At 43.3% G+C, this 72,089-nt stretch overlaps 2 protein-coding genes across 3 annotated transcripts in view; one reads left to right on the plus strand and one right to left on the minus strand.

The window, feature by feature from the left end:
• Positions 1-2,978: 2,978 nt before the first annotated feature.
• On the plus strand, positions 2,979-54,815 carry polr3e (polymerase (RNA) III (DNA directed) polypeptide E). Of its 2 annotated transcripts, none has more exons than XM_078558833.1 (22): positions 2,979-3,126; positions 3,253-3,358; positions 8,631-8,723; positions 10,288-10,338; positions 10,458-10,535; positions 14,071-14,189; positions 14,407-14,489; positions 15,533-15,640; positions 17,494-17,543; positions 19,002-19,121; positions 20,462-20,547; positions 22,678-22,722; positions 22,893-22,984; positions 23,886-24,006; positions 26,065-26,146; positions 29,405-29,464; positions 30,197-30,354; positions 32,562-32,626; positions 34,559-35,058; positions 48,608-48,685; positions 49,967-50,092; positions 53,996-54,815. In XM_078558833.1, exons 3-22 carry the CDS (start codon positions 8,688-8,690, stop codon positions 54,050-54,052), a joined length of 2,115 nt encoding a protein of 704 aa, XP_078414959.1. In that variant the 5' UTR covers positions 2,979-3,126; positions 3,253-3,358; positions 8,631-8,687; the 3' UTR covers positions 54,053-54,815. The 2 variants fall into 2 exon arrangements, with proteins under 2 accessions (XP_078414959.1, XP_078414960.1); XM_078558834.1 differs by having other exon boundaries at positions 34,562-35,058.
• A 4,239-nt stretch (positions 54,816-59,054) lies between these two features.
• Positions 59,055-72,089, minus strand: part of LOC144690922 (cerebellar degeneration-related protein 2-like) — a 23,999-nt gene continuing 10,964 nt past the window's right edge. Inside the window, exons 3-5 of the mRNA XM_078558826.1 lie at positions 65,636-65,784; positions 64,011-64,163; positions 59,055-62,751 (exon numbers count right to left, since the gene is read on the minus strand). Of these exons, the coding sequence (XP_078414952.1) occupies positions 61,818-62,751; positions 64,011-64,163; positions 65,636-65,784 (1,236 nt within the window). The 3' untranslated portion in view covers positions 59,055-61,817. The remainder of the gene's footprint in view (positions 62,752-64,010; positions 64,164-65,635; positions 65,785-72,089) is intronic.

A 72,089-nucleotide genomic window follows, 5' to 3' on the forward strand; every position in this document is an offset into this window, starting at 1 on the left:
CTGGAGATCAAAAATGGATCATGTTCGCAGGGACACGATGTACAAACCTCTAGATAAAGGGGGAAAAACCATGCCCAACCTCACCTTCCTCCTGATGGCCATCTTTGTGTGCGGCTGCATCAAGCTGTGTGTAGACCCTCAGTACGCAAACACTAAGTGTCACTACTTACTGAGGTTCTACCTGTCCCCAGTGTTGCGAAGGATGGGTCTGGCCACGCTGCTGCAGAATGCTCCAATTAATTGGACCGTGCCATACCACCTGCAGAGAAACACCTTTGACCACAAGTCCATCAGGCAGTGTTCGGCACATTTTGTCCTAGAGGCCCTGCGGGAAAAGGAGATGATGGATCCTGTCAGATGGTTCCCCGAGCAGACTGTCAAAGTCATTTGACAGAATGCTTCATCGCCAGAACTTTCCAACAAGCACCAAGACTGGTGGTGAGAAAAGTCCTCCCCGTCAGATCCTTCCTACACGCCAGGGGTCTCACCCCCTCCGCACGTTGCCCTTGAGGTGGCTGTGGTGGGGGAGAGACCGCTGTTCACCTCCTTGTGGGATGTGCCTTTGCAAAGGTCTGGAGAGAGATGCAGTGGTTTTTGTTGAGGTTTATCTGAGCAATTCTGTGACACAGGACTCTGTGCTCTACGGGCTGTTCCCAGGGATACACATACCGGGACAAACATCAACTGCAGCAGGAGGATCATCGACTCAGTGAAAGATGCTCTTTGGTCTGCCTGAAACTTGTGGGTCTTCCAGTGCAAAGAGTTGTCCCTGACTGAGTGTTGCAGACTGGCACATTCTAAGGTCCAGGACTAAGTGCTGAGGGATGCACTAAAGCTTGGGGCAGCCGCCAAATGCACAATGGGGAAAGGTCGCTGTCTAAGACCTTTCAGCGTAGTGCATCGAAGGGCTGGGCATTGTATTGACCCCTCAGGCTGTATGACCCACATTGAATGTATGCTGTGAATACTACATGTATCACAATTGTATTGAAGCACCTTGGAATGCAACATGATCTATGTAGATTTTTTTTTGAAAAATATACTTTATTCATAAAATATCTGGACGAACATCACAAAACATTTCAAAATCGCCATCACAAAAAGTACAATCAGATTCAACTTTTACACATGGATCACGAGGTGCATCAATACAATCAATGAATATTACAATCATTTCAATATGGTCAATGCAGACAATCAGACAATGGTATTCGAGTTTATCAACATACATCATGCTGCACTCTGAGGTGCTTCAATACAATTATAATACAATTAGTATTCAATGCATACATTACATACATACATACTGTACAGCCCGAGGGGCTCTCAACAGTTCCCAGCCCCTCGGTGCACAATGGCAGAAAGGTCTTAGACAGTGACCTTTCCCCATTGCACCTTTGCGGCTGCTGCCCCAAGCTTTAGTGCGTCCCTCAGCACGTAATCCTGGACTTTGGAATGTGCCAGTCTGCAACACTCGATCGGGGACAACTCTTTGCGCTGGAAGACCAACAAGTTTCGGGCAGACCAAAGGGCGAGTTGATGTTCGAGGGCAACGTGCAGAGAGCGTGAGACTCCTGGCATGTTGCAAGAATCTGACGGTGAGGGCCTTTCTCGCCACCAGCCAAGCTACATCTTGGTGCTTGTTGGAAAGTTCTGGCGATGAGGCATTCTGCCAAATGACTTTGACAGTCTGAACCATCCCACCGGATCCACCCTCTCCTTTTCCCGCAGGGCCTCTAAGACATTACGCGCCGACCACTGCCTGATGGACTTGTGGTCAAAGGTGTTTCTCTGCATAAATTTTTCCACCAGGGACAGGTGGTACGGCACGGTCCAATACTTGGAGCGTTCCGCGGCAGCGTGGCCAGACCCATCCTTCGCAACACCGGGGACAGGTAGAACCTCCGCACGTAGTGACACTTGGTGTTTGCGTACCGAGGGTCTACGCACAGCTTGATGCAGCCGCACACAAAGGTGGCCATCAGTATCAGGGCGATGTTGGGCACATTTTCTCCCCCTTTATCTAGAAGCTTGTACATTGCGTCCCTGCGGACACGATCCATTTTTGACCTCCAGATAAAGCGAAAGCTGGCTCGGGTGATTGCCATCGCGCAGTAGCCTGGAATGGGCCAGACCTGCGCCACGTACAGCAACACCGGGAGTGCCTCACACCTGATGACCAGGTTCTTACCCGCAATGGAGAGGGAGAGTCGCTCCCACATGCCCAGTTTTCTTTGCACCATAGACACTCGCTCCTCCCAGTTTCTAACGCATGTCCCGATCTCTCCGAACCTTATCCCCAGCACCATCAGGCCGTCAACCCTGAGGGTGAAGGGGACAAATGATCGGTCAACCCAGTATGTAGATAACTTAAATACCATTGCACTGTCTGACTGTCTGTAATGACCATGTTGAAATGTCTGTAATGTTCATTGATTGTATTGAAGCACCTCAAGATCTATGTGGAAAACTTGAGTATGATTGCACTTTTTGTGATGGCCATTTTAAAATGTTTTGTAATGTTCTTTCAGATATTTTATGAATAAAGTATATTTTTCCGAAAAAAAAGTATCTCCGGCCGACAGAGGAACTTCGATCTAATATAGTCCTCCAGCTGCCGGTGGGTGGTGGAGGGGGGGGGGGGGGGAGTGCTCCGTGTCGGTGTAATGCGGTCTTCCAGCCGCCAGGTGACTCTGTGTCGGTGTAATGCGGCCCTCCGGCCGCCAGGTGACTCAGTGTCGGTGTAATGCGGCCCTCCGGCCGCCAGGTGACTCTGTGTCGGTGTAATGCGGCCCTCCGGCCGCCAGGTGACTCTGTGTCGGTGTAATGCGGCCCTCCGGCCGCCAGGTGACTCTGTGTCGGTGTAACGCGGCCCTCCGGCCGCCAGGTGACTCTATGTCGGTGTAATGCGGCCCTCCGGCCGCCAGGTGACTCTGTGTCGGTGTAACGCGGCCCTCCGGCCGCCAGGTGACTCGGTGTCAATGTAATGCGGCCCTCCGGCCGCCAGGTGACTCTGTGTGTCGGGATTGCTGTTATGAGTCGGGCCCACGTGTCGGTTCCATGGTTGCTACTCGGTTCATCCATTTCGCCGGCACCACCTGAGGCAGTGGCTGGCTGGAGAGCGCGGTGAGTAGTGGCGCTCGGATCGTGGGCCTGGCCGGCAGTAGTCAGCGGCCTCGGCCCGAGTTTGAGCGGTTCCCTGTCCTGCTGTGGGGACTGACCGGCTTCTGTTTCTCACTCTCTCCGGTACAGGCCAGGACCCGGGACCTCCAACCCCCAATGAGGCCGCTCCATCCCCATGGTGTAAGTGGTCAGCGCGGCCTGGACGCCAGGAGTGCCTCCCGGGCACCGGCATCAGGTAAAGCTACAAGGGGCCTCCCCGGCCTGTCAGTGGGGAGGGAGCGGCTCCCGGTTCCCGTTGCATAAGCTTGTTGCCCTCACATTGCATCAGATGGAGCTGAGTGTGGGGTGGGACTTCTCAGCCTGTCAGCAAAGTCATAAGCTTAGCAAGGTGAGGGCAGTAACCTCAGGATCCCAAAGCTGTTCAGTCACTCTTGTAATGTGGGAAACCCAGCAGCCAAAACGTACACAGCAAAACTCCACAAACAGCAATGTGATAATAACCAGATCATAAGTTTTAGCCATGAATATTGTCCAAGATACTATGGTGAACTTCCCTTCTTCATCTAAGAGGAAGATGGCACCTCCAACAGTGTCACATCCCCTCAGTACTGCCCCTCTGGCAGTGTGGCGCTCCCTCAGTACTGCCCCTCTGGCAGTGTGGTGCTCCCCTCAGTGCTGCCCCTCTGGCAGTGTGGTGCTCCCTCAGCACTGCCCCTCTGGCGGTGTGGCACTCCCTCAGTGCTGCCCCTCTGGTGGTGTGGTGCTCCCTCAGTACTGCACCAGAAGTGTCAGCCAGAATTTTGTGCTCAAGTCTCAGGAGTAGGATGTGAACCTTCCTGACTCGGGCAGGAGTGCTGCTACTAATGGTAATGTGCCCCTAGCTCTCAGGTCAGTTATTAATTAAATGCAGAGAGCAAAGCTTCCTCCTTTTCTGCCATCTCCTATTGCATGTTTGTCATCTGTTTTCCTATTTCCACATGAGTCATGCAGTGGGCAGTCAGTCTACAATCTGTACTTACTGTATGATGTTTATCAGCTCTGACAGCACATCAGGGCTCACAGGACAGGCCTTTTGTCCATGTGTTTGTAACAAATTAGCTTTCCCTCCCTCTTGTTTCTGGAGCTATGGTTAACATCAGTAAAATACAGAGAGCTGCACCAACTTTTACAATCACTGAAATAAAAAATAAAAATGCTCGAAATACTCAGCAGATCAAGCAGCACCTGTGGAGAGAAACAGAATTAATGTTTCAGGATGATGACCTTTCTGATGCTACCTTACCTGCTGAGTATTTCCAGCATTTTCTGTTCCTATTTCAGATTTCCGGTATCCGCAGTATGCTTTTGTAATAATCACTGGTTGCAGTTGTGCTCTCCCTCAGAGAAGTTTAAGTCAACAGTTGGATTTAACAAGTGTTTTCTTTCTAGCAAGTGACCATTCTACATGAAATGAGTTTGAGGCTATGCTTGTATTTGCAACCACTAACATCCTAATCTGGCAGTAAATTGCAAAGAAAGTTAAGGTGGTTTCCTCTCAGTTCAAGAGTAAAGGCTATTTTCTTCTTGTCTGAACCCTAATTGACTTGAGACATTCATTATTTATTAAGTTACCTAAGAAAGCTAAAACAATGGAATGCAATCATTTTAGAACTGTAAGATTAATGAGTCATCTCAATAAACTAATCTTGAAAACTATAATAGAAAGAAAGCATAGCACATTGAAAGTAGGCTTTGGAGGCTCAGTCATTGAGTGTGTTCAAGACAGAAATTGTTAGATTTCTAGATATTAAAGATATCGAGGGATACGGGGATAGTGCAGGAAAGTGATGTTGAGGTAGAAGATCAGCCATGATCTAGTTGATTGGCAGAGCAGACTCGAGGAGCTAAATAGCCTTCCTATTTCCTATGTTCCTATGAAGCGCAGCCTGGTTTTAGACCTGGAGTAGGAACAAGAGAGGGAATATTTAACCTAAGAACAATCTTCAATAATAATTTAGAAGTGAACAAGAGCATTTCACAGAATCTCACAGTGCAGAAGAGGCCCTTCGGCCCATCGAGTCTACACCGACACGTGAGAAACACCTGACCTACCTACCTAATCCCATTTACCAGCACTTGGCCCACAGCCTTGAATGTTATGACGTGCCAAGTGCTCAGCCAGGTACTTATTAAAGGATGTGAGGCAACCCGCCTCCACCACCCTCCCAGGCAACGCATTCCAGACCGTCACCACCCTCTGGGTGAAAAAATTTTTCCTCACATCCCCCCCAAACCTCCTGCCCATCACCTTGAACTTATGCTCCCTTGTAACTGACCCTTCAACTAAGGGGAACAGCTGCTCCCTATCCACCCTGTCCATGCTCCTCATAATCTTGTACACCTCGATCAGGTCACCCCTCAGTCTTCTCTGCTCCAACGAAAACAACCCAAGTCTATCCAACCTCTCTTCATAACTTAAATATTTCATCCCAGGCAACATCCTGGTGAATCTCCTCCAGTGCAATCACATCCTTCCTATAATGTGGCGACCAGAACTGCACACAGTACTCCAGCTGTGGCCTCACCAAGGTTCTATACAACTCCAACATGACCTCCCTACTTTTGTAATCTATGCCTCGATTGATAAAGGCAAGTGTCCCATGTGCCTTTTTCACCACCCCATTAACATGCCCCTCCGCCTTCAGAGAACTATGGACACACATGCCAAGGTCCCTTTGTTCCTCAGAACTTCCTAGTGTCACGCCATTCATTGAATACTTCCTTGGCTTCATAGGCTTTGAAAAAGTGTTCAATCATGTTTATTCCAAAAGCTAATAGACATGTTGCTGAAATGTGACATTATCAATAAAGGCGTGAGATTTATCCAGAGCCTACATTGAGTCGAAATAGTGAACACCAGGCTAGAAGATGAACAATCAGACATGTTTCAAATGAAGAGAGAAGTACAATAAGGCTATGTGCTGTCACCAAAATTATATAATCTGTACACAGAACAAATATTCAGAAAATTAGATGTACTTCCAGGGGTAAAAATTGGAGGCAAGGACATAATGAACTTGCAGCACGCTGATGACACAGTGCTACTTGCAGGATCAGAAGAGGCCCTACAAAATAGTGTAGATCAAGTAAACTCTAGAAGTTTAGAATATGGATTGAGTCTGAACATTAAAAAGACAAAAACAGTGGTAGTCAGAAGGAATACATGAGAGGAAACTAGAGTGAAGATTGAATTGGATGGTGGCACACTGGAACAAGTAGATAAGTTTGTCTATTTCGGACAAATTATAAACAGAAGATGGTAGCTGCAGTGCCAAAATTAGAGTAAGGATAGAGATAGCCAGAAGTAATTTTGTGAAGGTGAAGAATATGTTAACAAGAAAACTCAAGCTTATAACTAGGGAAAAAAGACTCATAAGATGTTACAATCTGCCCACTTTTCTCAGAACCAATAAATTAAGATCTGTGGAGGAAAATAGAAGCCTTTGAAATGTGGTTGCTAAGACGTATACTAAAAATTCCAAACATAGACCATAAAACAAGCGAAGAGGTGTTTGAAATTGCAAGAGCAAATAGAACTCTCAAAAGTGACATCCAAAAAAGACAATGTAATTATTTCGGCCAGTTGATCAGAACTGAAAAGCTACAGAGAGCCCTTCCAAAGGGCAGTAGAAAGAGTGGTCAACCTAGGCATAGTTGGATGATGGATGTCACAGAGTGATTGCAGACGAGCTACAGTGAATTTGTGAGAATAGCGCAAGACCCATGTGCCATACCACGTCAGCAGAGCTCCTGGCAGGAGTAGCTACAAGTAGCAACAACTGAACCCTAAAATTAAATTGCAGTTTCATTACTCAAATGGCAGCATCCATAATAAACGTTAAGGTATATTGCATTTATATAGCGCTCTGTGTCAGCTGTGGCTATTGTGGGTAGTGCTTCCTCCTGTGCTCTCGAAACTTCAGTACACAATCCAGGCTGTCACTTGCAGTTCCAGTATTGAGGCAATGCTGCAGTGTCGGAGGTGCTGTCTTTCGGATGAGACTTTAAACAGAGGCCCAGTCTGTGCTCTTAAGTAGGTGTAAAAGATCCCATGCTCTATTTCGAAGAAGAGTGGGGGAGTTTTCCCCAGTGTCCTGACCAATATTTATCCCTCAATCAGGTGATCTGGTCAATATCACATTGCTGTTTGTAGGATCTTGCCTGCATTACAACAATGACTACGCTTCAAAAATATTTCATTGGCTGTGAAGCATTTTGAGATGTTCTGAGGATGTGAAAAGCACTATAGAAGCGCAAGTCTTTCTTGACTAATGCTGTGCTATTATCTCAGAAACCTGCAAGTCTTTGTTAGGTTTATATTGATTAGTAACCAGGTACAGGTCCAAGAGGCTCTCTCTTCTGCTCCTTTTGTTATACTGTGTTGCTGTTGACGGAAGGGTCTCTGTAGGGAAGATAGTATGACAGGTCATTAGGATGCTGCCTGATGAGAGCAAGTACATTTTACATTGGAAATTACAGAAGACCAATTGAGGGCTGGGTGAATATAGACAGGCTGTTTCCAAGAATCATGAACATGGGTCATCAATGTACGGTGAAATGTGAGAGATTTTGAACAGAGGGCAAGAGAAACTTCTTCAGATAGTGGCTGTGGAAGTTAATTCCAGGGTGAGTGATTGATTGAGGGAGAAACTGTCAACATTTGACAAGAGGATGAAGAAGAAGAGGTTGAGAATAGGTCGATGTGATTGGAACTATTTGTTTGGAGGGTGGATGCTGACATAGACTGCAGGGACCGAGCAACCAGTTTCTGTCTTGTAACTGTGTTCTTTCTCAGTAAAGGAAAGGCTACAATAATATCTTTGCTCAGTCCCTGGTTGATGTGCTGTATAATGCTTAGAAACTATAACATGAATTACGGACACAAGCTACAGTTAATATGTATGCCAAGTTTCACACAGGAAGATCCCCCAAAACAGCAAATAAAATGATTGGCAAAGGACTGTTGGCCGGGACCGTTCCCTGATGCTCGCTGCCTAGAACCACAGGACCCCCTCCGTCCAGGTGGATAAGAACACAGTTTCATGTCTGTTCAGAAAGGCAGTGCTCCCCTCATACCACACTGACGTGTGTGCCTGGAATCTGTGACCAAACCCTGGAATGAGTCTTGAGCCATGAGCTAACCCAAATGAGAGGGCTACTAATTGGATCGAGGCTGGCTTATGAAGAGAGGTGTAGACTGAAAAACCCTTTCCATTTTGCCTCTAATGTTTTTTGATCATGCACCCATTCTGTCAAAGAGTGGAAGAGTAATTCAGACCCTGTTTTACTCCTGTGGATTCTAAATTAGGTTAAGGGGGAGGTGGCCAGAAGCCTTGTTGAATGCTTTGCATTTCAGTGGCTTTGTGATGGATAGGCTTGTGTCTAGGTGATTTTGGGTGGCTGGGCTGAGTAATGGGAGTGGGGTAAGTAGAGCTCAGGTACCCATTAATACATCTTTAATATTTTAGGTTGCGAAGCCTGAGAGTGGAACCAAGAAGCAGCCCAGCTCTCTTCCTCATTGCAGAATGGCAAGTGAAGAAGATGACCCTATCATACAGGAGGTGAGTGACTGTCAAGAGTGTGGGTGGTGGTGGTGGTGGTGAGGGAAGAGTGGCTGTAGCAGCTGTTGGTTACACATTGGAAACTCAGTTCTTCCTCACTGAATTGGTCTGTTCTTTGCCTCCCATGTGTCCTCTTCTTTTGAGTAACCCATGTGTTTACAGTCTCGATGCTCCATCCTTCCTTCTATATTGCTCATTCAGTTTCCTCTTGTATTTTTTGAGTGACAGATATGTAGATTTTGAGTTTTTCCTTTATTAAATAATGCTCCGCTGGTGTGCTGTGTTCCACTGCTGATCCACTTCTTGAAGTGCTGTACAATGCCTAGAAGCTATAACATGAATTATAGACGCAAGCTACAGTTATTACGTAAACCAATTTTCACACAGGAAGATCCCCAACCCCACCGCTGTGTTCCAATTTGAGAATTCCATTCGCTAGTATCAGATGGTGTAGCTGATCTCTTGTTGCAATGGGGCAGATGCAGTGATACCCCTGGTCCTTTTCGAGCTGCCCCGCTCATCTCACCTCAGATTTCAATATCCTTTGCCCCAAAAGAAGGAGCATCATCAGATCTGTCTCTGGTTTAAATTCCTCAATAGCTCCTGGTTATTCTCAACAAACTGAAGCCTGACGTCTGTGGTTTGAGTTGAGTTCTCACCTCTTGTCATTTGTATTTTTGCCATGTTTCAGTCACCAACAGATCCGGCCGGAAGCAAATCCCATTGTAGGGAAAAATGGCGATGTGAAGATGTAGCTCAGTGATTGGAACAGTTCTCCTTGTAAAGAATCACATTTCTGCAGCATTTTGTGACCTGGGCAATGGATGAGATGTTTAATTAACAGAGGACAAGGGGGTAGATCTGTGGGGTGAAGGCCGGTGTGTATCTAAATTCATCTCTCTGGGAGTTCTCTGCTAGCAGCCCTTATGTTATAGGGATGGTAAGCATCTGACAGCTCAGAATAGCTGTTAATTCATTTGCAGAAGCCCCTTGCCCCCCCAGTTCCACCCTGCAATTGGGTTGGGAAGTGAGGGCAATTGGAGGTACTTGCAGGGCATGCAGACTGAGAAAGTGTCTCATTGGGGAGCACCCTTGTCTCTGAGTCAGAAGGTTTTGGATTCATTCGCACTCCAGAGACATCTTCAGCCCATAAATCCCATCTGACACTCCCAAGGCAATACTGAGAAAGTGCTGTACTGTTGGAGGTGCCGCCTTTTGAATGAGGTGATAAACCAGGGTTCTATCTGCTCTCTGAGGTGGATGTAAATGATTGCAGGGCAGTATTTCAAAGAAGAGCAAGGGAGTTGCCCCCAGTGTCCAGACCAATATTTACCCCTCAATCAACATCACTAAAACAACTTGTCTAGTCATTATCACATTGCTGCTTGTGGACGCTGTCTGTGCACAAATCTGTGCTGTAGGTGAATTAATGTTAAAGTTAAAATGGATGCTTTTGGGTTTGTGTGGAGCAAGTGCAAGGTGGGCTGAAGTGAAGTGTGTTTATGGGAGATATTTGGAACGACGCATTGGCTTGCCCTTATAACGAATCTGTCTTTGCTCTCAGATTGATGTGCACCTGGCCAAGAGTCTAGCGGAGAAACTGTACCTGTTCCAGGTGCGTCATGCTGAGTCCCTTCACTCTGCACTTCTTGTTGGTTTTAATCTTCGACACTTGCGCTCTGTAAGCGAGCTGTTCATTTATTCTTTCCTCTCTCTCTCTCCTCTCGTTTCCAGTATCCTGTGCGTCCAGCCACAATGAAATATGATGATGTCACCCATTTATCAGCAAGAATAAAACCTAAACAACAGAAAGTAAGTTCCCTATGAGGCATTGCCACTTTGTTCCATTGTTCAATGGATTAACCAGTTGGGGAAGAAAAGCTTGTCTGTTGGGGTTTTTCTTTTTTTGTTTGTTGGGTGGGGTGGGTGGGGTGGATAACTGACTCCCACTGGGGGAAGGGGGGATGGGGCGACCGACACCCTGTGACAGTGAGGTTGTTCTGAACTGGTCTGATTTATTTTTTTTTTTACGACACTCTGGCAGCTTTATGGTCATTTTTACTGATGCCACATTATTATTTTCAGATTTTTAAAAATTAAATACAAATTCCTAAGCTGCCATTTTGGGGTTTATTCATCTAGGCCTCAAAATGTCTGTCCATAAAATAACTCATACAATTCTGTACCCAACAGTATAAACTGAATATAAGAAATAGGACCAGGAGTAGGCCATTCGGCCCCTCAAGCCTGCCCTGCCATTCAATAAGATCTTGGCTGAACTGCCCCAGGCCCCAACTCCTCTTTTGTGCCAGCTCCTCATAACCCTCGACTTCCCAATATTTCAAAAGCCTACCTACCTCCTCTTTAAATGCTTTCAGTGATCTAGCCTCCGCAGCGCACTGGGGTAGAGAATTCCAGACATTCACTACCGTCTGAGAGAAGAAATTCCTTCGCATCTCAGTTTTAAATGAGCTTCCCCTTATTCTGTAACTATGTCCCCTAGTTCGAGATTCCCCCACTAGTGGAAACATCTTCTCAACATCTACCCTGTCAACCCCCTCAGAATCTTGTACGTTTCAATAAGATCACCCTCATTCTTCTAAACTCTAATGAATAAAGGCCTAATCTGTTTAGCCGTTCTTGATAAGTCAACCCCTTCATCCCTGGAATCAGCCTAGTGAATCTCTTTTGAACTGCCTCCAATGTCAGTATATCCTTTCTTAAATACAGGTACCAAAACTGTACACAGTACTCCAGGTGCAGCCTCACCAACACCCTGTACAGTTGTAACAAGACTTTCCTATTTTTAAACTCCAATCCCCTAGCAATACAGGCCAAAACTCCATTTGCTTTCTTAATTACTTGCTGCACTTGCATGCTAACTTTTTGTGTTTCATGCACAATAACACCCAGATCCCTCTGTGCTGCACTTTTTTGAAGTGTCTCTCCATTTAAATAATGGTCTACCTTTTGATTCTTCCTACCAAAGTGCATGATCTCATACTTTCCTACATTAAACTCCATCTGCCAAGTTTTTGCCCACTCACTCAACCTACCTATATCCCCAGGATTATGTCCTCATCACAATATGCCTTCCCGCCTATTTTTGTGTCATCAGCAAATTTGGATACATTATATTCTGCCCCCCCTCCAAGTCATTAATATAGATAGTAAATAATTGAGGCCCTAGGACTGATCCTTGTGGCACTCCGCTAGTTACGTCTTTCCAACCTGAAAAAGACCCATTAATCCCAACTCTCTGTCTTGTGTGTGTTAACCAATCATCAATCCATGCTAATATGTTACCCCCAATACTATGAGCTCCTATCTTATGCAATAACCTTTTATGTGGCACCTTATCGAACGCCTTCTGGAAATCCAAATATGTTACATCTACCGGTTTCCCTTTATCAACTCTGCTTGTTATGTTCTCAAAGAACTCTGGCAAATTTGTCAAACATGATTTCCCTTTCACAAAATCATGTTGACTCTGTTTGATTGTGTTAAGTTTTTCTAAATGTCCTGTTATTTCTTCCGTAATAATGGACTCTTGCATTTTCCCAACGACAGATGTTAGGCTGGCTGGCCTATAGTTTCCTGCTTTTTGACTCCCTCCCTTCTTGAAGAGGGGCATCACATTAGCAGTTTTCCAATCTGCTGGGACCCTGCTAGAATCCAGTGAATTCTGGAATATTTCGACTAATGCCTCCACTATCTCTGCAGCCACTTCCTTTAAAACCCTTGGGTACAGGCCATCAGGTCCTGGCGACTTGTCTGCCTTTAGTCCCATTAGTTTGTCCAATACTTTGTCTCTCGTGATAGAGACTGTTACAAGATCTTTCCTCACATTAGCTCCTTACTTATCTGATATCTTTGGGATGTTTATAGTGACCTCCACCGTGAAGACCGATGCAAAATATTGGTTTAAATTATCTGCCATTTCCCTGTCCTGCATTATCAATTCTCCAGTTGCATCCTCCAAGGGTCCCATGCTCACTTTAGCCACTCTCTTTTTATATACCCATAGGAGCTCTTGCTGTTTGTTTTTATATTTCTTGCCAATTTACTTTCATAATCAATTTCTCCCTCTTTATTAGCTTTTTAGTCATCCACTGCTGGTGCCTAAAAATTCCCAATCCTCTGGCCTACCACTAGTTTTCACCGCTTTGTATGCCTTACTTTTTGATTGGATAATCTCCTTGACTACCTTTGTTAACCACGGATGGTTCATCCTTCACATTGAGTCCTTCTTTTTGACCAGGATAAATTTTTGCTGAGCGTTATGAAGTATCTGCTTAAACGTCTGTCACTGCTCATCCACTGACCTTCCCCTTAGTCTATTTTCCCAGCCCGCTTTAGACAGCCCTTTCTTCATACCTCTGTAATTGCCCTTATTTAAGTTGGGGACACTGGTGTGAGACCCGAGTTGCTTACCCTCAAACTGAATTTGAAATTCTACCATTTTGTGTTCTACCATACTCCTGTAAATCAAATTGAAAAGCAGAGAAGTTAGGTTGAACTTATGTAGAACTTTGTTTAGAACTTATGTAGAACTTTGTTGGACTACTGCCAACGTTCTCTTCTCCATTTTACAAAAAGGTTGTGGAAGCACTGGAGAAGGTACAAAAACATTTACAAGCATAAAACCACAACTGAAAGGTTATAACCCTCTTAACAAAACTGAACAGACTGGACTCTTTTTCTCTGGAAAACTGAAGGCTGAGGGGTGATCTGATAAACATCTTCAAAATTGTGAAGGAATTTGATTGGGCACTTATACAGAAAATGTTTCCATTTGTAGGTGAGACCAGATCCAGGAGTCATAAATATAAGATAGGCACTGATAAATCCAATGGGGTATTCAGGATAAACTTCTCTTGCGAGAGAGTGGTTAGAGTGTGGAACTTGCAGCGAGGAGCAGTTGAGGTGAATAGTATAGATGTATTTAAGGGGAAGATAAGTAACAACGACAGCCTCTTGGTCAAAGAGGTAGGTTTTCAGGAGGTTAGAGAGGCAGAGCAGTTTAAGGGGTGAATTCCAGAGATTCGGGCCTAGGCAGTTGAAAGCACAGCTGCCAACAGAGTACATGAGGGAGAAAGAAATAAAAGGAGATGTTAATGAGGTGATGTAAAGAGGAGTGGGAGGAAGCTCATGTTGAAACATAAAACACCAGCATTGATCTGTCTGGCCGAATGGCCTGTTCCTGTGGTGTACATTCTTTGTACTATTATAAAGGCTACGCTGAGGGTGCCTCCCTGCCCCCAACAACCCCATCCCCAACCACAGACACCTCTTCGTTTGTGGCCAGGTTGCGCTCTTACTGATTCTAACTTGTTTTTCTGCGCAGGTCGAGGTGGAAATGGCGATCGACACAGTGAGTCCCAACTATTGCCGGAGCAAAGGGGAACAGATTGCTCTCAATGTTGATGGTACCTGTACTGATGACTCTGGAAGTACCTATGCAACGTAAGTAACATCAAGAAAGGGGTGGCTTGCCTTATAGGGGAAGTGAACTCTGCCACAGCAGCATTATTATGTCACATCTTGTTTCACATCCTAGTTAGAGTCCCCCCCCTCTCCCTCCTTTTCTTTAAGTTTGCGATCTAACTGCTGCCATTGTTAGTTTGTCTCCACATTGATGAGCGTATTAATCTCTGCAGCTTTCTCCTCTCCCCATCTCCAGGAAACTCATGGACAAACAGATCTTCTCATCCATCCAGTCCGCTGTCAACACCTCGCGCTATGCAGCTGCAGTCTACAGGAAAGGTGAGGGATTTGGGCCCAGCTTCTGCTGGACACAAGATGCAAATGGTTTTAAAGAAGAGGTGAGATTAATCACGGGTGGGTGTAGGGAATGGTGAATACTCGTGGCTGCAGTTACTATTCCAGAGGGAATTGTATTCGAGATCTGATGAGCAGGACATATCTGTGTCTGCTTGTTGGATGTTTTTTGCCTCTGAGTTATTCAAGTCCAGAGAGTGAGTAAGTTGAGAAGTATCCAAGTTGCTGCAAGATGCTTGTGGGCTGTGGATGGGGATGTGGGCACAGCAAACAAGGCCAGCACTTAACACAGAATTATAGAGATGTTACAGTGCAGAAGGAGGCCATTCAGCCCATCATGACTGTGCCGGCTCTCTGAATGAGCAATTCACTTAGTGCCATTCTCCTGCCTTCTTCCCATAACCCTGCACATTCTACCTTTTTAGATAACTGTCTAGTTCCCTTCTGAATGCTTCAGTTGAACCTGCCTCCACCACCTGCTCGCACAGTGCATCCCAGATCTTAACCACTTGGCTGCATGAAAACTCTTTTCCTCGTGTCGTTTTGCTTCTTTTAACAATTACTTTAAATCTGTGCCCTCTGGTTCTTGTTTCTTTCATGAATAGGAACAGTTTCTCCCTGTCTATTCTGTCCAGACCCCTCATGATTTTGAATACCTCTATCAAACCTCCTCTTGGCCTTTTGTTCTGTGAGGCTGTAAGTGCATTTGTTCATGTGACTATTAATTTTGTCCCAAATTATATTTCTAGAAGTTTCCCCATCACTGTGGTTAAACTGACTGGCCTGTAGTTGCTGGTCTTATCTTTTACACCCTGTTTTGAACAAGGGCGTAAAGTTTGCTATTCTCCAGTGCTCTGCACCATCCCTGAATCTAAGAAAGACTGAAAAGTTACGGCCAGTGCTCCACAATTTCCACACTCTCTCTCACCTCCCTCAGTATCCTTTGATGCATTTCATCCAGCCCAGGTGCCGGATCAGCCAATTTGTGGGTGCTGTTTATAAACTTCTCTTCTATCGTTGTGTGACAGGGGAGCTACACGTCACTCCATTACATGGAATACTACAGCTGAGACCGAGCTTTTCCTACTTGGATAAAGCGGATGCAAAACACAGGGAAAGAGAAGCTGCAAATGAAGGTAGGGAGTTGGGTCAGACGCAACCAACAGTTGCTTGAGCTTCGTTGAATTAACCTTTCAGGGAGCTTAAAAAGGACCTTAGCAGCAGACTGGAGCGTACGATGTTCCGAGCATCAGCAAGTCTAAATGTCGAGTGCAAAGCTTCTGTGTGAGGTTTCCTGAGCTCTCAGAAAGCTTCCCACCCAGTAAGGTTAACTTGGGGAGGGTAAGGTTAACTTGGGGAGGGTAAGGTTAAATTGGGGAGTTTTTTTCAAGCCACAAATTTTATAGGAATGGAATTTAGGAATAGGAATTTTACATAACACTAAGGTTATAACTTATCAGTAAGGACTGAACAAGCTGCAACTCCTCTCCTGAGAAGAGAGAAGACTGAAGGGTGACCTTCTAGAGGTCATGAAGGAGTTCAATAGGGTGGACGTAGAAGAGGTGTTTCCGCTTGTAGGGGAGACCCGACATACAGGCCATAAATATAAGCTAGTTGCTAATAAATCCAATAAGAAATCCAGGAGAAACTTCTTTACTCAGAGTGGTTGAGAATGTGGAACTCGCTACCACAGGCAGTGGTTGTGACGAATAGCATAGGTGCATTTAAGGGGAAGCTAGATAAACACATTGGAGAGAAAGACCTAGAAGAATATGCTGATAGTGAGCTGAAGATGGTTATGGTTGTTGGAGGTTAATCATCTCAGCCCCAGGACAACACTGCAGGTGTTCCTCAGGGTAGTGTCCGAGACTCAACCATGTTCAGCTGCCTCATCGAAGACCTTCCCTCTGTCACAAGGTCAGAATTGGGATGTTTGCTGATGATTGCACCATGTTCACCATTTGCGACTCCTCAGATACTGAAGCAGTCCATGTCCATATGCAGCAAGACTGGACAACATTCAGGCTTGCGCTGATAAGTGGCAAGTAACATTCACGCCACACAAGTGCCAGTCAATGACCATCACCAACAAGAGAGAATCCAGCCATCTCCCCATGACATTCAATGGCATTACTATTGCTGAATCCCCCACTATCAACATCCTGGAAGTTACGATTGACCAGAAACTGAATAGGCCAGCCATATAAACACTGGCCACAAGAGTCAGCCAGAGTTGGAAATTCTGCAGAGGGTAACTCATCTCCTTACTCCCAAAAACCTGTCCACCATCTACAAGGCACAAGTCAGGAGTATGATGGAATATTCTCCACTTGCCTGGACGAGTGCAGCTCTGACAACACCCAAGAAGCTTGGCACCATCCAGGACAAAGCAACCCACTTGATTGGTGTCCTATCCACCACCTGCAACATCCACTCTCTCCACCGCTGACGCACAGTGGCAGCAGTATGTACCATCTACAAGATGCACTGCAGCAACTCACCTAGGCTTCTTCGACAGCACCTTCCAAACCTGCAACCTCCACCATCTAGAAGGGCAAGGGCAGCAGACACATGGGAACACCACCACCTTCAAGCTTCCCTCCAAGCCACTCACCATCCTGACTTGGAACTATATTGCCATTATTTCACTGTTGCTGGGTCAGAATCCTGGAAACCCCTCCCTAACAGCACTATGAGTGTACCTACACCACATGGACTACAGCGTTCAAGAAGGCAGCTCAGCACTACCTTCTCAAGGGCAATAAAAATTACCTAGCCAACAACGCCCACATCCCAAGAGAGAATTTTTAAAAAGTGTTGAACCAAATGGCCTGTTTGTGTTGTATGTTCTATTTAATACCTCAAGTAGTGAGTCCTTACTGGGAGAGCAGGTGCTGGGCTGTGGAGGGGCAGTGACCAGAAACTGATATCAGTCTTCTGCCAAATTCAAGTCCTTGAATAAACGTGCCATGTTGTTGTTCTCCTGCAGCTGGTGACTCTTCTCAGGATGAGGCTGAAGATGACGTTAAGCAGATCACTGTAAGTGGAACCCAATTCATTGAGTTTTCAGTGATGCTTTCCTTCAAATTCCACGTCGGTTTTGTTGAAAATTGCCATCTGAGTGCTAAGATTATGGCTTACCTCGTCACACTGTCTAAATGTTTTATCCTTTGGTTATTCAGGCATCTTTTTAAAGCAGTATCACTTTTAAGGTTCTAGAAAATAAGCTAACAGCAGTCTCCCCATACTGTAAACAGCTTGAAAGTACTTTATTAGCTGTAGCACCAGGATAATCCTGAGGATGTGGAAAGTGTTATATAAATGCAAGTTTGTTCTCTCTTGTAGGACAGAAGGATTCATGTTTAATCCGTATTCTTGTTTACTGCCAGTGTCCCTGGGCTGGGAAGGGATTTATTTAGAGGATTCCATTCTTCGTAAGTGTCCCAAGTCTCCAGTGACCCCTGCTGAAATACCCATACATATATCTAGTGGGGACAGGTTTCAGCTGAAACCTCTTGTAGGCAAATAGCCTGCTGACACTGCCTGTTTAGGCTTACACGTTATAAACGGTCTCCCTGGGGAGGATGCCTGTGGACTGTACCACAGTAGGTATCTGTACTATGTGGAAGGGAGTCTGTTGCAAGCAAACAGCTAAATGTATGAGAGACCACTGAGCTTGTACATAAAGTAGGAAAGCTTGAAGTAATAGAATACCCTTGAGCACAAGCACAATCACACAGGTAGTCTTGGGTTTGGCTTCTGTTTAGGGTATTACCCCATCATCGGCAGTCATGCTTTCACATGCCTCAGCCCTAAGCCTTGGAATTCCCTCTCTACCTATCTTTCCTCTTAAGACGCTCCTCAACCTCCCTCTTTCCCTATCCTAATATCTCCTTATGTGGCTCAGTATCAGATTTTGTTTGATAACACTCCTGTGAAGCACCTTGGGATGTTTTAGCACTTCTTCAGCAGCACCTCCCCAACCCTTAGCCACTACCACCGAGAAAGACAAGGGCATGGGAACACCATCAGCTGCAAATTCCCCTCCCAAGTCACACACCATCTTGACTTAGAACTATATTGGTGTTCCTTCACTGTCACTGGGTCAAGATCTTCGAACTCCCTCCCTAACAGCACTGTGGGTCTACCTGGACCACATGGACTGCAGCATTTCAAGAAGACGGCTCACCACCACCTTCTCAAGGGTACTTGGAGATGGGCAATAAATGCTGCCCTTGCCAGTGACGCCCACATCCCGTGAATGAATAAAAATAACAGTTAATGGTGCTGTATAAATGCAAGTTGTTATATTCATGTCTGATCAATAACTTGTTATACCAATTATTGTGTTACAAAGCCGAAGTGAAATATCGCGAATTAATTGTGTTTTCACAATGCTATTGGGACGTACTAAGGTGTGTTTATTATGTGATCTGTTCAACTTGGAGCTTAGTTATTATCTGTAACCAGAAACCATCTTTGTTACACCGTCCTTAGGTACGTTTCTCACGTCCCGAGAGTGAACAAGCTCGACAGCGTCGTATCCAGTCATACGAGTTCCTGCAGAAGAAACAGGCAGAAGAGCCCTGGCATCACCTCCATTACTGTGGTGTGAAGGTGCGCTAAACGACTAGCCCCTGGAAGGCTTATGGTCACTCCATCCTCTGTGTGGAAATGGCTGCACAAGACTTCAAATGGATATCTTCCTGTTAAAAACCTATGTTCCCCCACACCTCATAATTTTATTTTAGTTTAACATGACTTAATTTAATTTCATTTTAAGGATGTGCCAATAACGACATTTGGAAAAGTGAATTCTGCCCAGATTCCCCATTCCTTTTGTCCTATGAGTTGTTTCTCTTAGGTTCCTGAATGTGTTCATTTTAATTGCTTCTGTTTGCTAAACTTTTGTCCCTTGATCTTTTGAAATTGTTCAAGTTTGATATTGTTGGATGTATTTAGCATTTACTTAATGTCAGCAGCCTGCACCTCCTTGTTGTGAGAGTGTCTGGGGGAGTCCACTTGATGGTGGGATTGTAAATCCATTCAGAAACCCCAGGTCAAAATGACATAATTGCTTGATGGAGTGGTGGAGTTTTCCAGGGATTAGGAGAAGTAGCAGCAACAGGAAACTTAAGTGGGACGGGCTCCTCTGTTGTGCCACTCCTGAGGGCCAAATTTTAAGTCAGAGGAGCCCGGGTTGTTGTTGATCACCTTTCCATTTCCACCATGTGGGGTTAGTTGCTCTCCTATTGGAAATAGAGTAAGGGGGCGGTTTAACAACCTCTGTTCTCACTACATGTACAATTCGGACTCACTTTTGAATAAATTCTGCTACGTACATTATGAAACAGAGACAAGTGCCAGAGCGAGTAAGGGTTTAATGGATGGCGCAATTGCGAGTGGTCGTGATTCCAAGTTATCTCGTTTTGGAGTGGGGCGTAAACACCGGCCTGTCTGGTTGGACCAAAAGGCCTGTTTCTGTGCCACATATCCTATGAATAATTCCATGTAAACTGGACATTGTCCTGTTGGAATACGATTGCTAATTGTTATTCATCTGACTTTCACTGTTCATTTCTCCTGCATTAGCAAACAGATTGTCCCAATCTACTTTAGTAATCATGTGCTGTTCATGTTAAATTCCTAAAATTACTTTAGAATCATTTTAACTACATACAATAAATATTTAAGATGGGCACTGATCGATGTACGTGATGCATGCTAAATTTAAAGAAGAGGCCAACTCCTGCTCCCAATAAATGTCCCATAATTATGGGTTATGTGTTTTCTATGAAACTAGCAAATATTTTCATTGTTAGAAGTAGCCGGTTAAATATATATAATAAAAAGCTTCAGTGTTGTATTGTACAATTAGAACTGGGCACAAGAGGGCAGTGTTGCCTGTGTCTGTGTGTATAACGGGGTTACTGATGATGTGTGTGTTTTGTATACAGGACAGCCGGTCTGAGCACGAGCGGCAATATCTTTTCAGTCAGCTGGCCGGCATGGTGGAGACAACCGAGTTAACTAAATCCCCAAGGTATGAGCTGGGCATCTCTGAAGGTCACATTACTGTAGTTATAGGTGGTATTGCTTCATCACAGACCCCCTATAAAAGACTTTTTTTAAGTGTCCAAACACACAATACTGTGGACACTGGAAATCAGAAATAAGAACAGAAATTGCTGGAAACACTCAGCAGGTCAGGAAGCATCAGTGGAGAGAGAAGCAGAGTTAATGTTTCTGATGTTTCTAATCTTTAATCAGAACTGGGAAAAGTGGGAGATATAGCAGCTTTTAAACAAGTGCAGAGGCAGGGAAAGGGGGGAGGGGAGGAAAGAAGAGAAGGCCTATGATAGGGTGGAAGACAAGAGATATTAAAAGCCAAAAGGAGGTGGTGGTAATGGGAGAAAAGATGAGTGTAAAAGAGCTGAAAATGGCAATAGCAGAACTATTATCAGCACCTGCGTCTGAATAAATTGTAACAGTGATTATCACCTGAAATTTAAACCGAGGATTGGGTTTGGATAGCTCTAAAGTGTTTAATCAAAAGATGAGATGCTGTTACTCAAGCTTGTGTTGAGTTTCAATGGGAGCATGTAGGAGGCAGAGGTGAGAGTGGGAATGGGGAGTTAACCATGTTTTTGTGTTGTGTTTAATAGGCTTGTAATTATTTCCATTAACGGGCAATATCTACTACTATTTTAAAATTCCAAATTTTATTCTCCCCTTTTTGACACTTTTAGATATTAGACAATTGAGGGGTTCTGATCACATGAATTGGCGGTGGTTTGTCCAATCACCTAATTCTCAATGCACTTGTGGGCACGTATTGTTCCTCTTGCCAGTTCCCGCCTCCCAAGCTCAAAAATGCTGAAAATAGCAGAAAGTAACACTGATGAGGATTTGCCAGCCTGAAGCTCACTGCTGTGGAAAGGAGGGAGCTGTCACACAACAAGGGGCTGAGAATTGGAGGGAGCAGCTGTCTGTCTCTACTGTTTTCTTCAGTTCCTCTTGGATAACCTGGCAGCAGGTAGAATGTATGTGGCTCAAGGCCTTGGAGGAGCAGGGGCAGAAAACTCATCACCTCCCAAACTAACCCAACAAGTAAACAAATAAATCACTTTCTTGGTACCCATTTAAAAACACTACATTGTGAACCAAGCCTGTAACATGTGGCTTTGGTTGAGATTGATTGAGCTTCCTTTTTGTTTGTTTTACTCCTCCTCCTCTTGCTGTAGTTACAGTCTCACATCTTGAGAAAGCTATGAGCACCTCATCTGACTCATGATGTTAAACCAAGGCCTTGTTAGCACTTTCAGGGTGGACGATAAAGATCCGAGGGCACTATTCTGAAGACGAGCAGAGCAGTTCTTCCCATCTCCTGGTCAATATTTATTCTTCAACCAACGTCACAAAATAGAATACCCTAGTCATTATCACATCACTTTATGGGAGCTTGCTGTGCACAGATTGGCTGCCACATTTCCTACGTTGTAACAGTGACCACATTTTTATTTCATTGCCTGTAAAGTGCTTTGGGACATCCTGCATTTGTGAAAGGTGCTATATAAATGCAAGTCTTTCTTTCTGGATAGTTGTGTTGGCAACCTGCCAACTGTAGGATCACCTCATTGCTGAGCCCCATCTCTGTTCACTAGATAATGATCAGGGGCTGAATGCCTGGCTGATTTTTCATGAATCTCTCGAAAGGTATGAGTTTTCGCTAAAGCCCTATGTAACCCTGTTATCATAGCCTAAGTTTCAGGACCCTGTTTGCTTTGCTTGCTGTCTGGCCTTGGACACTTTAGAGAATGACCATTCCTAAGGCACTTTTCCTTCTTGTTACTTAACATACCCTACCCATGTCACACTTCTGCAATCAAACCCCATTTTAAAGCAGCACCACCTTTAACCAATTGTGATTCAGCTTGCAAAATATCGCTTGATTTTAACCCCTTGTGTGATAGGTTTCTTTGAAAATGTGAGAAGATGAATCTGCCTAATTCACCATCCTAGTAATTTGTTAATCTGGACCAGGTTTGACCAACATGGCTTCTGCTCTGTAAAGCCTTGTTGAGAATCTCCTAGTCAAGCACATATATTGTGAGAATTGATGTATAAATGACAGTCTTTCCTTTTATTCATCGTGTTTCCTCTCTTTCTGCAGTGAGTATTTGTCCATGTTGATGCCTCCAGTTGAAGAAGAGGAATCGTAAGTTGATTAATTTCCTTTGCATCTTAGACTGATTGCCTTAAACCCAAATTGGAATATAGTGCAAGCTTTGTTCAAGAGCTTGAGTGTTTTTAATCAGTCTGTGATATAAGTCTTTGCAGGTAAAGCTGTGTTGTTCAGAATTTCATCTGCATAGTTTTTTTTTGCAGGAAGGTGCCTCTGGCTCCCAGCAACGTGCTGTCTATGGCTCAACTACGGACTCTCCCCCTCGCAGATCAAGTGAGGACCCTGATGAAGAACGGTGAGTGGTTTGCACCTGTCTGGGGATGAGTATCTTTTCTTGCATTGCTCCGAATACTCACCTACGCTCCCTAGTGTCTTCTACCCTCTGCAAAGTTTAGCTCATCCAAAACTCTGCTACCCATACTCTAATTCGCACAAACTCCTGTTCACCCATCACCTCTCTGTTCACTGACCTATATTGACTTCCAGTCAAACACCATCCTGAACCTAGAATTTTTACCCTTCTTTTCAAATCCCTCCATGGTCTCACCCTTCCCTAAGTCTATAATCTCCTCCAGCCCTACAATACTCCAAGATCTGTGCGCTCCTTTAATTCTACCCTCTTGCATATTCCCCATTTTAATCACTCCACTGATGGTGGCCATGCCTTTGAGCTGCCTCAGTCCTAAGGCCTGGAATTCCCTCCCCAAACCCCTCTGCCTCTCCTCCTTTAAGTTTTAAAACCTGCCTCACTGACAAAGCTGTTTCATGTCTCCTTACGTGGCTTGGTATCACATTCTGTCTGATAAATCTCCTATGAAGGACCTTGGGATGTTTTACTACATTAAAGACACTAAATAAATGAAAATTGTTGTAGCATTGAGTTGATAAATGGGCAATTTTTGTAAATCTGCTCTCCTGGCATGGAGCCATGCTTACTGGGAACAAATGTCTGGACATCACAAGAACTCCTGCAGCGGGCGAGATTGTGCACTGGGAGCACATATTTTGTAAAATTCAATATTGTAAAATCCTGTATTGCTCTATTTGAGTCTTGTCTGAGCAATGCAAGGTTTGCTTTTTGTATAAATACACTAGCAACTTGCCTATAAGGTTGGCTGCAAGGATTTTTTTTTAATGTGCAAGGTGGAGAGAAGCTTCTTTGTTTCTAATGGGCTTCTTTGCTTTTTCCCCCCCAGTGAAAGTTGTGCAATTTGCAAATCTGATGGGTCTTCTAGGATCGGGAGTAGATTCCACGGCAGTCCTGCGTTGTATTCAACAAGTGGCTATGTTAGTTCAGGGATGCTGGGTCGTTAAAAGGTACACACTGAAGATACTAGCTTTTTATAGTTAACACAAAATTCCCTTTGCCAAACGCATGTTCGTGGTTGAACAGACGTGATCTTTTTTGAACCAAAATCTATCAATGGAGGAGAGGAATTCTTTAAAAAATACATCTTTACAGTCTCTAGTCATCTTTATTCTCCCCCTCATGTTAAATTCTTTCACTTCCCATGAGATGTTTTTCTGGTGCTGAGCACAATGGTTTGAAGTCGTGATCCTGTCAACAAGTGTTTTCAGCTTAACAACTTCATTGATACTGTTAATGAGGTTGTAAAGTTAACTGCAAGAGCAGGTTTTACAACATTTCTTTGGAGTTGGGGTTGGTGGGGAGAGGCTTCTGTCAGCCATTAAACTTCTTCAGGCTGGAGGTTGTCCTTGTGTCTTCTACAGCTAGTGTTAGTGTGGTTTCTTCATTTGTAATGGTCTGTTCGTTTTTCATGTTGTCCCCTAACACGGTGCCTGATACAGTGACACTTCATCCTGTAGCCTGCTAAAAGTAGTATCTCTCGCCTAAAAGCCTCCTTTAATAATCATTGGTGCATTTGGTTGGCCATGGTCGATGGTTTAAACTTAAAGATTGCATATAGCTAGGGGTGGATAATATGATGCATTTAAAATAACTTGTGCAATATATTTTGAATTGAAAGAAGTGTCCCTTAGTATTCTGAGCAATGTGATTAAGCATCTCCTTGGTTCAAGTTGCTGGTTTGGGAATGCATTGCATGGAGGGAATGTCACTAATCTGCAGTTAACAGTCTCTTCAGAGCCAACTGGGCTAGCTATGCAGTCTGTACCTCCCTCCCCAACTTCCTCCAACTTACTGCTGCTGTTCATCTTTAAAGTCCTCAACCCCAAAAGTATATTTTGCATATGGTTTCAGCCTCACTGTCTACTCATACAAACATACGTATGTACATATGAATTCGGAGTAGGCCTTTTGGCCCCTTGAGCTTGCTCCGCCATTTGATAAGACCATGGCTGATCCGATTGCAGCCTGTACTTTCCTGTTGACACCCCCCCAAAATACCCCTTAGTCCTAGTCTCTCCCATCATGTCTGTGTCTGGTTCTTTAGTTTGAAACTCTGAGACATTTATGACAACAGAAATACAAGTTGTTGGAACCATATCTGCAGTGAACATGTTTGAATCCCTGGAAAGCTTTGACACATTTAGTGGAATAGTTTTGGAAGCCTTTACAGAGCGCAGAGAAGGCTGACTACAGACAATTGCTGTTGAGAGTAATATCTCCTCATTGCCTTTTAATCATCCACAATCCTGACCATCAACTTTAAGATTCCAGCTGTAAACTCTCCTGGTTTTTCCAGAGAGCTAACTTGTATCTGTCATAGGAACAGGAGGAAGCTATTCATGCACTCCTACCTGCTCCGCCATTCAATTAAGCCATGGCTGACCTGTATCTTAACACCATCTGCCCCCGCTTGTTTCCATATCCCTTAATACCCTTGCCCAAGAAAAATCTGTCAATCCCAGTTTTGAAATTTTCAGTTTCCCCTCTGCCTTGACAGCATTTTGGAGGAAAAGGTTCTGGATTTCCACTACCTTTTGCATGAAGAAATGTTTCCTGGCATCAATCCCAAATGGCTGGGCTCTAATTTTAAGGTTGTGCCTCCTTGTTCTGGACGCCTCCTACACCACCCCCCACAGCCAGAAGAAATAGCTTCTCTGTACTTAACATATTATCATTTAATCACCTTAAACCCATGTCAATTAGATCACCCCCTTAATCTTCCAAACTCAAAGGAATGTATGCGTAGCCTATGTAACCTGTCCTCATAAACCTGTCTTTTGTTTCCGAAGTCCTTAAGCGTAAAGAAACCTGATACATTTTTGAACTACTCAACCCAAAGATATCTGTGAGTTTGAGGTTGAAATCTGCTGACTGGATTACTCAGGCTGATCGTGTAGAGAGGGGATCAAGACCCACGTTCACTGCTTGGTTATAGTTCTACCAATATTTTTAATGTATTTTTTTTCACACAATTTAGTAACCTGCAGCTGTCTTTATTTGAACAGTGATGTGTTGTATCCAAAGGATAGCTGCAGCCCGCACAGTGGAGTTGCTGCTGAAGTGCTGTGCAGAGGAAGGGACTTTGCTGTAAGTACACCAATGTTACACTTGGTTCTCCATCAAAGTTGAATAAAATAGAATGAAAGGCTTAAATCTCTATACTGCCCTTCATGACTATGGGGTGTTAACGTTTTACAGCCAACCTAGTATTTTTGAAGTGTAATCACTGTTGTAATATAGGAAATGCAGCAGCCAGTTGCACACAGCAAAGTTGCACAAACAGCAAGGTGATCAGATAATCTTTTCTAGTGTTGCTGGCCGAGGGACAAATATTGACTATGACATTGGGGAAAAATCCCTGCTGTACTTTGTCATAGATCCCGTGGCACTATTTTATTCACCTGAGTTTCATCCAAAAGATGGCACCTCTGACAGTGCAGCACTCCCTCAGTACTGCACTGGGAGCGTCAGAGAGGATTTATGGGTTGAAGAGTTTGGAGTGGGACATGAACCCACAACCTTCAGACACTGAGGCGAGAATGCTACCAACTCAATCGAGTCTGAAAACTAACGGGTCTGGAGTTGCTGCTGTTGGTTGACTAATCCCCTTCCAGCTTCAGTTCTGTGTTGTGAATTTCGAATCATGATTTAAAATAGAGCTGACTGTTTTATGGAGTGAAAAATGCAGGGAGGTCCATTTACAGGTTTATCTTTTGGTCAACATTCTATTTTAAAAAAACAAGAAGTGAAAAAATAAATACGAAGAAGAGTGTCCAATTTCTTGACTGCATAGGTTGTGAAATAAAAATACTAAATTGGAAAACTTGCTTGAACACTTTATGTAAGCTGACACCACAGTGCTGTATTGAAGGAGAACTACACTGTCGCAGATGCCATCTTTCAGATCAGACATTAAACCAATGCCTCATCTGCTCCCTCATGGATGTAGAAGATCCCATGGCACTATTTTGAATAGCAGGGGAGTTCACCCTAGTGCCCTGGCCTGTAATTATCCCTCAAACAACACCACAAACAGGCGTGATCCGCTCATTTCACATTGCTATTTGTGGGAACTTCCTTTATGCTCATTGGCTGCTGTGTCTCCCACACTGTAACAGTGACTACACTTCAGAAGCACTTCATTGGTTGTAAATGCTTTGGTATGCCCTGAGGTTGTGAAAGGTGCTATTAAAATGCAAGTTATTTTACTTGTATTGTGAAATGTGAAGTAATGCAGGAATTCGGCTTGTTTCTACCTTTGCTGTACATCTAAAAGGTTATGCTTTCATCAGTGCTTTTACAAAGAGTTCACATTAAAAGTGCTTGGCCTGTGATGTTCCAGCATCAAAACAAACATTGATTTGGTTCATCATTTCCTGAAGATGGCCAGATACATCTGATCTTATGTGAAGCAAACCACAGATCTGGTATCTCTCAATCTTAAAATTCCCGCCTTTATTTTTAAATCCCTCCATGGCTTGGTCCCTTTTTATCTCTGAAACCTCCTCCAGCCTTACAACCTCTGAGATTTCTGTGCTCCTCCAATTCTGGCACATGTCCAATTTCATTCGTTCTACCATTGGCAGCCCTGCCTTTAGCTGTCTAAGCTTTGAAACCCTCTCCCTAAACCTCTTCACTTCTCTCTCTCTTTTCCAAATTTTAAAATATGTGCATCATGTTATCATGTCATTTTATTGGTATCCTTTGATTATCCAGGCCTTGTTTTTCAAGTACAATATCCATGTAATGGGTGCTTTCATTAATAATATATTCATTGCTTTCGCTGATTTGTGAGGCAGAAAAACAAATCAACAGGTTTGGGGACTCTTGAGTTAATTACAGGGTGATTCTGGATGCATTTGCTTTGTTCTATTCTTTTATAATTGTGAGTGTCGCTGGCTAGGCAAGCATTTTTTGCCCAAACCCAGTTGCCCTTGAACTGAGTGGCTTGCTAGGCTATTTCAAGAAGCAGTTAAGAGTCAGCTGCATTGCTGTGGGTCTGGAGGCCAGACTGGGTAAGGAGGTCAGATTTCCACTCTCAAGGGAATTAGTGAATCAGATGGGTTTTTACGACAATCAATGATAGTTTCATGGTAACCATTACCGAGACTAGCTTTCAATTCCAGATTTTATTAATTGAATTTAAATTCCACCAGCTTCTGTGGTGGGATTTGAATCCCATGTCCCCAGAGCATTACGAGTTCAGTGACATTACCACTACACCACCATCTCCCACACTTAGTGAGTGTCTGTGGAATGAGCCCAAGCAGCTGTACTCTGGCAAGATGGTACATGCATGAGAGGAGGGAACTGAGCCATGACACTGCATTGAACCATATAGAATATGTAGCACAGTAACTGGCCATTTGATCTAACCAGTCCATGATGTGTTCATCCGTCACTTGAGCCTCCTCACATCCTCCTCTTCTAACATTACCAGTATTATTGATTATTTTCTCTTTCATGTGCTTATGTGGCTTCCCATTAAATGAAACTGTACAATTCACGTCAACCGTTCCCAGTGGTAATGAATTCCACATTCTAACCACTCTGACTAAAGAAATTTCTCCTAAATTTCCCATTTGATTTCTTGGTGATCATCTTATATTGATGGCCTCTAGATTTACTCTTCCCCATAATGTTAAAGACCTCTATTAGGTCATCCCTCAGACTTTGTTTTCAAAAGAAAAGATACCCAGCCAGTTTTGTCCTTTCCTGATAGATATAACCTCCCATTTCTAGCTACACTGGAAGAAGTGCTCCTTTGCAGGGATGAAGAAATACTCAGGGAAGAGATGCAGTTGCCTGATGCGCTTTCTCAGTGTGGAATTTGGTGATTAGTTATAACTGGCTATACAACTAAGACAACATTGGAGTCTTCACAGCTCAGAACCCTGTATCTCCTACAGATAGGAGCCGCTGGAGTTTGGACCTAACAAAAATCTATCAATCTCGGTGTTGAAAATGTTAGACTCACTTCCAGCATTCTTTTGCAGGAGAGTGTTCCAGATTTCTACCACCCTTTGTTTGAAGAATTGTTTCCTGATTTCACTCCTGAATGGCCCCAGCTCTAATTTTAAGCTGATGTCCCTTGTTCTGAACTCCCTCCTCCCCACCCCCTCAAAGGAAATAGTTTCTCTTCACTTACCCTATCAACCCCTTTCATCATTTTAAACGCCTTGATCCGATTACCCCTTAACCTTCTAAATTTAAGGAAATGTGAATCAAGTTTATGCAACCTGTCTTCCTAATGTAACTATCTAAACCCAGCACCCCTGTAAAACTGGATTGTTAAACATCGAGTTTTAATTTTAATTGTGCATTTCCTTGTTTCACCTGTTGCAGATGTGGAAGTTTACGCAGGATCTCTGGGTTGTACGGAAAGAAATAGCTGCTGTGATCAAGGTACGCATTGTGAACAGAACCCTACTCAGCGGAGTCACATTTGTACTCCAGACTTAGTTAAGCCCATAATCTTTTCAGTGCTATGGGTAAAACTAATTCTACAGAATATATTTACTAACCAAAACCTTGGACTGCAGTACTCTGAAAATATAATACTCCTTTTTTCTCACTGTCTAGCCCGTGCACACCCCACCTGACTGTTCGTGCTCACACGTTTGCATATACAAGTGCATACACACACACACATATATATGAATACATATAATGTGCACACATCCAGACACACACCACAGAGGCACAGATTTTAAGAAATGTGTTTATATTTTTGATACAATTATCCATATATAATGAATTTTGGAATTTTTAAAATAATGACAATACATTTTTATATATGTATTGATACATGTGCCAAGGGGTGAGTGCATATTATATTCAAATATTTACAATGTTTAACCTTTAGAATTTTAACTCTTCCAACAATGAACAGAAAAAGATCATAACTTTGCAATGAATTGTGCCATTTGCCATTTTTAAATTAATACATTAAAGCTTTGTGAGGCTTGCTGTTCATTGATGTACAGAATCCATTCTCTTGGAGTTCTAAATTGGGTTTGAGAAAATGTGCATGTTCAAACAGCATGTGTAACAGTGAATTTATAAAGCAGCATTCAGTCATTATAATGAATAAAGCCTGGGAACCCAGTCTTACCTCTGTTCATCTTTATTGACCAGCTCCCCCCTGAGGATGTGAAGGACTTCCTGGAACAAATGGCGGTTTCGCGTGTCAACAAGGGCTGGGAGTTCCTGCTTCCCCCCGACGCAGAGTTTGTGAAGAAACATCCAGATGTTGTCCAGAGGCAGCACATGCTTTGGATGGGGATTCAGGCCAAGTAATCTAACATCTCACTGGGGGTTAGGGAAAGATGCGCAGCTGTTGGACTAGCCTTAAACACGCCAGCTGTAATGTGTTGGACTGATTATATCGGAGCAGGGGTAGAATTGCTTATCCAGTAACCATTCAGTTGCATAGTTTTACAGTATTGCTGCAAGTTGTTTTGGGTGGGATGAGGATGAGTCACTCTTTCAATTCCAGAATGTAAGACATAGAAAAATGCAGCTGGCTTATTGGGGAAATGGAAGTAAAAGTATACAGTGGAGGAAAGGATTCAAGCACTTGATCCAGACAAGAGGAGTGAAAGGAACTGATAAAAAAAATGTTGAGTTAAGGCTCCTCAAGCCTGCTCCGCCATTCAGTAAGATCGTAGTTGACCTTCAGCTACACCATCCTGCCCTATCCCCGTATCATTGATTCCTCATATCCATAAATGTATCGATCTCAATCTTACATATACGCAACAATGGAACATCCACAGCTCACTTGAGTAGACAATTCCAAAGATTCACAATCCTCTGAAGAAATTTCTCCTCATCTCGGTCCTAAATGGCCAGTCCCTTAACCTGAGACTATTGTCCATAGTTCTGGACTCTCCAGTCAGGGAAACATCCTCTCAGCATCTACCCCATCAAACCCTCTAAGAATTTTAGATGTTTCAATGAGATAAATATTGTTTCAAGGGGCTTTTGTACAACCTTTGCGACTTTATTTTTTCAGACTCCCTCCCTGTCTCTAGGTCATATTCTTAGATCAGTGGATTGACTGCTAACCGCAGCCCGTGACTCACCTCAGCAGGCGACTAGGAGGAGCACAAGAGGTGGCCAAAGTGACTCACTGCCTGCCTTTAATTTTATTATTTTCCTTTTGCTGTCCAAGAGTGCCAAGCCATCTCTGCTGAATCCCTCCTTGTGATAACATAACTACGAAGCTCCATCCTACCCAGCACATTGTGTCCCATTGCCAGCACACTGCTTTCCCTTTGCACTGTACCGAGGTGATGCTGTTGCTATGGTAGCAGCATAATTCTGTGGCTAAGCTGTTAATGTGATCAGACCGTCTGTCACTCCACCCTCTCTGAGTCTTTAACATGTTACTGCATGATTCTGCATACCTCAAATTATTGCACCGTGTAATTCTCATTGCCCTTTCTCCCATTCATTCCTTTCACAACACAAAAATGTTTTTTTTAACCATACAATCACACCTTGTATAAAGAACCTTTCTGCGTAGATTTTTTACATAGTCACTGACTGGCTCCTTCATTCCCATAAGAGCACCATTGTAGCAAGCTGTCGAGTATCATTGCTAACTTAGAGAGTCATGGCTCATTCCTGGCTGATTTCAGTGGTGATGAGTGAGCATTTTACCAAGAGAAATCTGACAAAACCCTGAAGTTTTAATCAAGATTAAACACCTCCCCCAACGCCCCCTGCCACCCACCCACAGTCTCATCACTCTGCCCAGTCAGCTTTGGGGCTTTTGATTTCCCTTCTCAATGTGCTGCCTGCTGCCTCTAGATGAATGTGTTACATTCCAGGCAATTTTTGTGTATCTGTACGTATGCATTGTGTTCAAAAGGGGGCTTTGTAATAAATTCCCAGCTACATTGTTTGTAGGATGCATTGGGACTCGAAGACATTGTCCTCTAGAATTACCGGGAGATACTGACCCCCACCTGCCCAGAGTTATTGAGACAGACTCCCCATCACCCTCCACCCACCCCGCCCAACCCGCCCGCAAACCCAGAATGAGTGGTGGGGATTGTATCCAACAGAATTATTTCCCTACCAGCAGAATCCCCCTCTTATGAAGTCTGAACAAGTTGGGTACAATAAAATTACTGAAAAAAGGTTTCTGAAACCGTGGTTGTTGAGAGGAAGAGTTGGCCAATTTGATGGCCTATTCCCTGTTCAAGCTTACCAGAAATATAATTTCAGACCTACCACGTTTTGACACTACTTTTAATTAATGGAGAACCTTGGGATCTTTAGATTACTGAATGCTTTTACAGTGACTGCAAAAGCATCTTTGGCTTTCATTTAATCACAGAGATAGGAGGTGCCAAACTGGAGCTTGCTGTCCAGCAATGCTCAGCCGAATTACCTATTAAACTCCCCTCACTGGAACGGGCTGTAGAATAAGATATTTACAACGGGAGATGTGTTTCCAGTTGTAACTATACAGGGCTTTCTCTGTGTGCAGGTTGGAGAAAGTGTACAATCTCTCCAAGGAAGACATGATGCCAAAGAAACCCACCTCTCAAGCAGGTAAAAATGTCAAGAAACTAGCCAATTTTTAATCGCTGGGAAGATTTAATTTATGGCAAATGCAAAAAGTGACTACACTTTCCTTTTTTAACTCAATGTAGCAAGTGCTTCTTTTAACCATTAGGATCAGCAACATTGTTCTACAGTGAACAAAAGATCAAATTCAGTTTTTATGACATGTAGTTATAGGGCTTTTAACATTTTTGGGATTGCACTTTGCAATTCTGCCCATTTTTCCATCAAACTCATAAATGAAAGTGATTACTGCACTTTCCATCAGACAAGTTCCTTCAGGCCTTTTAGCCTGGAGTGGGATTTGAAATATTGTGCACAACCAGAATGCAATTTATCTCCAATTTAATCCCAAATTAAGTTTTTTTTCTGAATGAAAGACCCTACTACTCTGGGTTTTCTGATTGGCTCATGCTACAGTCATGTGTTTAGCAGGGTCCAATTGCAACGGCAAAGACATTTCTTAGACCAAGCAAAGATGACCTAATTTAAAAACATCTCTGTGAAACGGCCTTGCCTGTTCATCCTCCATGCAACAAGTTCTCAATCCACCCTGTGTCATTAGGAGGATGCCCAATCAAGAGATTGGGCACTGCGGGCGAGGAGGTGAAGTCTGTGGCCCACCCACAGCTGCTCCTTCCCCAAGTGCCATCATGTGCAGCTGTGACACAAGCCTGAGAGTGAATCGTTGCCCGCTTTTGCCATTGTTGCAGAGTAGTGTGTAGCAGTAGAAAAACAGGGGTAGGGGGGCTATCACTGTGAAAATAGAGCACAAAAGAAGTATACATGTATTGGGCATACTGGAGACCAAGTCACGTGCATTGTGTAAGGTCACGTATTTTTACGTGGACCATTTATTCCTGAAATTACATTGTTAATAGTGAGAGATTAATATGTGAAAATTAAAATTTTGCTCAACTTTTTTAATTAACTAAAATTGGGAGTTGAGCTGTACAGATTAGGAAAGTCTGTATTCAATCTGTAGTCCGGAGTGCACTAGCTGATCTCAGCAAAATAGGCAGATCAGACTTGGCAATTGGGTCACTAGTGGCTTGGATATCAGCCAGTTCCATTCACTGTCTGGTACTACCACTGGGAAATGGTGAGCCATCTATTGGATTCAACTGTGATTTCTCCTACAGTTGAATAACAGCATTCACTGTCGAGGCTCAGGCAATATGAACGTCTGGAGAATGGGATAGCCACTGGTTGAGAGAATCCTAAAATGTAATTGGTAACCTTCAGAGGAAGAATGATGAAATGGAAAGCAATGTTAAAGAGACTGTCATTTTAATCAAGGGTATTGTGAGCATTTCGTGTCTCCGTATTACAGAAAGGCTATAGAGGCGCTATGTGGAAAGGTGCAAAAATGATTTTTGAAGATGAAACCAGAACTGAAAGGTTATAACTGTCAGGAAAGATTGAACAGACTGGGATTCTTTTCTCTAGAAAAGAGATGGCAGAGGGTGACCCAGTCCAGAGGTACTTAAGATTATGATCAGGTTTGATACAGTAAACCCTGCAAAGATGTTTCCACTAGTGGGAAGAGCAAAAGTAGAGGCCATTAAGAAAGATAATCAAAAAGAAATCAAATAGGGAATTTGGAAGAAATTTCTTTACTCAGATTGTGGTGAGAATGTGGAAATGGTGCCACAGGGAATGGCTGAGATAAATAGCCCAGTTGCATTTAAGGGAATTTAAATAGTTACCAGAGGGAGAAAGACACAGAAGGGTATGTTGATGAACAGGGGGGTCGGAGGAGGCTTGTATGGAGCATAAACACCAGCATAGACTAGTTGGGCTGCATGGCCTCTTTCAATCCTCTAATTACTTTGTGTGGGGAATGAAAAGGCAAGTGGCTTTCTGTGGTTTGCAATGTTTTTGTGCAAACGGAATGAATTGTCTTTGCTTTGTTTTGAGCAGCATCGTCAGCGGCAGTGTGTGGGGAACGGAGGGTGGCCGTGGCCAAAGAGAGAGCACGGGAGAATCATGCCATCCTGGAGAACAACTACCGGCGGCGAAAGGCTCCACACAGTACAGGCATGCAAACTGCTGAGGGCACCCCGCTCACCATCAAGATCAAGGAGGAGCCGCTGAGCGAGGAGGAGCCCATGGACACGTCCTCACGACTGGGGAGCGAGGCAGCCAACGGGGTCCACTCAGACGAGAGCTCCCGTGACTCAGCCGACTTGCCTGCTGAGTGCCAGGGGGCTCGGAGTGAGGTTGTGACAGCAGAGCTGAAAGAATTTGTGCGGGGGACACTCAGGAAACACTATGTGCTCAGTTTAAGTGAGCTGAAGCGACTGTTTAACCTGCACTTGGCAAGTCTGCCACCTGGGCATATTTTATTCAGCGGCATTTCAGACCGAATGTTACAGGAGACCCTTTTGGACTGTGGATGCAAACAGATCTTGGTGCCTGTGAGTATCTATATATTACACTATAGCTATAGTAAACTGCTGGTGGATGTATTTGTGAAAACAGGAGATTTGTATTCTGCAGTTGTTGTGAACATAGGAGCAGGAGAAAGCAGAGAAGATACAGAGATTTAGTAAATTTGTTTAAAATGATGATGGATTTAGATAAAGTAAATAAAGAGAATCTGTTTCCAGTGGCTGAAAGGTCAATAGCCAGAGGGCATGGATTTAAGGTGATTGGCAAAGAAAAGAATGGTGGCACAAGTGGCTAGGATTTGGAAAAAAAATGGGGAAAGAACAGGGAGTGGGACTAATTGGATTGCTCTTCAAAAGAGCCAGCACAGACTCGATGGGCCAAATGGCCACCTTCGCTGTACTATTCTACATTTCTAAGCCATCCAGCCCCTCAAGCCTGTTTCGTCTTTCAATTAGACTGTAGGTGATTTGTACCTCAACTCCAATTATCTGCCTTAGTTCTGTAACCCTTAATACCAAACAAAAATCTATATATTTCTATTTTGAAATTTTTAATTACCGCCTCTCCAGCCTCAACAACTGTTTGGTGTGGGTTTTTGAGGGGAGTGGAGTGCAGAATTCTAGATTTGCCTACAAAGGCATCCTTTTAGGAGATGTAGGCCTTAAGAAAGTTGGATAGTAAGAATATTGCATTTATGTAGTGCCTTGCACGCCCTTAGGACATTCTAAAATGCTTCACAGCCAATTAATTGTTCTGAAGCGTAGCCTGTGTTGCAGTGTAGGAAACGTTCTAGCCCATTTGCACACAGCAAGAACCCTTGAACAGCAATAAGGTAAATGACCAGGTGATCTGTTACTAGTAGTGATTTAGAGGTGAGTAATGGCCAGGATATCGGGAAAAATTCCACTTCCTCCTCTTCGAATAGTGATGTGGGGCCTTTAACATCCACCTGAGAGGGCAAATAGGATATGCTCAGGTGCCTGTAAAGCCCGAGACCAGTTTGAGCTGGTCTGTGGTGTCCGTCACTGTCAGATAGTCTGCCAGCTTTGTTTTTTACACAACAGGTGGAATACTGGGGCACTTCTGGCCATCACTGAGGCATACCCACCACATGTGGTCCAGTGTGCTGGGGTGGGGCTGCAATGAAATACGAAAGGTCAGGGAAAGAATTGGGGGTGAGGAATCATTTTAAACGGCCTCCTTGTGTGTTACGGTGTCTTAGCAAAGGAAACATAAGTGAATGAGAATGTGAAGTGATGGCATTGCACAGCACAAATTTACCAATGCTGCTGTTTTACTCAAATCAAAAGAGTGCATTGGAGTCTCCACAGTCAGAATCTGCAGATCTGGCAGATGGCAGGTGTTAATCTCACACTGTGTTCCACATTTTCATCCTTTTCTTGAAGGTGATTCTGTTGGAACAGAGGACCGCAGGGCTGTCTTACACCTTCACACCCTCACCAGATGCTTGCATTGAAAGCAATAATGAGCCTGGCGATTGATGCTATTGCAGGAGCTGCTCTTTAGGGAGGTCCATATAAAAATGCCAGCTCCTCTTTGTCTAGTGTTTGCTGGAATTTGAATAACCTGCTCTGGGAGTCACAGGAATTTTGGTCAAGCGTCGTCTCCTCCCTGCATCTCACGTGCATCTCTCCAGAAATTGAAGTGCTTAAATTTAAACTCCCCTCATCTGTATTGATGTGTGATATCCCTTAAGCAGCAGCAGGCTTCTGTATCAGATCCTATTGTGGAAAGAAAAATTTCTGTTTATATAGCACCTTTTACAACCTCATGTCTAGCAAACATGTCTAACAAATTTGATTGAACTTTTCGAGGAGGTGACTAATTGTATAGATGAGGGTAGTGCAGTTGATGTAGTCTACATGGGTTTCAGTAAGGCTTTTGACAAGGTCTCGCATGGCAGAATGGTCAAGAAAATAAGAGCCCATGGTATCCAAGGCAAATTGGATCCAAAATTGGCTGAGCGGCAGGAGGCAGAGGGGGATGGTCGAAGGTTGTTTTTGCGATTGGAAACCTGTGACGAATGGTGAACCGCAGGGATTGGTGTTGGGGCCCTTGCTGTTTGTAGTGTATATTAATGATTTAGACATGAATATAGGAGGTATGATCAGTAAGTTCACAGATGACACGAAAACTGGTGGTGTCATAAATAATGAGGAGGAAACCCTTTGTTAACAGGACCATATAGATGGGCCGGTAAGATGGGCAGAGCAGTGGCAAATTGAATTTAATCCTGAGAAGTGTGAGGTGATGTATTTTGGGAGGACTAACATGGCAAGGGAATACACAATGGTAGGACCCTAGGAAGTACAGAGGATCCGAGGGACCTCGGTGTAAATGACCATAGATCCCTGAAGGCAGCAGCACAGGTAGATAAGGTGGTTAAGAAGGCATATGGGATACTTGCCTTTATTAGCCAAGGCACAGAATATATGAGCAGGGAGGTTATGTTGGAGCTGTTGGAGCTAGTTAGGCCACAGCTGGAGTACTATGTGCAGTTCTTGTCGCCACACTATAGGATGGATGTGATTGCACTGGAGAGGCTGCAGAGGAGATTCACCAGGATGTTGCCTAGGCTGGAGCGTTTCAGCTATGAAGAGACTAGATAGGCTAGGGTTGTTTTCCTTAGAGCAGAGAAGGCTGGGGTGGGGTGGCGGGGAGTGATAGAGGTATACAAAATCATGAGGGGCATAGATAGGGTAGATAGGAAGAAACCATTCCCCTTAGCGGAGGTGTCAATAACCAGGCGGCATAAGTTTAGAGGGGATTGGAGGGGAAAAAAATTTCACCCAGAGGGTGGTTGGAATCTGGAACTCACTGCCTGAGGGGGTGGTAGAGGCAGAAATCCTCATAACATTTAAGAAGTATTTAGCTGAGCACTTGAAACATCATAGCATACAGGGCTACAGGCCAAGTGCTGGAAAATGAGATTAGAATAGATAGGCATGATGGGCCGAAGGGCCTGTTTCTGTGCTGTATAACTCTGACTCAGGACATCCCAAAATGTTTCACAGCCAGTGAAGCATTTTTTGAAGTGTAGTCACCGTGGTAATGTGGGATCCCAGAAGTCAATTTGTACAAAGAAAGCTCCCAAAAACAGCCATGTGATCATGTCCAGGTAACCTGTTTTTGTGATGTCGATTCAGGGATACATATTGTCCAGGACACTGGGGAGAACACCCCTGCTGCTCTTCAAAATAGTGCTATTAGATCTTTTCCCTGAGGGGGCAGACATCTCAGTTCAACATCCCGTTCGGAAAACGTCAGCTCCGACAGTGCAGCACTCTCTCAGAACTGCACTGGAGTTTCAGCTCGGATTTTGTGCTTCGAATATCTAGTGACTGCAGGTTCTGTGACAAGTGCTGCAATGAGCCAGCCTTGCAATCTCTGGGACCTTCCCTGTATAATATTGAACCCAATACATTTTAATCCTGGTGATAATACAATACAACATCTGCAAGCAACTCCTGCATTTTTTTTGTCTCCAATATGGGGGTCTTTCATGAACGGTCTGTGGCTCCTCCTCAACTATTTGTGCATCATCCTTCTGCCTTCCTCTGACCTTGCAACTTCCTGTAGCCACCCATGCTCTTCTAACACTGGGAATTGTGGGCATGTCATTAGAATGTACTTCAGGGAATAATAGTTAAAAATGCCCTTTCATTATCATTGTAAAGAGAATTTAAATCTACAAAATGACAGAACAGTTTAGGTGTAGGAACAGATCTGTATCTAAGAGGTTACAAAATAAGAAGAAATGAAGCAAGTTCAATATTTTAGCTTTTCATGTTAGACTTTGCGTGTGATCAGAACCCAGGATAGGGATTGTCAGCTGTTAACAGATCATGACAACTGCACAAAGTCTTTTAAATTATTGATACTAATGGGTTGTGCTGAAGCCTCTTGTGCTGGTGGTGCAGTAACCCAAAGATCCTTATCAAATAAATGCCTGCTGCATTAGAATTGATGTGTTCATTTTTTGATGTGGTTTCAGATTTATCAAAGGCCTTTTTTTAAATATTAAGTCAAGTTCCCAGCTCTTATATTGAAACTATGCCTTATTGCCTCTCAGAAATGACCCAAAGCACTTCACAAGCAGTGATTACCTTGAAGTGCAGCAACTGTTGTTATGTTGGTGAATGCAGAAGTTGTTTTGTACACAGCAAGCTCCCGCATCCCACAAAGAGATGATTGGCCAGTTACTGTGTGTTTATTAGTAGTGTTGGTTACAGCCTGGATACAGGGAGTACTCCCTGCTCTTCCCACTGTACCGTGGGATCTTTAGCATCCATCTGAACCTTGGGGAAAAGACAGGCTGGGCCTTAGGTTGATGCCCTATCCAGAGGGTGGCCCCTCCTGCTCTCCCTCAGTTCCGTGCTGGAGTGTCAGCCCAAATTGTCTACCGGAGCAGGGCTTGAATCCACGACTTTCCAACTTGATGAAAGAAGAAGAGATGCAGATGATAAAAAAGTGGGGATAAATAATTTTATAAATATTTGAGTGCACTCAATCGTATAATTCTACCAAAGAGCCAGCACAGGTACAATGGGCCAAGTGGCCTCCTTGCGCTGATATATGAAAGAATATTTCAGCCAAGCTTCCTCTAAAGTTTAAAATTGAATAGATGTTAATAGGACAGTTTAGGGATGCTGAGGTGAGTGCAGGTAAAATGTTGGTTTGAAATATGCTTATGTTATTTATTTATGTTTAGTGTGTGATATTCCTAATGTATATTAGTTCCTCCCTGGAATTTGTCAGCACTTTGAGGGTTAACCCATCCCAGGCGATTATTTCAATTGAAATGCAGTTTTAAGTTGGCCTAAAATCGCACTTCAGCCTAGTTAGGGATGCTTCAGCCTTGAGCAAGTGACTAAGTCTAGTGAATGCATGGAAAATGATGGGTTGACATGCATATAGTTGGGAAGCCAGCTCCTTGGCTTCCAGGCTTAAAACTGACCTTGCAACATCACAAATACTTCAGCGTAGCATGAGTTTGAGACTTTACTGCATGAGTGCAGCTTGTGATTTGAGGCAAATACCAAACTCAGTATTAAAATTATTCTCACCCAATACCCGTAGCTGCCCATTTTACAATGGAAGGGGGCAGAATGTAATTGGAAGGTATAGTTGTTTTCCAGCACTTGTTCCAGGGTCTGCTGTACGTTTCCAAATAATTTCTACACATGGGGATAAATTACAGATGTTTTAATAACTAGTGCATGCTATTTTATTTTTTATGCTCTGTGTTTTATACAGAATCCAGGGCTTGTGTTTAATTGTGATGGCCAAATTGATCTAGGGGCCTGAAGAAATTCATGCTGACAGTAATCTAGCTCCAAGTTTTCAGCAGGGGTTGGGTCTGTGTTCTCAGATCCCTATTGGGTACCTGCCCTGGCATCATAGTGCAGCTTTGCTTTCTGCTGTTGGCAAACGTGCTGGATGTGGCAGTTTGCCACTCCGGGGAATGCAGCTGTCATTTGGTTTTGCAATTAGATACAGTGGCTGGGGCCGAGATCAGTGGTAACACCTGCCCAGGCAGTGAATGATGCCAGTCTCCACTAGCAGCTCCCGTCCCCCTGCAGAATCACTGCCGATCCAGCCCCGTGCTCCAAGCTGAGGAAGTGGAGAATTATTCATTTTGACAGCTGAAACCTCCTGAGATCCGGTTGTCAGACTGGGAAGATGCAACTTGCCCAGGAGGCAAGCTAGACTTCCGCTATATTTTGTTTTAAGAAACAATTGTTTTTCCTATGTAGTCACGACAGAATCTGGTTCACACATGTGAACGCACCCCGAGACCTGGTATATAGACTCTCTCAATCCCACATTCCCTGGTGTGCTCTCTCTCGCACATGGCCGAGTCCTGGTGTTCTCTCTCGTGCCACCTGGCTTTTCCTCTCACTCTTACTCATATATAAAAAATATATATATATTCTCACTAGCAAACACTTAGCTCGACTGTGAAGCTCGACTAGCTTGACTGGGTAGAAAATCGGCCAAGGTGTATTAAATGACTGGCACCATCCCTGCACAACACATCTGCCAGGCTTTTCAGCCACCTGAAAGACGACTTCTCCAATATTGTCACACTCTCTCAGTACTGCAGCAGAGCGTCAGCCTTGAATAATGATTTGCCATCCCATATCCCAAGATTTTATTCTTAAATTGTCTGCTTTATCTACCTGTGTAATGACTGCTCTTCAATAACTATTAATTGGCTGAAAGATGCTTTGGAAAGTTCTGAGAATGTGAAATGTTATATTACTGCAAGTTGTTCTGTCAGGCGAGGGATTAGGGGCAGATTTGAACTTTACCCCGATTAGATTTGCATCTATGCTTAGGTCTGTTCCCACCCTTTGCAGAGCCATTCATTCACACACTAATGTTGGCATGACTATGTGAGTGTGGGAGGGATTGTACATTTCAGGGAATAAGGACAAAATATTTGCACACTGTAATATAATGGTGTGATGTGAATGCTTTTGTTTTGTTAAAAAATCTAAAACTTGATGGAACATTAAATTTTTCTGTGATATAATTTGCTGGTTTTAAAATAAGTAGAAAAATACTAGAGTTCTCCATTTATTTCCCAGGATGATGGCTAAACCAGGAACACATTGTTAGAAAAGCTAACTGGTTGGTCGCCTCCTGTAATTTCATTAATTCAGCTTGAGCTCTGTAGCCCAGTAACCCTCATTAGCTGCGTACTGCTAATCAATCAGCTGAAATGTGAAGCCTCCTGGAGTATTCTGAAAATGTAATGATTCAGACTGGTAGCTTGAGCCAATTATGCAGGGCTCAAACTAACAGTGTGGATAAACATGTGAGGGAGAAAGGAATAGACCTGAGATAAAGAGGGGTGGGAGGAGGCTTGTGTGGAGCACAATCACCAGCACAGGTACTATTGAGATGAACAACCTGCTTATGTGCTGTAAATTCTGCCTAAGTATTGCTGCCTGCTTTCATAGCATGAGCAAAGCCCCATGGCTTGATCTTGCAGTTTATTGATGTGATAGAGAGTGAATGGGGTGACTGACAGCTCACAGATGTGTGACAGGCAGACACTTCCCGGAATGGTTCTCGCTGTGATCAGAAAGTTGGCCAGATTTAACAGGAGTGAATTTTACAGCTTTTAATGAGAGAATTTTTTCTCCCCACTGGCTTGCTATTGTCACTGCTGCTAATCAGTGCTGAGCCCTGACAGTAGAATCACTTTGTAGTTGGGAGTTTGTTAAGGTAGTTCGTAGATTTCATGTCTGCCCTTTGTTGTGAAGAATAAACCGTTAACGCATGCAATGACCACAGCCAGAAATAGTACTCACCACTTAAAGTAGATGGGCAGTTGCATATATCAACCAGAAGATGATAACCAATATCTATTTGCATTAGCGTCATTTTCAAAGTTGTTGGTTATAACATCTTAAGAGCCCTATTTATTTTGGACAGGAGCAGCTATTTCTAGAACAGCCCCCATGATATATCAGTAAGTCCACGTGAAAAACCAATGCACGTTTCTTAAATTTATATTGAATAATAATACCAATTCTTGCACAATAATCACAGCTAAAATTCAGTGGTTCAATGAGGCATTTAAGTTATTTAAATGGTTGTCCAGCTCCTCCACTTACCTGATGACTGGGTGAGCGAGTTTGGCACTACAGAGGTCGGGATTGAGGGTCAGGCCTAGGATCTAGCTGTATGAATGTTCGTTCAGCTAGCGATAATTGTTATATAAGGTTACCACATTAATACCGGCCACTCAGTAGACCAGCAAAAAGTGTTTATGCAACCACACAGGCTATGAACGGTGGCAACTGTCCAGGCACAGGTAAAAGACCAAAGGCCCACCCCCCACCCCCCAATCCAGACACAGTACAATTTTGTACACCTGATGTCAAGGTGAACCTATTGCTGCTGAGTCACGGCTGCCATGGTTGATGCTTAAGTTTAATTTTATATTGCGTTATTGTATGCCATTTTGTCAATAATATGGCTGTGTGATTACAAAGGTGCTTCCAACTGCACCCTGCTGATACAGATGTACAAAGAACAAAGAAAAGTACAGCACAGGAACAGGCCCTTCGGCCCTCCAAACCTGCGCCAATCATATTGCCTGTCAACTAAAACATTTTGCACTTCCGGGGTCCGTATCCCTCTATTCCCATCCTATTCATGTATTTATGTGGAATTTATTCATGTGGAACCTCAAGATGTGCAGATAGGCCTCCCTCTGGTTATTCCCCAGCCTGCCCCCAGTAACACTGGATCACATTGTTGTTATTATAGGCATTTCCAGCCCTCCCCTGATTGCAAGATTGGAAGGGGGAACATGATTCCAGTGAGTAGCATTTTTAATAAGTATTCATGACATGGTAATGCATGCAAATTGAATACCTGACATGGATCAGTGGGAAATCTGGCCTGCCATCAGCCCACCATGAAAGTGTTGAGGGGGAAGTTCCAAATTTATTTCCCGCCAGCGGGAATCCAATTTTTGGCGCCTCTCCGAATTTTCTGCTCCTGCCCGCCATGAAACCTGCCAATGGCAGGACCGGAAAATTCCACCCAATGTTTCAAGTCAGTCCTGACGAAGGATCATTGACCTGAAATGTTGGGCTGAATTTTATGGATTGCAGTGGGGTCATGTGACAGAAGTAGTAGCAAGATGAATATTAGAGACCAAATTGCTGACTTAGAGCAGAGGTCCACCGTTTCCAATTTTCAGGCAAACCTTGATTTAAGTAGTCATCACTCATGATGGAAACAGGCAGGAGCCTGATCAAGATGTTCACATAGGGAATTGGCGCAGATTTTGCTATGAGGGGTTAAGGAATAGCACTCGCCATTCATTATGTTTACAGCCTTTTCAGTGTGACACCTCATACAGTGAATCTGTGGCAATCAGGTTGAAGAATCCTCATGGAAACAGGCAAGGCTTTTTTTAAACTTACCTGATAAAAGTCAGGTCTGTCAAAGTCGTGGAGAACCTCCATTTTAGGATTCTGCTACATTCTACGGCATGTCAGTGATGCTTTGATTGGTTCCCCATCTGGAGGTCCACCTGATCACCAGACTCGGCCTCCATTCAGGCAGGGAGCCAGTTGATCAAGGCTACAGCAGCAGGTAAGTCTGTGCTGGGGAGTTGGGGAAGGTAGAAGGTTTCGATTGGGTAGGCTTCCAATCCCAGAAAATGGTCGGTAGCCTTGTTGGTAGGGAAGCGGGAGTGTGGGAGGTCAGAGGCCTCATGGTGGGAGTGAAAATCACAGGCCTGGGATATGGATATTGGATGCCTTGCAGGGATGAGGGGGTTGAACTTGAAGTTCTGAGCCCAGAAAAGCAGAATTAGAGGTCTCGTGGTGGGATCTGAGATCTCGGGATGGGAGGGTGGGCAGGAGGAAGTCATTAGAGGGTCACCAATCATGGAGGCTCCTTAGGCAGGCACCTGGATCCAGGAGGTAAAGGCACTATATACTTGACTCGATAAAATTCCTGAGTTTCTTGATGCTTGAGAAATCTAGCTGACAGTAGTTAAAGTTGAAAACCTGAATTCCAATAAAGCTAGCAGCCCCATTGTCACATTTGAAGTTCCAACCTACTTCTTGCAGCGTATTGGTCACCCACTTACCTCCCGGCCTAAGTTAAAGCCGGAAATGGGAAGGCTGGAGGTAGGCTTGGGTAAGGCAACAGTTTGTTCCAAGTTTAAGTTCCACCCACCCGACCCAAACCCACCCGTTTCTTTAAGTTAAAATTCACCCCCACCCACCCTGATCAGTCTAAACCTGAAAGTATGAATTTGAATATTTGATTCAATACAAAACCATGCGCAGAAAGGGAACAAAGTGATGGAAAGGCTAAGAGAGAATTAATTAATGGAAAGGGTTGAGAAAGGATAAAGAAAAGAAGTTTGTTTTTTTTAAAACCTCTAACAATAACTAAATTCTGAAGGAATGAGATTCTATGTGTGTAAAAATTTTCCGGGCTAGAGAGGCTGTAAGTAATTAAGACTTATCACAGCATTAAAACTTCATTTGAATACACCACCCTGGGCCAGAATTTTACCTTTGGCGTGCAGGTGCACACCCGACACACACGAACGTAATATGACATGTATATGGACATCTCCAGATGTTATCTTTGGTTAGAAAACAATGGGGGCAATTCCAAGGCTGTTTTTCACTTTCAAGAGGAAACAATTTCAATAAATTCAACCCTCAGTAAAAGTTCTGGTGGAAATAAGTTTACGGACCCCTATTCTCTCCCTGTTGCAGCACTGTGCTAATTACAAAAGTGAACAATCAGGATTTTTAATTAGAGACTTTACATCTCACATTAAAAATATCAGAATAGGAGCTTTAATGGAGCCAAGCGTCATGGGCCTCCTTCGGTGAATGTTAGCCACAAGAGTCTCGGAATACAGAACTAGAAAGCGTTTATAATGACATGCCCTCATCACATGAAGTCGAACCACATGTTTCCTGGTTAATATGCAGCATTTTGCTGATGATTTCTGAAGGAAGGGTTGCTTGTATCCAGTTTTAATGTAATGGCCACAGGCAGCCAAAGCTATTGCACCAAACCTCAGATCTATAATCCAGGCCGTCATTTGCGCAACTTTTCAGAGCCTTGTAAGTTCCAGGCACACTCATAATGGAATGTGTTTGCACTAGATTCGAGCTGCAGACCTGGACGATAAATCCAGCTCAGTCAGACTTGAATTTCCTTTGAACAGTTCTGTTGAAGGGTCATGAGGACTCGAAACGTCAACTCTTTTCTTCTCCGCCGATGCTGCCAGACCTGCTGAGTTTTTCCAGGTAATTCTGCTTTTGTTTTGGATTTCCAGCATCCGCAGTAGTTTTTTGTTTTTATCTCTGTGTTAAAAACACAGATCTATTGTGATGCTTTTGTTTATATTTTGTTTCTCCTGCCTGCCCAAACATTGCCTGGATTCACTAACAATAACCCAATCAACATCTGTAACCAGCTGCTGCCCACTGAGCTCCGTTCTGAACAGTCTGCTGTAAGTAAAGTAGAAGCTGCTGGGGATTTTATTTACGGTAAATTGAAGACATGCTGAGTTGCGAGAGGCCACAAAGAGGCTGCAACTCATTCCAAACGCCCAAGTAATGACGTAAACCATAAATGGAACTTAAGTGAATCCTATCCAGACATTAAATTGCAGCCTTTTGCTTCCCTTCTGCCATCTAGATTATAGCTTCAGAGAAACACAACCCAAAGTGGACAAGGCTTAAAAGTAATAAAAACAAAAAACTGCGGATGCTGGAAATCCAAAACAAAAACAGAATTACGTGGAAAAACTCAGCAGGTCTGGCAGCATCGGCAGGTAATGCTGATTGAGAATGCTTGATCAAAGTGCCATCACTGCAAGTTAACACTGGCGTTCCTGGCTCTTGGAGTAGACTTCAAGGAACCTGTGACATGCCCCCTTTGTTAACCCAACACCTTGCCTTCAGGACTTGCCCAGTGTGTAGCAACTGTCTAGGTTGTCCCTGCTGTAGCAGCTGCCTGCCTTTAAAGTCTGGGTTCATTTCTCCAAAAGTTGGTGGCACTTTGCTGGTAGATATCAAACAATACATCAGCCCTGGTGACAGTCGAGTCTGGCTTGATTCTGTTGTTGTTTTCCACTTGTGGGGCAAGCAAAAGCTTGGGGCCATAAATGTAATATGGTCACCAATAAATGTAATCAGGAATTCAGGAAGAACTTCTTTACCCAGAGAGTAGTGAGACTATGGGACTCACCGCCAGAGGGAGTGTTTAGGTGAATGCACATTTAGGGGGAAGCTGGAAAACACAATGAGAGGGGCAGTGAAGAGAAGGATATACTGATAGGGTGAGCTGAATTGGGGAGGGAAGAGGCTCGTGTGAAGCATAAACACAGGCGTAGACATGTTGGGCCAGAAAGCCTGTTTCAGTGTTGTAGGTTCTATGTAATTATGCCAACAAAATTATCTCCTCCAAATCATAAACTTGTGGGTTCTATCCTCCGTGTAAGATCGAGCATGTAATGTAGGCTGGCACTTGTGTTCATTGCTAAGGGAGTGGTGCATGTTTGGTTTTCTCTTTGGTGGGAGGTTAAACCCAAGCCCCATCTGTCTGTTAGGGGGGCTGTAAAAAAATTCCTGGAGTTTATCCCCTACCAACATCTTCAAACAAGATTTGATGGGCTAAAAGCAAAATACTGTGGATGTTGGAAATCTGAAACAAGAACAAAAACACCTGGAAAAACTCAGCCGGCCTGACAGCATCTGCGGAGAGGAATACAGTTGACGTTTTGAGTCTGTATGACTCTTCATCAGAACTGTCCTGATGAGTCACACGGACTCAAAACGTCAACAAGATTCGATGGGCATTCGTCTCACTCTGGTTGTGGGACTTTGCTGTGCGCAAATTGGCTCCATGTTACCTATACTACAACCACGCAACTACACTCCAAAGATAACCTATTAGCTGTGAAGTACTTGGGTACAGTCGTGTAGTGGTTATGCTGCTGGATGAGTAATCCAGAGGTGCAGACTTAAAACACAGAATGTGAGTTCAAACCCCACCATGGTAGGTAAGAATTTTTTAAAACGTGGAATTAAAGGTGACCATGAGGCTGTTGAATTAACCTAACAGGTACACTAATGTCTTTTAGGGAAGGGATCCTGTCATCATGATCCAGTCTGACCATATGTGATTCCATACCCACAGCAACATGGTTGACTCTTAACTACCCGCTGAAATGGTCAAGCAGATCTCTCAGTTGTATCAGACTGTTACAAGGACTGGCAGCACTGTGGGTGTACCTACACCACGTGGACTGTAGCAGTTCAAAAAGACAGCTCACCGTCACTTTCTCAAGGGCAGTTGGGGATGAATAATAATTGCTGGCCTTAAGAGCCAACGTCCACATCCAAAGACTGATTTTTTTTTTAATAAAGTTCTTTGGAACATCCTGACCATGTGAAAGAAGCTATTTAATCAATCCATTCTTTTCTCCTGACCTGATGTTGAGCACGTTTATGTTCATGTGGGCCTCAATTTTTGGCATTTTTAATATTTTGGTTAACTGGCTATCTGACACATACAAAAACTATTCATGATGCTGAATCTCCAAACCAAAATGGAATTTCTGTTTTTCAATACACCGTGCACACTCTTGACCCACATCTGACTAAATCAGGTCCCCTTGGTCATGCCTGGGTTTAGAAGCCTTCTTAGTGTGAGCAGGTGTATTACTGGGCTTCAACCTCAAATCTGCACAGTTTACCACTAGTATCCTTCCTGCTGCTTGCCCAGCTTGGAGCTCTTGAAGGCGTGGCTTGCAGGGCTGTCCAGAGCTAAATAGGATGAATCCCAACTCCTACCTGCAAGTCAATAAGTGACCTAGGTCAATCACCAACCGTCTGGGAGTACTTTGGATCTATCTAATCCAGCACCGGCACTGTCTCAGAGCTTGGATGTAGTTCCAAACTTTCCATTGCTGGGCATGTTCTGTAGTTTTGGGTTTCAGTTTTAGAGTGTAGAATCACTCTCTCTTACACAGATGCTGTTCAGTTCCCTCCACAGACAACTGCCTCACCTGATGAACAGAAGGTCTTTGCACTATGGGAAGCTGGGGACTCCTTTGATCAGGTAATACCTTATCCCAAAATATCTTTTCTGTTGGCATTTAAAGCTGTTGAATCCCGCTCTGCTCCTCAGGTCAATGTTAGATTGCTTTCCATTGTTGAGAAATGGCCCAGGTCCATAGTGCAGGGCAGCACCAGGGCTTGAGAGGGTTAAAGAGATAAGCTGAACTGGGAAGTAACTAAGATTCCAAGCCTAGGTGTGATAATTGGCCAAAGAGCCAGTGAGAGTGAGATGAGAAGAAATTATTTTACTCAACGAGTTATTGTGACCTGGAATGCGCTGCCTGAAAAGCCATTGGAAGCAAGTTCAGGGCTACTGGGAAAGAGCAAGGGAGTGGGATTAATTGGATGGTTCTACAAAACAAAACCAGCACAGGCATGATGGGCCAAATGGCTTCCTGTGTGAAATCATTCCATGATTGTTTGGCGCTGATGGGGAGGAATTCCTTCAGCATGAGACCTGCTGTACACTTTATAAGCAAGATGAGATTGAAAGGAAAAATGCATGAAATAAAAAAATAAATGCCTTTTTTCCACAGACATAGAAGAATCAGGAAATAAAGTTTCTCTAATACTGTGAAACCAAGTTTCAGTGTCATTTAGTGATTGTAAACAGTGAGATAACACAGCTGTGAATTTGGTGGGCGTTGGGGAGAGCAGTGAATGTGTTAGAACAAAGTGAGCCTGTGGGATGTGTGTACAAAGACACCTGTGTCTTAGGATGGTGGGTGAAATGAGTAACTCTGACCTTAGTATCAATGTAATGGAGAAAAAAGGGATATGATATTGACTGGTTTATATTCCTGTGAAAGAGCCCCAGCCACTCTTCCCTCAATCAGTTAACAGGGACTGGATGCTGTGATTACAAACCAGGGAGGGTTAAAGTGGAGACTTAATAGCGGGGTTCAGCAATATGAAAGGTTTTGAGAGAGGAGGGAGGGAGGAACTGTTTCCTCTAGCAGGAGGGTTGTAACCAGAAGAACCAGAGAGAAGATAAGGATTTTTTTTTTTTAAAAAACACGAGTTATGACCTGAAATGCACTGAGTGAAAGTGTGGTGGAAGCAGATTTGATCGCAGCTTTCAACTGGAATTAGAAATATACTTGTAAAGAAAAAGGAATTGTGAGGTGATGGGGAAAAGAGCCAGGGAGTGGGCCTAATTGCTCTTTCAGAGAGCCAGTACAGGGATGACTGGCATCCTCCTGTGCTATATGGTTCTGTGATACTTAGGAACAGGCTTGGGTTGTGCCTTCAATAATGCAGGACTAACATTTTCCCATTTCAGCATCGGCAGATACTCCTTGAAATATTTTCAAAAAATTATCGTGTGCGTAGGAATGTCATCCAATCTAAACTGGGTCAGGATTTTGGAGAAAGCCTCAGTAAACCAGATGTGGACAAAGTTCTGAAGGTAATGTAACCAACTACTTAATGTGGGAGTTGAAACCTGCTTTAGATAACAGAGCAGAGCTCTGGACTGGTATGTATACATTAGTGAAGTGACCACTCATCGTCCAACCTTGATAAACTTGAGCTTATCTAACTTGCATGAAGCCCTGCTCACCCATCACCTCCCTGCTTGCTGACCTACATTGACTCCGGGTCTGAGTGCCTAATTCTCATTCTTGTTTTTAAATCCCTCGTTGACCTCACCTCTCACTATCTCTGTAATTTCCCCCAGCCTCATGATGCTCCAAGATCTCTGCACCCCCGCAATTTTGACATCTTACACATTCCCTATTTTAATTGCATCATCAGTGGCAGCCACGCCTTCTGGTGACTGGGCACTAAGCTCTGGAATTCCCTCCCTAAACCCCTCCACCTCTCCCTCTTGACACTCCTAAACATCTTCCTCTTTGATTTTTGGTTACCTGTCCTAATACCACCTTTTGCAGCTCAGTGTCATTTTGTTTTGTAATGCTCCGGTAAAGTGCATAGGGGCGTTTTATTATATTAAAGGCTGTATATAAATATAAGTTGTTTGGTCAGTAAAATCAAAGCTGTTGTATTGTTGTAAAAACCCCCCAACTGGTTCATTAATGTCCTTTAGGGAATCAAAGCTGCCATCCTCATCCAGTCTGGATTTATATGTGACTCAAGTCACACACCTATTGACTTGTAATTGCCCCTCCATTGTACCAACTCTTCAAGAAGGTGGCTCACCATCTTCTCAGTGCAAATAAAGATGGGCAATAAATGCTGATCTTGTCAGCGACACCCACGTTCTGAGAATGAGTAAAAATCTAATTGAGAATATTAGAAAATGAATGAATTTTTGAAAAAAGTTTTGTTATTTTTAGGATTTAGCTAGTAGGACTCACCCACTGACTCATTTGGTGATTGCAGGAAGGATCCCAGATTCAATCCTTCATCCATCACAGACTGACAGATCTTAGCCACAACATATGCTAAAGTTGGGTCTCCTGATTCAGGAGGGACCATCCTATAAGACCATAAGACATAGGAGCAGAAATTAGGCCATTCAGCCCATCGAGTCTGCTCCGTCATTCAAGCATGGCTGATAAGTTTCTCAACCCCGTTCTCCTGCCTTCTCCCTGTAATCTTTGATCCCCTTACCAATCAAGAACCTATCTATCTCGGTCTTAAATACACTCAATGACCTGGCCTCCACAGCCTTCTGTGGCAATGAATTCCATAGATTCACCACTCTCTGGCTAAAGAAGTTTCTCCTCATCTCTGTTCTAAAAGGTCTTCCCTTTACTCTGAGGCTGTGCCCTCAGGTCCTGGTCTCTCCTACTAATGGAAACATCTTCCCCATGTCCACTCTATCCAGGCCTTTCAGTATTCTGTAAGTTTCAATCAGATCCCCTCTCATCCTTCTAAACTCCATCGAGTATAGACCCAGAGTCCTCAAACGTTCCTCATATGTTAAGCCTTTCATTCCTGGGATCGTTCTTGTGAACCTCCTCTGGACCCTCTCCAGGGCCAGAACATTCTTCCTGAGATACAGGGCCCAAAATTGCTCACAATATTCTAAATGTGGTCCGACCAGAGCCTTATAAAGCCTCAGCAGCACATCTCTGCTTTTATATTCTAGTCCTCTCGAAATAAATGCCAACATTGCATTTGCCTTCCTAACTACCGACTCAACCTGCAAGTTAACCTTAAGAGAATCCTGGACTAGGACTCCCAAGTCCCTTTGCACTCCAGATTTCTGAATTCTCTCCCCATTTAGAAAATAGTCTATGCCTCTATTCTTCCTACCAAAGTGCATGACCTCACACTTCCCCACGTTGTATTCCATCTGCCACTTCTTTGCCCATTCTCCTAACCTGTCCAAATCCTTCTGCAGCCTCCCTGCCTCCTCAATACTACCTGTCCCTCCACCTATCTTTTTATCATCTGCAAACTTAGCCAGGATGCCCTCAGTTCCTTCATCTAGATCATTAATGTATAAAGTGAAAAGTTGTGGTCCCAACACTGACCCCTGCAGAACTCCACTAATCACTGGCCACCATCCTGAGAAGGACCCCCTTATCCCCACTCTCTGCCTTCTGCCAGAGAGCCAATCTTCTATCCATGCTAGTACCTTGCCTCTAACACCATGGGCTCTTATCTTACTGAGCAGCCTCCTGTGCGGCACCTTGTCAAAGGCCTTCTGGAAGTCCAAGTAGAAAACATCCATTGGCTCTCCTTTGTCTAACCTACTCATTACCTCCTCAAAGAATTCTAACAGATTTGTCAGGCATGACCTCCCCTTGATGAAACCATGCTGACTTTGCCCTATTTTACCATGCACTTCCAAGTATTCTGAAATCTCATCCTTAATAATGGACTCTTAAAATCTTACCAACGACCGAGGTCAGGCTAATCGGCCTGTAATTTCCCGTCTTTTGCCTCACTCTCTTCTTAAACAGGGGGGTTACATTAGCGATTTTCCAGTCCTCTGGGACCCTCCCTGACTCCAGTGATTCCTGAAAGATCATCACTAACACCTCCACTATCTCTTCAGCTATCTCCTTCAGAACTCTGGGGTGTAATCCATCTGGTCCAGGTGATTTATCCACCTTCAGACCTTTCAGTTTTCCTAGCACCTTCTCCTTGGTAATGGCCACCATACTCACCTCTGCCCCCCGACTCTCTTGAACTTTGGGGATGTTACTCGTGTCTTCCACCGTGAAGACTGATGCAAATTCATCTATTCAGTTCCTCCACCATCTCTGATCCAATGGAGCCATTTGTGGGCATTGGGTAAAGCTGAGGTCATGTTGTGATGCACCTGCAGTTGAGTAGCTCTGGCAGAAGGATCACTTGGGAGAGGTAGCTAGTAGAAGCTGCTGCAGTGGGACTATATCCCAGCAAGAGTCAGTACTAATAGCTGAGAATATTGGAATAAACATTTAGTTCTTTTCAAAAATTAATATACTGCAGCATCAGCTATAGGTCCTGAAGTAGCCGTAGCAAAGGAGTGATCAGCTTTGATAGACTCATTGTCATTCGGGGATATTCCCTTTCCATGTGTAGCATGTTATATCGATACTGGTCAGTTTTTTGCTATTAATGGGAAACGTGCAGTCTGTTGCTGATTTATTCTGGGAGACACAACAGCACAATGAGATCATACGCTCTCGTACTTGGAATCACTTTGTGTCTCCCCAGTCCTGTGTTTTTCACTGTAGATGTTTAGAAAGGCCAAAGTCTTGAATACGATGGACAAAAAATTACTGCCTAGGTGTCTTGTTTTGCCTGAAGACAGATGAAGTAGATTAGTAAAAGACTTTGATCTCACATCCGAGCTACATTTACACTTGTGCTAACTTAAAAAGTATAAGACACAAAAGTGTGCATCTTGTCAGCCCTAGCTCAGCAGGTAGCATACTCACCTGTTGAGTTGGAAGATTATTGATTCAAGCCCCACTCCAGAGACTTGAACACACATATTCAGGCTGACATTCCAAAGCCGCACTGAGAGAATGCTGCACAGTCAGAGATACCTTGAGACTTTAAACCAAGACCCTGTCTGTCCCCTCAGGTGGATGTAAAAGGTCCCTTGCACTATTTACAGATGAGCAGAGGGATTGCTCCCTGGTTTCCTAACCAATATTTATTCCTTAGCCAGCATCACAAAAACAGATTATCTGGTCATTATCTCATTGATATTAGTGGGAGCTTGCTGTGTGCAAATTGGCTACTGCATTTCCTATGTTACAAGAAAAGTACTTAATTGACTGTAAAACACTTCAGGAACCTCCTGAGGTTGTGAAAGTTGCAATCTAAATACAAGCCTTTCATTTTTTTTCATGGCATCCCCTAGCATTGTAAATGTCAATTTGAACTTTTCCATCTTTCACAGGACTGCTGTGCAAGTCATGGTGGAATGTGGTATCTTAAAGGGACCCTGCCTTCTTGACAGCTGCAGAATGCCCTGTTGCTACACAATGACTGTCCTTTGGAACAGGGCGATGAGATGATGGAAGAAGGTGGAACGCTGGCTTCGCTCCAGAGATGGAAGTACAGACAATCGAACCGTACATCACTCAAGCCTTTGACCGTTAATCGGAACTGAATGAGAAAGCCCGATGGAATGATGCATCTACCTACACTGAGAATAGGGAATAAGAGCCTAATTTATGTTTGCACCTCAACAGTATCTAACTTGGATTAATTGATTTTAATTCAGTGTTCAAAATAAAGTTTTGATTGGTTGACAAAATATATCAGCTGGCTCCAGTCACATGGAATCATGGAATATTGTTTCATTTCCTCCCTCATTTGGAATCATCTTTAATCCCCATACACATGTTTGTATGTTTGTATAATCGTACATAACGGTTTATTATACAGGGCAACCAAATCGAAGGCTCAGATTAAAACAAAATCTAATCTGTTTCACTAATAAAAGCTGTAATCTAGCAATCTCATAAAATCCTGGAATGAGTGATTCATCTTGCCTGTTGGATGTTTAATTTGACATTTTACTGTTTTAATACCAGTGAGTCGTACTGAATTCCTTTGGTTCCAAGATACTTTTTTTTGTGTGTCATGTTAGTGTTTTTTTTTTAATTACATTCTAACTTGAAGTTGTCATTTTTCAGGTGAGGGAAAGTGTGGCATCTGTTCGGTTGCTGCAGATGGTCTAAGATAAACTCTGTAAATAAAATGTTTAAACCATGGTGCTGCTGTGCCTTTTTATTTGTGAAATTTCACTAAGTCTAAACTTCGAGTGTATATGAAATGGGTTTCTGCTCCACAAACCTTGGAAAATGTAGAAAAATTACTGTAAATTCAAACATGCAATTGAAGAAAGTTGTGATCAATTCCTTTCACAATAATTTCTCCATGATGCCTGTTGGAGATTGCCTGTTTTGGCACTGGATCCGCATACTGTTTACTAGTTCAAAGATTTATTTACCCCTCTGCGCCACCTATAAAGCCTGTTACAGCTTTCTTTCATTGAATCCTTTCTGCTTCTACTACCTATTTGCTGTGGTTAATCACTTTGCCCCGATTTGTTTTATGTAAGTTGTATGTTTTACTGTTGCTGATGAAGTCTGGTTGCATGATGTGCTGGTAGCATTGTGAATGCTAACTGAATTTCATTATATTCAGACTTGTGACATTTTAAACCAGCTGCCTCCAACTATCATCCCTGTGTATGAGGTGAAATAAGTTTGTGTTTCCTTTGTTAAACTGCCTTTGTTTCATTCTTCCCCACCTCCTCTCCTAAAGATACCATAAGAGAGTAAGAACTAGGCTAAGGGGTAGACAATATGGCCCCTCAAGCCTGCTGTGCCAATCAATGCTATCATGGCTGATCTACCTCAACTCCCCTTTCTCGTCTGATCCCCACATCTGTGACTCCCATCGTGTCCAAAGTCTATCAATCTCAGAATTGGATATACTTAACAAGTGAGCATCCAACAGTTCTCTGGGATAGAGAATTCCAAAAATTCACATCCCTCTGGGTGAAAAAAATTCTCATAGCCAATCCCTTATACTGAGACTGTGACCCCCCTCGTTCTACTCTCCAGCCAGAGGGAAACAACCTCTCACCACTGACCCTTGCCAAACCCTCTAGAATTTTGTATGAATGAAATTCTAAGTCTTACTCCGTTGTCCTTTGATGGGAGCTGACTGCCAGTGACAAGCTCTAAGTGCTGGCAGGCACTCTAGCCATGGCAGCATCAAACCTGATTTTTTAATTTTCTCCATTGATGTCCACATATGTTGATACCCCAGCAGCATTCACTGTGTAGGAAAAGGCAATGCTGGCTGATTGTAGGACCCTGAATAAGTGACAGCTGGATACTGCTAATCCTGGTGTCTTCATTCCAAAAATCTTTAATCTGAAGCTGTGGCATTTAGATGTCTGTCTTCGGGAAAAAAAAAACACCCTCTCTCCCCTCGTCACACCCCAATTTGACTTTAAAAAGTTGTGATTGGTGCTTTAATTTACCCTCACCTGAGATTTTACTGATCAAATAGCATAGCTGGATATTGAGAAAGAGGTAGATCAGTGACAGTGAGAGTACTGCCAATTATGGATTATAGCTCCGGAGGAAACGAGTACAATTAATACCCATTAAAATTGCTTATGGAAAAATACAAACCCTATTTTTTTCACCAGTTCACAACATATAATTGGGGTGAGGTGAGTTGAGGCATTATGAAGTATGTAAGGATCTGGTCAGTATTAAATGTTAACTCTGAAAGGAGAGTCCAAATGCCTGATAGTGTTCAAAACCCAGAGTTGAGTATAAGTGCTGATTTCAGTTACTGTCAAGTGATGTTTGTGAATTTTAACTTGTTATTCTGTACGATGTGCTGGGACATATTTTATGATCAAATGGTGGTCTCGTTATATGAAATGCACATGAAGGTTTTATATTGCTACACAATGAAAGATGTGCAACTTACATTAAAATGTAAACATATAAAACAGTTCCTGGTGTTGTAAATTGATGCCTTCGTGCTACACTTTGGAATAAGAAAGTTGTGATTGCTGCCACAGGCCTGAGACAGTAAATTGAGAACTTAGCCCTGGGCACGTAGTCGCTTTTCTATATTTGTAACATTTGCCTTGTGTAATTAGCTGGTTGATTGCTTGAGAAGTAAAAAGAAGTAGCTCTCCTCATAATTAGCTGTTTTCAATGTTGTAGCTTTATGACTTCCTTAAATGTTTATTTTGACCAAATAAAAGCCAGAAAAATATAAAAGGAGGTAATAAGACTAGGGAGGTAGTTACAGCACAGTTATAAACGACATAGATGGGGGGTAGGATTAGTAAGTTTGCGGATGACACAAAGATTGGCCGGGTGGTTAACAGTGAGGTTGAGTGTCTTGGGCTACAGGAAGATATAGACGGGATGGTCAAATGGGCAGATAAGTGGCAGATGGAATTTAACCCTGAAAAGTGTGAGGTGATACCCTTTGGAAGGAGTAATTTAACAAGAAAGTATTCAATGAACGGCATGGCACTAGGAAGTTCTGAGAAACAAAGGGACCTTGGCGCGTGTGTCCATAGATCTCTGAAGGCAGAGGGGCACATTAGTGGGGTGGTGAAAAAGGCATATGGGACACTTGCCTTTATCAATCAAGGCATAGATTACAAAAGTAGGGAGGTCGTGTTGGAGTTGTATGGAACCTTAGTGAGGTCACAGCTGGAGTACTGTGTGCAGTTCTGGTCGCCGCATTATAGGAAGGATGTGATTGCACTGGAGGGCGTGCAAAGGAGATTCACCAAGATGTTGCCTGGGATGAAACATTTAAGTTATGAAGAGAGGTTGGATAGACTTGGGTTGTTTTTGTTGGAGCAGAGAAGACTGAGGGGCGACCTGATCGAGGTGTACAAGATTATGAGGGGCATGGTGGATAGGGAGCAGCTGTTCCCCTTAGTTGAAGGGTCAGTTACAAGGGGGCATAAGTTCAAGGTGAGGGTCAGGAGGTTTAGGGGGGATGTGAGGAAAACATTTTTACCCAGAGGGTGGTGACGGTCTGGAATGCACTGCCTGGGAGGGTGGTGGAGGCGGGTTGCCTCATGTCCTTTAAAAAGTACCCAGATGAGCACTTGGCACGTCATAACATTCAAGGCTATGGGCCAAATGTTGGTAAATGGGATTAGGTAGGTCAGGTGTTTCTTGTGTCGGTGCAGACTCGATGGGCTGAAGGGCCTCTTCTGCACTGAGAGATTCTGTGATCATTCTTCACACACCTGGCACATTAAAAGCTCCTCACCCTGCCAGTTGTACTGAAGGTAATTCAACATGTACAGGAGGAGGCCATTTGACCTATGCCAACTCCGTATAGAGCAACCCAGTCAGTCTCATTTCCCCCATTGTAGACCTGTAACCCTGCAAACTTATTTCCTGCAAATGCCTGTCCAATTTCCTTTAGAAATCATTGATTGTCTCCTCTTCCACCACCCTCGTGGGCTGTGTGTTTCAGGTCATTACCACTTGTGTAAAAAAGTTCTTCCTTGTATCCCTCCTGCATCTTATGCCCAAATCCTTAAACCTGTGTCCCCTAAGCATTGTACTATCAGTTAAAGGGAATGGCTTGTCTCAGTCTACCTAATCTAAAGTTTCATAATCTTTTACACCTCTATCAAATTTCCCCTCAATCTCCTTTCTCCCACCCCACACCCCCTAAGGAGAACAGCCCTAGCTACAAAAACCTAATGTGCTGTAATAACTCACAAGAAAACAATCATGTTATGTTTTCCTCCTAGCTAAATTGCAAAGAGGTTTCATCAATGGACAATAGCTGAGGAAAGACTGGGTCAGGGGGGTGGAAAGGGTGGAGGACAGCTGTTTGAAGCAGAAAGGAACATAGCCATTTTTTTTAATACACCAGATAGACGGTATAGTGGGCATACTGCATGGGAATGATTACTGTGCCTACAACTATCTTGAAGCATCTTTGTGCGAGGTCTGAATAGGCTCATACTGAAAAGTTTAATGAGTATTTGAAATGATTTGGTAACCTTATGCTGTCTGGTTTCTTCTGCTAAATCCAACAGAACTAAAGGTGTTTTTTTGCTGTTGTATATTTCTATACTGTTAATTAGTAGAGAAAAAGTAATTAGAAATTGAGGGCCACAGTTGTCTGCCTTTCTCTAGGGTATTCCCCCTTAATGAGACAGGTGGGAGCATAAGCTAGAAATGACTGATTATTCAGTTGAATTTGTTGACATATTTATTCTGCTAGTGTGTGCAGCAAAAGCAGGAATGAGAAAGCATCACATTGAAGAGGCACTTAATTAATTGCAGCCCAACCCCTTCCCCTATGGAACAATACATGGTGAATTCCTTGACTACATCCTGCTCTTCATACCAACTCTTTTGTATTTATCAGAGCCTGGTGGACTGTAGTTTATATAATGGGACCGAGGCATAAAACAGACTATAAAAGCTGAAAACAATTCTTTAATAAAACTTCAAATACTGACTTGAACTATTTCAGGGACAGAGAGGTGAGACTAGATGCTAAATATAATCAGCAATTCCAGTACAATTTTACTTTGCCATACAGAACACTGTTAGACCAACATTCAAATATAAATTCATTTTGGACCTCCTGTTTTGAATTGAGACATTATGAAAAGACACACAACTTGTTCATTAATTCACAAAGGTTCAGTCAGCTCCTTTTGTCAGATATGAGACACACACGGGCACGTCTCAGTAGCACCACAGAAGTTTAAGTTTCCACTGGGTTCATAATCTACAGCACACTTTATTTAAAGTGAATGAAAGACATGGACAATGTGGTTGATGTAGAGACCATGTGATTATTTTCACAAACCTCTGCAATTGTTATTAAAAACAAATTGAAAACTTTTATCCATCCAGATACCCTAGTTTCAGAACATGCCTCAATGTAGAGTGACTGAGCTGTTTATTGGTGCAAGGATTGAAGAGTTAAACGTAATTAAACCAAGCTGAACACCTGAATTTAGTAGAGATTTAATTCCAATGTGCTTCTATTTCTTTTCCCCTTTCTTCCCTCAGTGACTCCTGCCAGTATAGGAGTGATGGATCATTTGCAGTACCTCAGCTCTCACTCTTAATGTGTGAACCCTGAGTCAGTAGATCAACCAAGTTCACATATGACTCAGGTGTCACAGTCACCTCCCAGGAGGGTGCCACTAGCTAATACTCGAGAGTTCAGTCCATTTCTTTTCCCATTCTTCCACTTATGTATTTTATTCTTCACCCACCCTCTCACTCTGCCAGTTTCCAGCAAACCCAAATCCCATTTCACACCTAATTCCTTCGCTCAAACATCAGCTCACCACAAACCCGAAATCAAATATTGCCTGTTCCTAAGTATTGTCTCTTACCAATATCACCCCAATTTATTTTCCACACAAGCACTTTACAAATCGATGCATTTCCTCTCGCCTGGTCGTTTCTCTCCCTCCCCTTCTTTAACCATCCTGTGATCAAGTTCTGATAAAGTGTTCATACCTGTAATATCAACTCCTCTCTCCACTGATGCTAACCTGTTGAGTGCTTGCAGCATTTTCTAGTTTGCCAGTTCAAACAAACACTGCAGCTACCAACATACTCTCTTCTCCATTGCAATTGCCCAGTGTGTTCACACATTCTATAACTATTTTTAAGCAGCTGTAAACATGGCCATATCAACCAACATCTGTCATCACAGCCTGCCCATCAGGTCATGCAGTGGGCTCCTACAGAATGTAGAAGTGGGTGAACTGGTGCCAGACTGCCAGTAAAGATCCCCAGCTGGTCAACAGACACTGGAGCATCACAAGAACACTGGCTATGGCCAGGAGAGAACGGAGTGCTTTATCTGTCTCATGCATATCTAGATCCAGGAATTACTAAATCTAAGTAAGAACGTCTACCCCTTCTACTCAGTATCTGAGCTCACAATTTCAAACCAAAATATTATTAGAATCCACATTGTGTGAATTCATATTTTGAAGAGTAGAGAGGTTCCTGTGCCCTGGATAAGATTTATCCCTCAAAAAAAAACATTATCTGCTCTCTATCACATAGCAGTTTGTGGGAGCTTACTATCTTAAATTGACATTTCCTACATTATAGAGACTACATTTCAAAAAGTAACTCAATTGGCTGTAAAGCACTTTGGGACACCCTGAAAGGTGTTTATAAAATGCAAGCTTTTTCTCCCCTCCTCTGCCAGCATGGCTTGGCTGTCAGATAAAGTTTGGTGCATTTTTCCAGATGTGGCCTCCTGCACTTTTCACACAAGGAAGCAGAGTATTCATCTTGTGCCAACTTCACTTCACAATTGCACATTTGAGTGAAGAGAGATTCATAAGTACACAGTATTGCACAGTAGGAATGTTCAGCAATACATAACTGAACTACAAAAAACAGTTTTGCTCCTATACATCTTCATTCATTGAACAGCAAAGAGTTATACACCAGTCTGTTCTGAAGACAACCTCACTAAACTGTTTCCAAAAAGCCCCTTATCTCCTGTTACTCTCCTCCTCCAAATAAAAGGGGGTCAATTTATGCTGGGACGCAGTTCCAGCATACTTTACCATAGTCATCATGTTTTATGTGCAAGTCCTGACATCAACTTGTAGCAGGCTATTGGGCCATGGGGGTCAGCACATTCTTTCCTCATCTAATTTCACACAGACATGTTCTAATGAAGGTCATTGTGCAGCACACAGAGGCTCCAACCCTGGCACCACTAATCCCGGCCAATGTAGCACTCCTACTATAAAAGGAGGCCAGCCCACCCAGTGAAGACCTGGGACTGACACAAAGGCCTTTCCTGCTCCGCAGGTCTTAGGGCTACATCAGAAAATACCTTCACCTCCCCCCAACATATATATTAACTATTCATTTCAGTATCTCAAGATCTCCTACAGCTAGAAAATCCACAATAATCAGACAGACAATCTAAAGGTAGAAATATGTTTATAAAAAAGAAATGGACTTTCTTTGGATGAGAAAGTCACTCTCATACACACTCCGACTGATTTACAAATACTTTTCGATCAAATAGATCCTCTAAGTTCTTGGATCCCTTTGTGTCTTCCTTCTAATTGGGCGCCAGAGTTGTGAGGCAATATACTTTTTCATGCAAAATAAGTTACATGAGGTTTCTTGTGGCTTTTCAGTTCCTAATGCTTTATTGTAACTACAGATACAATACTGGTAATTTCCCTATTCCTCTTGCTGTAGCTGACCTACAACTGGACATTGCAAGGAGACAGATTTGTATTTCGATCGGTTTTCATTGATCTCTTCTTTTGTTTTGCGGATACAACTGAAAATTTCTTTGAACAAAACTTTGTATTCTGGCTGGGTGTTACTGGACGAGCTGGGCAGTTCCATAATGGGAAGCCGAGCAGCGCAGGCAGCTGACTCGCTCCTCGGGGGCTCTTCACTAGCTGAGGTTTGCTGGTCGTTCTGGGGTGTTTTACCAGACTGGTCCTGGGAGAGGCGCCGAGGGGTCTGCACGGCTTTGTGGCTCAGGGCGTCTCCTGGGCGATGGCACCTGCTCAGCAGCTCATTGTACTTAAACTGCAGGGCGATGTACTGCTCGTCCACCTCATTCAGGAGCGAGATGCCTCGCTGGCGCACAGCCTCAGCCCTCCGGATGCACGTCTGCTCATGGCCCTTTAGCAGGTCTTCATCAGAGCTGCTCTTCAGCAGGGTCTCGCTGGGGTTCGGTGGCCCAGGCTCAGTCTGCGAACTCTCTCCGTTCACACAAACCTTGATCCCAGAGAAATGCACAAGGTCCAAAGAGTCCTTCCCAGAAAACAGGAAAGATTCGGGGAGAAGATTGTCCACCACACTGACAAAGTCAGCGGCTCCTCGATTTCTCTGACGTAATTCCACCACTTTATTCTCCAGCTCTTGGATACTTTGTTTGTAGTCGTCCAAATTGGAGAGGCTTTTCTCCAGCTCACTGTTTTCTTTCAGGAGCAGGGAATACTCCTGCTCCACACTCTCCCTCCTCTGCCTCTCCAGGGTCAACTGAGCCTGCAACATGCTCGTATTCTTCTTCAACCTCTCGTTTTCGTCCTCCAACGGACTAACTTGGGCTTCATCAGATGTGACCTCTGCAGCAAACAGGTGATCATACACAAAATACCTGTTAAACAAAGCAAAAAAAAATAAAAAATGACTCCCGAGCCCAATATTCCAAGAATCATTTAACTTTCAACAGCTTGTGTTGGAGTTCCCTGCATGACAGAGGGTGAGAATATCAGGAAAGGGAGTGGAGTAGGCCTTTTGGCCCCCCGAGCCTGATCCACCATTCGGTACAATCTTGGCTGATCTACCTCAACTCCACTTTCATGCAATATCCTCCATTCCCTTAGTGTCCAAAAATCCATGGTCCTTCTGTCTTGACTAATCTCAACGACTGAACATCCACAGCCCTCTGGAATTCTCTAGCCCAAAGGTTCATAACCCTATAAATGAAGATATTTCTCCTTATTTCAGTCCCAAATGGTTGACCCTTTATCCTGAGGTCATGACCTCTAGTTCCAGACTTTCCGGCCAAGAGAAACAGCCTCTCAACACCTAACATGTAAAGCCCTTTAAGAGTAGCCCCCATGGACACAGCACAGTTATCTCGATTAAGGAAATGTCATCTGTGGCTCAGCATTCTCGGTCCGGAATCAAAAGGCTGTGGGTTCCAGGGCCTCTCCCAGAGATTTGAGCACAAAACCAAGGCTTGGGTAGCACTTCACTGGCAGAAGTTTCATCTTTCAGACAAGATATTAAATAGAAAACACCATGTACTAGAGCATTGCTCTGTCAGAACAAACACAAAGTCCCCGGTGCCTCTGGGAGTTTGGTGTTCCCAACTCTGGCAGTTGTGTTGTGGGATTTGCAATGGAAATTTTTTATCTGTCAGGGATAAAATCCAGGCCCTGGAATTAAAAAAAAATGTCTGCATAATTATTCCAATTCTTCAGATAATCAAATTTTAGTGATTGGTTCAAGGATAAATATTGACCCAGGAGATCAAGGGGAACTGCCCTGTTCTTCAAAATAGTCACCATGAAGTCATTGGCATCCACCAGAGAGGTCAGCCGGGGCCTCAATTTAACAAGGTCTGAAAAACACACCTCTGACAGTGCAACAGTCCCTCAGTACTGCATTGGGAACGTCAGCCTGGATTATATGTACAAGTCTCTGGAGTGGGAGTTGAACCCAGAGCCCTCTGACTCAGAGCTGAGAGTGCTACCCACTGAGGCACAACTGATGCTCAAGTGTATCAATATGCATTGTGCACTTCAGCTTGAGAAGCACAAACATGCAATGATCAAAAAATGCAGATACCAAAATAAGAAAGGTTTTCAGATTAAATAAAATATTGACAGAATGAACAGTGCAACTTACTTCCGAAGATCGTACAGCTCTTTCAGGCATGGAAGGCTATGCATTGCCCTCCTTTGCTCGGTTCCCTCCTTTCGTGAGCCATCCTTCAGCTCCTCCAATTGTCTCTGGAGCTCATCTACGTGAGATTGTAGACCCTCGATCGTCTCTGCCAAGCTACCAAAACAAGACCAGACAAATCCAATTAAAAGGAATTGATGACCTCTCAGTTTGATCAAGTTGATTGTCAGAATGTGCAGGCAGCTTGTAGGAGTACTTAGTTTAGAGGATTGTGAATTGAGCACCTTTATCAATTGGATTTGAATGATGATTTTGAGAGGAAAATACTGGTGTCTAAATGTACCTATTTAGTTAGCAAAAAATCCCAAGATGTTTCAGAGACTTAGAGGACGCTATTGTCAAGTTGGAGAGTTTATGGTAGGTGATCAAAGTCGTAAAGACTCCCCTATCTGGGCTCACATAGCTCCCGAATTCCTTCACCTTGGCAGTGTCACCCAGGCTCTGGAATTCCTTCTCTAACAGAGCTCTAACATCCATGATGTCAATCTCCCTCATTTTTTCTCAGATGCTGATGGTTCCTCTATGTTAATCCTCATTATTAAACATTGGCTGGCTGTTGTAAAGTTTCACACATTTAGAAATTAGTGACATTTGAAATCCAAGTTGATGCAAATTAAGCAGTATGTTTAGAGAGACATGCACAAATCTCAGCAAACAAATCCGAAAAACTGTGTGGAACTCATTTCACACTCAACATGTACTGACTAGTTCTGGATTGCCTGATATTAATCTGAGGCTAATGCACATTACTGACTGCAATAACATCTTTAATTTAGAATTGAACAACTTTACTGCTGAGAACAATAGTTGGAGGATTAAACTTTGAATAAAGAAGCAGCAACTTTATTTGTGCACATATTGCTTAAATAATTGAACTAACTCACCTAAAGGTAGTGAGGCAACAAGTTGAATGAGTTGGACTGTGGACTGGCATTAGAAGGAAAGCCTATGCTGCTGATAGTTAAACCAGAGTTGAAGGGCAGTAGAACCAGTAGGGATTACAATTGGTCTCAGTGCAAGCAGAGGAGAGAATTGGAAAGACAGCAATATTTCCCAACACTGGTCAAATGATTACTAAAGCCATACAACTCATTAAACCTGGGTTAACTCAACATTTGGACACATGCAGACACCTGCCAGAGGAAACACTATGTGTGGGACCACAACAACCATGACATTCAATAAAGACCATTTAGGAAGTTATTTGTGATGTTGAAGAACCCTCGTACTGTCTGACCTTAATTCACATATTCATTAATCCCGTGATTGCAAGGAATCTACTAGTTTACATAGGTGAGACTCTGTCAGGTTAATGGAAAATCATGAACATCAGTTGATGAACATTTTTTTTTATATATGGTGCTGCTTCAGGAATATCCTCCACAAAGTCACCTGGTGTCCAGAGCATGCAATTCCATTGGTGACCGTTGACATATCAAAATTGAATGGGAAATGTTGCTATGGTAATTTTCAATTGCAAGAAAGTTAACAAAATATCTGACCAGTAAAATTGCCTCACACAAGATTTTTAATGTTAAGCTATTCTAGCTGCCGAAATATTTTATTACCTTATTATCTTACTCTGCGATGCCTTGCTTTCTGTAACAAGTTTTTGATTGGTCACCTCCAACTCTCGAGCAGTCACATCGAGCTGCTCGTAAACCTTAGCATGTTGCTCGTTCATTTGACGGAGGAGCTCTATCTGTTTTGAGAGATACTGGAAGACAAACAGAACTCAGTCAGACAGCAGTCAAGTGTCACACCAAGATTCACACTCTGCACATCCAGTTATTCCACTCATTAAGAGAAGCCGCATTTAGTCAGCAGGACACGAGGGAGTAATGCATCAGTGCCACAGGAGAACTTTCAAAAGCAAGTAACTGTGTCACACGCAAGGATTAATCATCTTTCCCTCTCCTGCCTTCACTAGGAAGATTCAGGTTTCCAAGAGTTAACAAAGCCAAGTCAATGCAGAAAAAATAAGGACTTGCATTTATACAGTCTCAAAGCACTTTAAAGCCAATGAAATATTTCTGGAATGCAGTCAGTCTCGTAACGTAGAAACATGGTAACAAGTTCCTGCAAACAGCAATGTGATAATGAACCAGATTTTTTTTGTGATGTTGATTAAAGAATAAGTTATTACCCAACACTGGGGAGAACTGCTCTTTTCTTCAAAATAGGGCCATGGGATCTTTTACATCAGCCTGAGATGGGGGGGATGGGGAGGTTGGTGCAGACACCTCATCCGAAAGGTGGCACCTCCGACTTTGCAGCACTCCCTCAGTACTGCACTCAAATGTTAGCCTTGAGTTTTGTGCTCAAGTCCTGGAGGCAGGACTTGACCCCAGAACCTCGTGACTAAGAGGCAAGAGTGCTACGAACTGAGCCACAGCTAACAATTATCCTCCTCACCCTTGGAATGAAAGAAATGGGAGGCAGATGAATAATTAAGCCACAATACCCATTCATCAATTGACTTGGTGACCCTTGGCGGAAAGTGTGTGGATAAAGATTTAAATTGCCCAATTTCATAGAATGGTCATCCTTGTGGATCCTTTGAAAAAAAGTCTTCAGGAAAGGGACTGGAAACATTCCTTACTGCACGGATTGTAATCCATTCATGATTAACAAAGGACTGGGCTAAGAATCAAATTAGATCCAGCCCTCAATGTTTCTTTTAGATTGAAAATATTATCCATTTTGGGGTCTTTCTCCTTAATTCCCTCCGCACTGATTCTTTGACATTTTGATGTGGGGGACCAAATGTAATATTTCCAAGTTTGCTGATGACAAAACTAGGTGGGAATGTGAGTTGTGAGGAAGATGCAAGAGACTTTAAGCAGACTTGGACAGGCTAAATGAAGGGGCAAGAACATGGCTGATGGAATACAATGTGAAGAAGTGTGAAGTTATCCACTTCGGTAGAAAAAAAACAAAGCAGAATATTTCTTAAATAATAAGAGACTAGGGAGTGCCGACGTCCAAAGGGACTGGGTGCCCATATTAATGAGTCACTAAAAGTTAGCATGCAGGTGCAACAATCAATAGGAAGGCAAATGGTAAGTTGGCCTCATCACAAGGGGATTTGAATACAGAAGTAAAGATGCCTTGCTGCAATTGTATAGAGCTTTGGTGAGACTGCACCTGGAGTATTAAGTATAGTTTGGGTCTCCTTATCCAAGGAAGGATATACTTGCCATAGAGGGAGTGCGACAGAGGCTCATCAGACTAATTCCTGGGATGTCAGGATTGTCTTATGAGGAGTGATTGAGGAAACTGGGCCTGTTTTCTCTAGTGTTTCAAGGAATGAGAGGCGATCTCATTGAATCTTACAAAATTCTTACAGGGTATGACAGGGTAGATATAGATAGGGTGTTTCCCCTGACTGGTGAATCTAGAACCAGGAAACAGTCTCAGAATAAGGGTTAGGCCAGTTAAGACTGAGAAGAGGAGAAATTTCTTCACTCAAAGGATGGTGAACCTTTGGAATCCTCTACCCCGGAGGGCTGTGGAAGCACAATCATTGAGCATGTTCAAGACAGAAATTGATAAATCTCTGGAGACTAATGACATCAAAGGACACAGGATAGCATGGGAAGGTGCTGTTGAGGTAGATGATCAGCTATGATCTAACTGAATGGTGGAGCGGGCTCGCCCTTGGCATTCAATGACATTACCATCACTGAATCCACCATCACCATCTTCCTGGGAGTTACCATTGACAGAAACTGAACTGGACTAGTCATATAAATACTGTGGCTACAAGAACAGGTCAGGGGCTAGGAATCCTGTGATGAGTAACTCACCTCCTTACTCCCCAAAGCCTGTTCACCATCTACAAGGCACAAGTCAGAAGTGTGAGGGAATATTCTCCAATTGCCTGGGCGAATGCAGCTCCAAAAAACATTCAAGAAGCTCAGCACCATTCAGGACAAAGCAGCCCACTTGATTGGCATCCCATCCACAAGTATTCACTCCCTCCACCCCCGGCACACAGTAGCAGCAGTGTGTGTACCATCTACAAGATGCACTGCAGAAACTCACCAAGGCTCTTCAGACAGCACCTTCCAAACCCACAACCACTACCATCTAGAAGGACAAGAGCAGCAGATAGATGGGAATACCACCACCTGGAAGTTCCCCTCCAAGCCACTCACCATCTTGACTTGAAAATATATCGCCGTTCCTTCACTATTGCTGGGTCATAATCCTGGAGCTCCCTCCCTAACAGCACTGTGGGTGCACCTACACCACATGGACTGCAGCAGTTCAAGGCTGCAGCTCACCATCATCTTCTCAAGGGCAATTAGGCATGGGCAATAAATGCTAGCCTAGACAGCAACACCCACAGCCTGTGAGTTAATAAAAAAAAAGGCCTACTCCTGCTCCTTTGTTCTCATCTTCAGGAATCATTTAGCCTGGTGAAGAATTGTTCTCTTGTGATTGTTGCAACATTGGCGGGTAGATTCTCCCAACAATCTTCATCAGGTCAAATGAATAGGAAGGGAGAGGGAGAAAAAGAGAGAAACACGTACCAAAACCTAAACAACTCAAGGTCAAAAAATGAAGTCCAGCTAATACCCAATCCTTGGGAGTGAATGATATCATGGTGAAAAGCTGTGATAGTGAGGAGTTCCGGCAGTTATGCTGTAAACTCTTTTCTTTCAGAAGAGATTTGCTCAGATTGCTCTTAATTGTTGTTTTCTGCTACAAGACAAACAGACCATTCCCGCCCCCCCACCCCATCCCATGCTACAATACAACATTATAGGTTCAAATCCCCTTAATTTAATTTAACTCCTATAATACTGGACTGAATTCAGCCAAATATTAAAAAGGAAAAGTTGAAAATGGCAGAAACCTGAAGTAAATTCACCCCGAATTGCAGACCCCACCTGTTTATTGATACCAACTGACCTGCTATGCAAACTCCACCATTTCCTGGTTTCACTTAAAAGCTCAGCATTCATGGGTCATTTAAATGAAGCTAGCTTTATCAGATGCACATTTTATAACTTGCCACAGTAGGATCTCAACTGACAATTGCTCCCTCCCTAGATTACAAGACACAAACTCCTTTGATGGCTAAAGCAGAGGCCAGGAAGATCCCAGGTCCAAATTTTAACCTGCATTGAACCACACAACCTCAGGAATGGTCACACCATCCAGTGGTTGACAGCAACTTGTATTTATAAAATGTTTTATAATTTAAAAAAAAAGTCCTAAGATATTTCATGGTAGAGAGTTATCAAAAAAAACAATGAGCCACAGGGATATTCGGGACAGGTGACCAACGTTTAGTTAAAGAGATGTTTAAAGGAGCTTTTTAAAGGAGGAGAAAGGGATAGAGGGATTTAGGGAGGAAATTCCAGGGCTTAGGACTCAGGCAGCTATCAATGGCAGAGTGAAAATCAAGGATGCACGAGAGGCCATACGGACATGGAGCAGGAGTAGGCCATTCAGCCCCTCAAGCCTGCTCCACCATTTAATAAGATCATGGCTGATCTGATAGTAACCTGAAATCTGCATCTCACCTACCCCCAATAACCTATCACCCACCTTGCTTACCATAGTCTTTTATGATTCATGCGCTAGGACACCCAGGTCCCTCTGCATCTCAAGAGCTCTGCAATCTCTCACCATTTAGATAATATGCTTCTCTTTTATTCTTCCTGCCAAAATGGACAATTTCACATTTTCCCACATTATACTCAATGTGCCAGATCTTTGCCCACTCACTTAACCCATCTATATCTTTTTGTAGCCTCACGTCCTCTTCACAACTTATCTTCCTACCTATCTTTTTGTCATCAGCAAATTTGGCAACCATCCCATCCATCCCTTCATCAAAGTCATTTATATAAATTGTAAACAGTTGAGATCCCAGCACTGATCCCTGTAGCACACCACTTATTACGTCTTGCCAACCTGAAAAGGACCCATTTATGCCTACTCTCTGCTTCCCGTTAGTCAGCCTATCTTCTATCCACGCCAACATGTTACCTCCTATACCATGAGCATTTATTTTCCACAATAACCTTTGATGTGGCACTATAAATCTGGAAATCTAAGTACAGTACATCCACCGGTTTCCCTTTATCCACAGCACATGTTACTTCCTCAAAGAACTCCAATAAGTTGGTTAAACACGATTTCCCTTTCACAAAACCCATTAGAATTAGATGGGCACAGAGATCTCAGAGGGTTGTGGGCTGAAGGAGATTACAGGGATAGGGAGTGACGAGGCTATAGGTAGACTTGAAAACAGGGGTGAGGAATTTAAATTTGGGAAGCAATGCATGGGATGTGCAGTTATACACAGGGTCGGATGAAGGACTCCAAATGAACATCCTACTGAAGAATAAGATGTAATCAAAATATTTTAAATTCTATCCCTCCTCCCCCTTGCCACTGCGTATGGGCAGCTACTAATCATCCAACTGATTCAACCATAATCTTTTAACTAATGGAAGAGAAAGTTGTATTTTGGGGGCTGTCAGTTTTGATGTTGATATTGCAGGATTGAACTTTTAAACATCCAGCTTCCCCCCCGGAGCAGAACAGCTGCACATTACATCATTAGGCGGAATCAGACACAGCAATCCTAACAACAACCAGCCAGATTCCAAACAGGAAGCAGTGGTTGGGATTGTTTCTGGCATTCCTCACTACACCACACACTGCCTGAACACATTCCAACAACACACCATCCTATAGCAGTACTAAGTTATTGCATCATGTTCAGTGGGTGGATCATCAGCAACGGAACATTTGTACCTCTGCCCACTCCCCACAGCTATGTAATTTCTCCCCATTGTCCTGGCCAATATTTATCCTTCAATCACATCAATAAAAACAGATCAGGAATGGTAGCATAGTGGTAATGTTACTGAACTAATGCTTCAGGGACATGAGTTCAAATCCCAGAACAGCAGCCAAGGGAATTTAAATTTAATCTATTAACGAGACCATGAAACCACCAGGTTGTCACAAAAACCCACCTGGGGAGGAATTAATGTGACCTTACCTGTCCTGGCCTGGCCTAAATGTGACTCCAGGCTCTTGACTGCCCTCTGAAATGGTGTATTCAGTGACAGAAAATAAGCACTATGTGCGTAGTGGTTCAAGAAGGTGGCACATCAGCACTTTCTCAAGGACAATTAAGGATGGCAATAAATGCTGGCCTTACCAGTAGCATTCACATCCCAAGAATGATTAAAAACATGATCAGGTCGTTTAGATCATTACTATTTGTGGGATCTTGCTATGCACATATTAGCTGCTGCATTTTCTACATTATAATACTTCCAAAAAGGAGATACTTCATTGGCAGCACAGAGCTTTGACGTGTTCCGATGTCATAAAAGGTGCTATAGAAATGCAGGTTCTCTCCCTAAATGTGTAGATTCCTGATTTCAATAACTCTGCTGAAAGAGAATAACTCCATTATTTCAGCTATCAATCGATTCCTGCTCCAGTCACTAACTGAGCGCTCGCTATTAGCTGAGTTCGAGAAGTCTTTAAAAATGTAGTGAAAGAGAGTGAATATAGAAGTCATCACAATGCTCTGAGTGCAAGAGAATCTGACTACAGATCTGGGAGAAATCCACTCAATGCGAGGCAAAAATTTTAATATCCCATGAGCTTGAAGGTATCGTAATATCTTGGATGCAATATATAAAAAGAAACTCAAGAAAAATTAACATAAATGGACATCTCCAAATTGCCAAACCTTGAAAAGACAAGTTTAATCAGTGCCAGAGTTTTCAACCAAATTGCAACCAAAATGTTGCAGCCAGCGCAGGGGCAGAAGATCAAAAAAAGTTGCCTTAGTGCAACATGAAGACATTTAACCATTAGCTCCTCTCAGCAAAATGATTCTCAACGTCATCCCACAGGCAATTCATTCTCATCTCAACTTTTTTTTCTCCCCAATTGTCATTGTGCACCATTTTTGCAAAAATCCATCGGGAGTCAGAGTAAAGATAAATTAACCAGTTTAAATTTGTTGCATGAATT

The sequence above is a fragment of the Cetorhinus maximus genome, chromosome 15 (genome assembly GCF_964194155.1).
Source record: "Cetorhinus maximus chromosome 15, sCetMax3.hap1.1, whole genome shotgun sequence".
NCBI lineage: Eukaryota > Metazoa > Chordata > Chondrichthyes > Lamniformes > Cetorhinidae > Cetorhinus > Cetorhinus maximus.

What these genes read in the sequence shown, in the direction of transcription:
- polr3e (XM_078558833.1), top strand. Translation starts at nt 8,688, where the DNA reads ATGGCAAGTGAAGAAGATGACCCTATCATACAGGAG. An exon ending in CCAGTTGAAGAAGAGGAATC is followed by an intron (nt 22,723 to 22,892) that starts GTAAGTTGATTA and finishes TTTTTTTTGCAG; the next exon opens with GAAGGTGCCTCTGGCTCCCA. An exon ending in GCAAACAGATCTTGGTGCCT is followed by an intron (nt 35,059 to 48,607) that starts GTGAGTATCTAT and finishes GATGCTGTTCAG; the next exon opens with TTCCCTCCACAGACAACTGC.